The following is a 64,431-nucleotide window of genomic DNA, read 5'->3' on the forward strand; positions in this document are numbered from 1 at the left end:
CCTAAATATTTATTATATGGCCCTTTACAGAAAATGTTTGCTAACCCCTGCAAACGGGTTATTTGTGGACATTGAAATCTGAGTTTTGTATAATTTTCGTATGTCACAAAATACTATTATTCTTTTGATTTTTTTTAAACCATTTGAAAATGATAAAATTTATTTTTGTTGTTGGAAAGATGTACAAAAGTAGGAAACATCTGAAGCAACCTGGGTTCTCATAAGCTTCCTTTGGGAAACCATACCCAAGTTTCCTGAAAAGTGAAAAAAAAAAAAAAAGAAAACCTTTCTTTAGCAAGGTTTCCCAAGCTCATGTTGGCCAATAGTAACCTCATTTTTCCTTAATGAAGTCACCTCTTTTCTGGTCTCAGTCACATGGTTTGGGAGGACTTACACTACCCGGAAACTTCAGGGGTTACAAACTCCCAAACAAGCCCATCAGTGAACCCCAATCCTTTGGATCATGGTTTGAGGGGTTCAAGGCACATTATCCTAAACCAGGGCCAATGAGATATAAATGACATTTTCTGGACACCTTTGATGACTATTTCCTAATAGGTAGGTACCGAGAAGGAAGAACATAGCCACGAGACCAGCAGACAGCTATCTTGTGATCTCAAAACAAAAAAAAAGCCTAAGAAAAATTACCACCAACAAAGAAGCAGAAATGAGAAAAAGATTTCCTTTGTGCTTTGAATCACACTTTACCTATTTAAATAGATAGGCTGACAAATTCCTTTTATTGTTAAACTAAGTTGAAAAAATTTGCCACTAGCAGTCCATGGGGTCACAAAGAGTCGGACAAGACTGAGAGGCTGAACTGAACTGAGCAACATAGAATCCTAACCAGTGTACACATTATCTCAGCCCCTCCCCCTTCTTAAAATTGTGTTTCATATACTTGCATTTTGTCTGGTCATATGTAAATCCCTCTCTTCTACTCCCACCCTCCCACCACCCCCAGCAAAATGAGCAAATCAATCCTGTAGGCCTGGCAACCTTAAATCCAAAGATGACTGCTGTACAATGCAATCCAGATGACAAGGAACTGCTCTAGAAGTCAAACCCTGATGCCAAGGGCAGGACTCTGAGTTTTCTTCTGTGCTCATGCCCAGATGAAGCCTTGCTGCAGAATTCAGATTGGGTCCTTTGGACTTCATGAGCATCACCAAAACCTAATATGTGTGAGTCTTGACTGAAAGAGTGTAGCTACATAAATTAGGAAACAATGATAGATAATGAGAAGGCTTTCTTGCCCCTAAGCAGAGTCCCTGTCAGAGAATCAACATTAATTTGAAGTCAAGCAACCTGGTTCAAGGATATGACCAGCAGCAGTGACTTTGGGTGTGTCACTTTATGATTTAGGCTTCAATTTTCCATTTCCTCATCCACAAGATGGGAGAGGCTGAATTTTATTGACCCTGTTGGCCTTTTCCAACATTCCACAATGTCCCGGTCCCTGCTATATAGTAATCCAAGCTAAGGACCTCACAGCCCTCTAAGTAACATGTTTGTATGTGGTGTGGGGTGGGCTGGGATGGGGAGTAATTGCTGGTGGTTCTTTTTTTTTTCAACTTGTGCAGAGTCAGTCATGCATTTTCTAGTATTTACCCTTGACAGAAACAACAGACATATCAGAATAAGAAGCCACCCTTTCCTGTTAAAGGTGTGGTGGGAAATTATGAAAGTTGTAAGTTTCAGTGTGGGACATCTTGATTAATCACAGATGGCTTCTCAGAAGTGCTGGGAATTTCTTGTTTCTCAGTGGCTCTGGTCAAATACAAAGCTAAATGTCGTCAATAGGAAGACTGTAATGCCATGAAAAAGACTGGAATTCAGGAGTCTCTTGGGGTGCTCTATTAGGCACCAGGGGACCTGAGTCTAGTCACTCTGAGTAGAAGAAAGAAATACACAAAATTCTTAGGTGCTTTGGATTCAGGTAGACTTTGAGCCACACAGTGAAAGATCACTGTCCCAAAAAAGTATTTTTTTAAGAATTTTTCAAGTATAGCTATTTATAATAACGTCATATTTTTTAATACTTCCTAATTATGTGATCCATTGGGTCATCACAAAAGCCCTATGATGTAGAAAATATTTCCTATCAAATAAAATCTATGAAATGTATTTTACAATGAAATGATGTATATAAAACCACTTACCACACACTTTGAAATGTTAGTTAGGGCTTTCCTGGTGACTCAGACAGTAAAGAATCTACCTTGCAATTCGGGATACCTGGGTTTGACCCCTGGGTTGGGAAGATCCCCTGGAGAAGGAAACAGTTACCCACTCCAGTATTCTGGCCTGGAGAATTCCACGGACAAAGGAGCCTGGCAAGCTACAGTCCATGGGGGTCACAAAAAGTGGGACACAACTAAGCGACTTTCACACACACACAAATGTTACTTATACACTATAACTAGCAGTTATATAAGAAGCATTCAATCATCTTCCAGGAGAATGTACTGTGGCACAAAGGACAAGGGACTGACAAGAAATCATCCTGACTAGTAAAGGCCTTCAGAATCCTGCCACGAATGGTAGCTTCTATCCCTAGGTGCCTCCTTAGAAGCATAGAACTTTCTGAGGTATTTTGTTTGCTTGATTTCTTCCAGATACATTGGTTTTAAAGTGTTTTTAGAGTTGCAAAAGACAAGGGGCTATAAGTGCTGGGAGATGGGGGCATGAGAGAAAGGAAAATAAGAATTTAAACCTGTACTCCACCAACATTAGCTGTGTGATTTATAGTAAGTTAAATAACTTCTCTGTGCCTTTGTCCATGAAATTCTACTGTCTCCTCATCTGTAAAGTGGGGAAAATGAGATAATACAGGTAAAGTGCTTAGGATATTGCCAAGCACATATAAGCTCTTGAAATAACCATTATATGCGCCGTTTACTTCATGTCAGATGAAGAAAGTCAATTCAAAAGCACCTCTAGGATTTTGGGGAGACTGATGAGGTGAGATCAGTGCTGACTGAAGCTGAGCACAGTCCTTAAGTATTGGGCTCTGTGCCCAGCACATCCCACTTAAGAATATTCACAAACATTCACTACTTAGAAGGTCACTTTAATAATTAGTCTTGCTTTGTTAATTGATTAGAAACTACTGCCGAGAATACTGGGGTTGCTGAGAGTGCTAATTTTGTAGCAGCCATCTGAAAATAACGGTGACTGATTGTGCTGTTGGGACTTTTACCTTTAAATGGACCACGTCAATAGGGCATTGTGATGGGAATGCAAAGAGGAAACTTCAGACGCTAGAAGACACAGTTGTATGATTCTCTTTCCTGGCATTTCCAGACCTGACATTCAGCCCTAAACCTGACACCCCAACCCCAACATGAATATTCCTTAACATCAGAGGACAGTTGCTTCCTTGTAGGAAGATTAAAAACAAACCTAAAGAATGTGGTTTGTAAAAACACTTTGCTAATAACTAATAACCTATGCTTAAGCAGACCCTACTCTGTGCTCAGCATTCTACACGTGCATGTGTTAGTCAGTCGTGTCCAACTTTTTGCGACCCCACGGACTGTAGCCAGCCAGGCTCCTCTGTCCATGGGATTCTCCAGGTGAGAATACTAGAGTGAGTAGCCATTCCCATCTCCAGAGGATCTTTCCCACCCAGGGATCAAATCTGGGTCTCCTGCATTGCAGGTGGACTCTTTACCATCTGCGCCATCAGGGAAGCCCCATGTATCATCTTATTTAATGTGCCCAACAGTCTAGTAAGGAAGGTGGTAGTATTCCATCCATTTTACAGCTAAGGCAAAGAGGCACTAAGAGATGTGAAGTCCCCAAAGTCACACGGAGAGCAAGTGGCAGAGGAGAAATTAGATCCCAGCAAGTCATGAATAAATCCAGCAGGTCTTTAAGTAATCTTTGGACTTCTTTGGTCCCTCTACACTTTTTTTTTTTTTTTTAATTAAACAGCGGGGGTGGGGTGGGAAATGCTTTTTTAAAAAAACAGATATAATCCTAGTGTAATAATAGTATTAACACCATTTGTGGTCTGAACCTTCTTAGTTTATCTTAGATGCATCATCTGAGTTTATCTTCAAGAGAACCTTGAGTTAAGTATCTAAGCAGATCCATTTTACAGATGAAAAACTGAGTCTCAAAAAAGTTCAGTGGTTTGCTCGAACGCCAAAGAGCTAGTAAAGGTCGAGTTGGGAGGTAGGAAATAATAGTCTAATAAACTGTCAGCTTGAGAAGAACTGGTTTGAGACAGCGCTAGCCGCCACCAGACCCCGCGGCTCGGCCTTTCTCAAAGCGCCCCAGAAGCGCTGCAGCTGCGTTGGGACAGACGGCGGTCTGGGGACCCAGCCCCCACCCTGCCCTACGCTAATGGGGGTAAAGCTCGGCCGGCGCCATCCTGCAAGCCCAGTCTGATAATAGCCCTGATTAAATGGCGGGGCAGCCAAGGGAAGGCCCCCGCCGCCGCCAGAGCCACCGTCACCGCGCCGACTAGGCAGGGACTGGCAGTGGCGGGGGCTCTAACTTTAATGTCTGCGTCCCGGCCGCAGGGACTGCGGCGGTTGGAGCTGAGGGTACTGTCTTGGGCCTCGGGTCCTGGGTTGGAGCCGCGTGTGCGGGAGGGTGGCCCGAGGACCGCTAGCAGAGAAGTGGGTTAGGGTCTGCTTCTCCACCGTTCGGTCGTTCGCAGGGACCCCTACGGCGTCGTTTTAGGAAGCATCTTTAGGCATCTGAATCCACCTCTAGCGTCACCAAGTGATGAAACTTGGTGGAGTTGGGCGTACAGTGCGGTTGTCCCTTTCACTCCGGTCTGTCGTGGTCTCTCCAACGTGGAGGTCTGACCCTATGACAGCCGCAAAGGAGAGGGTGGGTTGGAGGGAGAGAACCAGCAAATCCGCGAGGCGACAGTGAGCCTTGCAAGCCCGAGGGCTCGGTGAGTCTGTGCCTCTCGGTTGCGGAGTGCCGGCTTCCTGCCATCGCATCTGCATTACTGGGGCCGCGGCTTCCAGTGTGCTCAGCCGGCGCCGGGCACTGTGCGAGCCTCTCGCTTCGCGCTAGGGAAACTAAGGCTTAGAGCAGTCCAGATAGCCCAGGGTCATTTGACTAGCCAAGGACAAAGCTGGCTTCGAATCTCCAACGCTAGCAAGTCTTCCTCCCACACTTGGCGGGGTACGCAGAGGCCAGTCAAGCTGTGCACGATCCCCAAGGCCGCCCCGCCTCCATCCCCCTCGCCGCCTCCTCGAAACCTGTGGATTAATCGGTAATTAATCCCAGAAAAGAAGAAAATAGTGACAAAGCGCCTGGACTCGGCGGTCCACGTGCGACAACTTAAGACCTTTACTTGGCCCTCCTTCTCCTTTGCGCGCGGGGAGAGTGGACCACGGGCAAGCGAGTTATATCTGCCCACATTTGGAGGATCAACGTTCTCGAGCAGGTGGACCAACAACAAAACAGGCAGATGTTTACGGGTTTCTGGGGCTGCTATTTACAAACAGATGGAGAAAATTCAGCCCTTTCTTCGGAACTGCCTCTGTTTCCAGAACTGGAAACTAGCCAGGTTAGCGACAGCATTCGATGTGGGTTAGAGGTTAAGATTGTGGAGCCGAAAAACTCGGCTCACACAGTCCAAGATCAACTGCTCTTCCCCGTGAAACTACCTATTCGTGTGCCCAGATCAAGTGAGTTACTTTGCGTTCAGCGTTCGGAGCCTCGTTTTCTGCAACTTTAAAATGCACACGATAATGCTACGCGACTGATATTATCAACATTACCTATTTCTTGGAAAGCCTACTGCAGAGACTAACACATAATAGTAGGCAATAGCTCTTTGTCATGCATTGAAAAACTAGCATCCAGGCTTGAAATGTACATAGAACGCCTTCCAATCACGTGAGTTAATGGAAGGAAATGGAGTCCAGAGGCCAACTGTGGACCTCCAAGCCTTCCCAAGGAGGGCATTCAGGACAGAGAGGCCAAGTGTCTGAGCATCCCCAGGGACCTGGCCCCTTCCTAGTGGCAACCTATGGGTTTCTCTTACACCACAGAAATTGAATGAGACCCAGACACTTTCACAGACCCCAGAGAGAAAGCTGTTTCTTACATTCCTTACAATTCCAATGTGGAAACTGGGGCTCTTGAACACAGTTCTCCATCAGATCTAATCTGTATCCACTACAAATGTGTAAATATGTATTAAACTGAAAAGGGGCCTCACCCAAGTTCAGGAGTTGGCTAATACTAATATCTGTGAAGTCCTTTACCCTCACGAAGACATTAATCTTCACAACACACTTAATGTAGTTTGTTTTTTACAAATATGAAAATGGAGGCATTTTCCCCAAACTGGTGTTTCTAATGTTTCTAATGCCAGACCCTATACCTTCTTCTGCAAGCTTTTTAAATTAAAGTTGTTTAGTCTGCCTTTATGCCCCTACATCTTTCAGTTCAATGTTGAGAAGACTGTAATGTATACCTTTCACATTGATGCTCTTTTATAATCTCCAGCTAGGTTTTGAATCCTTGACAGGCAGGAATCATATGCAAATTATCCAACACCATCCCCACCCCTCCATGAGCCAGTGCCTTGTCCAGAAGGAAGGAATGTCCATAACCCAAAATAGGTTGAATCGGCAATGATCGCTGCTCCCTGTTTCCTCAAGTCTTTATCACAAGCTCTATTGTGTGTGTGTGTGTGTTGTGTGTGGTTTTATGTGCTTATTATTATTGTCTCCCACCAGACTGTGAGTTGCATGAGGCAAAAATATTAGGGTTCTGATCAGTGGTTTATTCATCCAACTAAGCACAGTACCCAGCCCAGGGTAAGTACCAGGTAATATCAGATAAATGAACAAATACTCTGCACTCTTTATCTTTTGTAAGATACATACATCTTTGTTCCCTTACATTAATACATGCTTCAAGTCGTCTAGAACATGCTGACATTTGAGAACAGGCCCCCAAGTCGTTACTGAGTGTATTTTGCCCTCCACAGGGAAGAGACGAAGATGAGCTTCAATCAAATTGCTTCTGGGTAGATTTGCAATGGGAGCAGGCTGCAGAGACATTGCAGGACTACTTCCTGCCTGGGTCTTCCCTGCCTTGAGCTCCCAAATCTCTTGTTAAGGACCTGGACAAGTTGTCACCAAACAGCAGGTTCCAGCTCCTGAAAAGCAAAGGCAGAACCTCCTCCAGCAATCACTTAGTTGCTGGAAGGCTGGCTCACCTTCCAAAATGCAGTAACCGCTGTAAGTTTCATTAGTTGATATCTGATATCTGCAAAACTGATGCTGCTTTGCGGGAGGAGAGGTGCTTGCAAGAGAGTTGTGGTTGCTCTTCTATGGAAGTTGCCTCATTTACATTTGAGTTTGTTTTTAAACACCTAAGAAACCACAGCTCAGGAAGCAGGCTCAGTCGTCCTGTCTGGCTACTGCCTTCCCTATCCACGCAAGCCTCATGCCTCCACACTGCCGGACCAGGGCACCTGGCCAAGACCTTCATCCTGAAGCAGGGGACCATCCTCTGCCCGCTTTCCTCCTCCTAGCAGGAGTTCCCATTGAGTCAGTCCCATGTGCGTGATAATAGCCACGGGGGAAGGGATGCTTTGGAGACTAGAGATTTGCGTGGGAACCTCCGCTCTACTGCTTATTATCAGTATAATTTCGATCAAATTCTTAACATCCCTAAGCCGGCTGAGATTATGATGAAGCCTAAAATTTAAGGCTAACAAAAAAATATTTTAATGCAGTAATTTAAAGAATCAAAATTCACGCAAAAATTCATGATGTACGAAATACCTAAGTGTTAAACACACTGGTCAGCAGCCAGGCCTTGAGAGACAGAAGGTGAGGATGTCCCAAAAGGAAGATTAAAAAGGCGGGCGGGAGCAAGTGTGGTGGAAGAGGAGGGAGGGTGGAGAAGGGGTGAAAGAGAACAGATCTGGATTCCTAGCTCAGAAGATCAGAAGAGATCTTTGCTGTTCTTGGGATCACGCTGCGAGTTGTGTACCTAATTCTAGCGCACAAGTTCTTCTCTGGTCAGGAGGAGGCCTGCGGTGCTTAGGTCCTGCAGCCTCGAGCTCCTGGGGGATGTACAAGCATGCGAGTGGTCAAGGGAAGGAGCTGGAGGGTAGCAGCCCTGAGGGAACAGTCTGTGAGGAGACTCTGGGACTCCGCAAGTGATCTCCGCGTTTAGGCTCGGTGGCGCCACGCGACGGGAACACGAGAAGGCCCCGGGAGTGCAAGTTCCAGTAGCCTGGTGGTGGCGCGCACCCACAGTCAAAGGCCTCCTTGAGCCTGAGGAGTGCGCGGGGTTCTGGCCTTCGAAGAATTTTTCCCTTCACTGTCTGAGGGCGTAGGCCCTGCAGATGCGTGCGACCTGCCTTAGGCCCATACGACATCCCTTTCCTCGGTTCCACAGCCGGGCGCCAGGGTGAAGTCCCGGCCGCATGTGAGCGCGCGTGGGAACACCCACCCACCCACCTATCCACCCACCTCTACACAGGGACAGTCAGATAACACACTCTGGCCGCGCCTCTTGAAGAACCGATCTTTGCCTCGCCCTTAGAAACGGAATTGGGTGGGGTGCCTTGCTTCGCCCGGTCCTGGGGCCTCTGGGGTGGACCGGAGCTCCAGCGGACCGGCCCGTTCTTGCAGCCAAAGCTGGATGGGGAGCTTCTCGAAGACACTTGGATTAAAGAAAACTTAACTCCATCAGGATGTGCACATGTAACTCCAGAGGAACTCCGCGGTTCCTCTGAGGAAATGTTTGGACCACTCCATTCCTCGCACAATGAAATCCGAGGCCGCACTGCGCGCTCCCTACGCTGTACGACGACGACGCGCGCTACTCTAGGCGCGCCCCCGGGACATGTAGCAGCTGCTTTCAAGGGGCTGTGGCCGCGCTCTCCACACTACTTCGGGTGGGTTTCCTGTTCGGTAAACCGAATTTAGGAATCCAAAGGCATCGAAGCCCATTTCTTTTGCTTTTAAGGCGTTTACCAAAAAGAGCGGAGGACAGGATGGGGACGGGATCTCGAGAGTAGAGCTGCCCGGGTGTTGAGAAACCGGTCTCCTTTCTCGCCTTCGGGTACCCGGCGGAGCTCTCGGTCGGGCACCGGGTCCTCCAGCTCCGGCACAGCTCTCATCTCCTATGCCGGTGGAGGGTTTCTACCGCTGTCAGCGGAGGGTTCTGCATTAGCTTCAACATTCATTTAAGCGAGAAGCCATTGGCCGAAATCGTGAAACCGTTTCTTCCTGCACAGTTCTGAAGTCGACCAACTTTTGAGTTTCGGAGGTTACAGAGGAAAATTTGAAGCGGCGCTGTGTGTAAGGAGACATCTTCCGGTCCCCCATATAATCAAACTCCGTATAACCAATTTCAGGCGTATAACCTCAAATTTTAATTCCTGACTCCCAAAGTTTAGCAACTTGTAAATAATCGTCCATTATCACCATGAGATCCCAATCCATACACTCCCAAAACTGTCTGCACAGATACCTGCATGTGAGCACGCGAAAGAAATATTTCTGAGATCGCAAAATTGCAGTTCAAAAATTAAAGACAATAAAATTCTGTATTTATAGTTCATTTATACTGGGGTAACTGTTCAGGCGCTTTATGCACTTTATCTCGTTTAATCTACAGCGATATTCTAGGTAGGAATAAATTAATTAAGATGATGAAACTAAGGCTTTAAGAAATTGAGGTAACTTATACCGAGTCTCAGGGAGGGCTAAAGCCGGTTAAAGTCAAGATTCAAAGTCTTCTCCAAGTGCAATGGACTTTCCGGACCCCTCTCTCCCCAGATTCACCCCTACCCCCCCCCCCCCCCCCCCCACCCCGACGTCAGCCTAAGAAGGACTTTCTGGGAAGTGTTAATGTGATTACTTAGTTCCAACTCCCTCGGTGGCTTTACCTATTAACCCGCGCTAACACGAAGGGACCTCAGAACCCGGCGATCTTCTCTTCGGGTGGGCTTTTAATCACTCTGTGATGGCACCTCCCTGCCAAGTACCGGTTCCCGGCTTTTACAGCACAGTATTGATTTGCAAAGGCAATAAATCTAAGAGCAGGGACAGTGCGCCCCAGATAATTATGTTGCAGTATACATTTTATTGCTGTGGTTTCAACACCAACAAGATGCATTGCTTTTTAGGGATCCCCAAAAGGCTCACCTCTCGAGCCCCGAGTTTGTTTAAAGTGGACTTTTCAGTTCCTCTTATTTGTCGCCTCCCTCCGCGCACTAGCTTAGTAGCTTAGCTTCCTATTTTGTCTTTAGAAGGATGAACAGTCCAAGTTCGCTGCCCACTGAAGACCCAGAACCGGACTAAGGGTGCGTGGGCAATTGGAAAAGTGAAAGCTGACTGGGGGCATAGCATTTTCCCCCTTGCTCTGCCAAGTTTTCTAAAACTGTCCCTGTCATGAAATTATTCAAATTCTAGCCTCAACCATTAAGATAATTAAGAAAAGATATGACGCTTACTTTGTGTAGAAATGCACTGTTTTGTTTTGTTTTTTAATAGAGGTATAATTTCACAATAAGGTTTTGGAAAACTAAAACCAGCAAATAAGATTTTCGATGCTCAATTGAAGCGTAAAATTCTAGACTGACTAAGCCATGGCTCATCCCAACAAACAATGCCACACCCCCCACACACCAACCCTCCCCCCCACACCGCAGAAAAAAAGACAACCGCTCTTGACAGAAATCTTCCTTCCTGGCCAAACCCTAAGCATTTGAGACAGGACAGGAACAAGCTTGTGCGCCTTACGTTTAAACAAGGGAAATGTCACAGTTGCATTGATTGAGGTGGATTGTGTTTGCCTGCTGGGGGGAAGATTTATTAATCCAAGGGTCTGGGTTGTCCAAAAACAGCAAAGGACCAGAGACTCAAGAACAGAAACGAATCTTCAGGCACATGAAGTGGTGCTGCCTCTATTCTTACTAAGGTTTAAGCTGAAAGCATTCTCAACCAGCGTTACTTTACTATGGATCTCCCATAGGAAGAAACCAAGCACAGCTGCAGAGCTGGGGTGTGATCAAGATCTCTGTCTGGAGTGCAGGTTCTGTGCCTCTAGCTGGCTGGGTCGATTTTAGGGGAGATGCATCACCCTGCTAGCCAGACTCGATTTCTCACTGTCAAAAGCAAATGGACAGGGGCTAGACAGTATAAATCGTTTCCAGCACAAAAATCTATAGTTTTACGAATTTCCCCCAAATTTACACATACACTCTCTGTACACAGAGATATTTCAAAATTGTTCCTTAGTCACTGTTATACAGTTTGTTGTTAGAAACTATTGACATATGGTGACAAGACAGGCTTAACTCACAAGTCCTCCACCTGTCATCATGTTACTTACATGGCTGATTTCAACTTTTGAGTTTCAGCTTTTTTCCCTCATAAGTTTATTTCAAGGGGTGGAGAATGTCTGTGCCATGGAGAGAGGAAAATGTGGGGGTGAGAAATGGGGGGCTGTTTTCCGTCTTCTCTTTCTTCTTTTTCTTTATTTAAAGACCTACCAAGAGGCTCCTAATCGCCAGACCGACTGGAAAGGAGCGCAAATATTTACATGTACAGCTTGAGTGTGTGTGTCAGCCTGAGTTTACACGGCTCCGAGTGAAGCGGATTACCCCGCGAATTTGGAGAATTTGAGTTATTCAAGCTTACCAAGGCCAACAAGACGACCCCCACAAGGCCGTGGGAAGTCCGAGTTTGTGAAGACGGCTCGGCGTCCGCCAAGCCCGGGAGCTGCGGGGCTCACACTCTCCCACTGCGCGTCGCAGGGTCCCCGCATGGTGCCGCGCCACCAGCACGTCGACCGCCCCTCACCTTCCCTTCCGTCAAGGCCCAATTTTCGAGTCCCTTTTGGGAATAGAACCCCGAATGAGAGGCGCACCAATGTGCAGAAGCAGCCATGGTTCTGAGAGCATCCTTTGCCAAATGCTTACAGCCCACTCTTAGCGCGTTCTCAACGCTGCTTCTCTCCAGACCCATTGTCTAGCAGTCAGATTCTGAAGCTCATCGGGTTCTGGGATCCAGCCCTTCACACTGCCCGGCAAATGGGATCTATCCCGTTGGCGCCGACTCTGCGGCGCCAGTTTCTGTCCTACTTCTAGCACTTTCCAACTTTCTTTTGGAACTTTGATTACCAGTAAGAAAAAGAATGGGAGAATCAAGAACTCCCCGAGGCTTCCTCTGGTCTAGATTCCTGCAGTGGGCTACTCCTAGGATCCCATGTCTTAAGGCGAGACAAAAATGCCCCCTCCCGACAGCGAGCACCTCCCTCCCACTCCGGAACTGCGAGACCTAACGGGCTGCATCCGCGGTCGCTGCACTAGCCTGGTGGTGGCACCGCATTCCCCGAACGGATGCCAGGTTCCACCGGGCTGTGAGTAAGGCCACACGGGCACCGCGCCCCGGGCGCACCCTCCCCACCCGGCCCGCGGCCCCGCCCCCGGCGGCGGAATCAGGAAGCGGTGACGTGTGGCAGCGCTGACTGGCTGCGGGCCGCCGGGATCGCCGCTGCCAGCAAATTAAGGCGCAGGGCTTCTAGTTCCAGGGCGCAGTGTCCTCCGCGCCCCGCCGCGCTCGCACGGCTACGCTCAGGCTCCCAGGCATCCGCCCCCTTTCAGCGACTCTGAGCCGCTCCGACTGTCCCCAGAGTGGGGAGGGAGGAAAGACGTGGAGCGGGTGCTGCAGGACCTCTGGGCTTTGCGCAGCTCATGCTAGTCTCCAGCTTCCGGCGGCGCAGCCTGTGCCCCTGCGGAGCGTCCCGGTACTTGCACACCCGGTTGAGCCCGCAGTTGGTACTCTCTGGCTAGTTCGAAGTCTCAGCGGCTAAAGACTCTTGCGGTGGGGGAAAGGAGACACCGGTGTGGAGCTCTTGGGAGGTTGGGGCTGACTCATCTAGAGTCCCTGGCTCCCCTCTGGCTGCACTTGGAAACTTTGCGCTGTGTTTCGGTCTTTGTCTCTTTGGGGGAAGCTGGACAGCAGTTCGGCAGGCCCGGTCCCTGGCCAGGACCGCACACTGGGGGCCATGGAGTTCACGGCATCGCCCAAGCCCCAGCTTTCTTCCAGGGCCAACGCCTTCTCCATCGCCGCGCTGATGTCTAGCGGCGGCTCCAAAGAGAAGGAAGCCACGGAGAACACCATCAAACCACTGGGTAAGTCGGGCTGCTAGACTGTCGGGGATGGGCAGGCATGGCGGGGGGAGCTGCACATTTGTTTGTCTTTCTGTCCCCTAGCTGCATGACTCTCTTGAGGGTGGCCACCTTTTCCGGCTCGCGCGGCAGCTCTGACCCGCGGGCCATAGACTGTACGTTGCGGGTGGGAAATTTTTTTTTTTTTTCCTCTTAGACCCAGATTCTTTGGGGGCTTCACAGTGTTGTTATATGCAACCAGTTTCATACCTCATATGTCGCTTTCCTTACGATTTGTCTAGAATCCTTTTGTCAGGTCGAACATCCGGGGTGTGTGTGTGTGTCTGTAACATTTTTGAGGTAAAAGATTTAGAGATGAATAATGATAAAAGCCCCTTTTTAAGACGCGACAGAATTTATGATGCATCTAACACCTGCTTGTGCATTTGCAACCAAGGAGACTGTCACTTCACAAGAAACACGTTTAATTTTGTTTTTCCCTGACTTGAATAGATTACACAAAGTCAGCTCCTTAAGACCCCTGTCAGGTGCTGTAGAATAAGCCACTTCTAGCGGAATGAACCATTTTCTTCAGAGAAGCTCCAGATATATCAGTAAGACATTTCATAGCTGCTGTCACTTTCAGTGGAGGTTGGCAAAAACATTAGCCAGTAACCATTTCCCAGATTCTTCAACTTTTAGCTATACTGTTTATTTAACAACCTTTACCATTTATAGAAGACACTATGCTCAGAGAAAAGGGAGAAAAGTGACTATACTCCCCTTAGCACGAGTGAAAAGTGTGAGAAAGAAACTGCTGGAGATGTGTTTCAAGTCCCTTCACAACTGGGAGAAAGAAGTGTTCTCATCATCACCTTCTGGGTCCCTGGGTAATAATTAGTTCACATCCTGATCATCTGGTTGCCCTAAAACAGTGAAAAGCATCAAGTAAGCAGGCTAATTTTTTTTAACTTTTTAAATTCAATTTTTTTCTTCTCCCTGTCCTTTCTCAACATTTTAACATCTCACCTTGAAACACAATAATAATATGGAAGATGAAATGTTAGAGAAGAAAAATAAGGGGCCTCTGCAGAGAGAAGAGAGAGCTACAATCCCTGCAGAAACTTAGAACCAAGGCAAAGGAAACGGAAAGATCTGCAGAAAACATGTCAAAAAGTCTCTCCTCCATGGTTTTCACTCCCTTTCCCTGGTTCTTCCCATCTAACCTCCCATGTAAATGTAAACCTGCCAAAGAAATGGAAATAACCAATCAGATAAACTCCAACTGTGCAGAAAAAAATTCACCACCAATTTCAAAGTTAACTTTGTGGCCCTTCCCAACATTATCCACTCCTATTTAGGAGGCCTCCAAATTCTTTATAAATAAATGCCCCCATTACTGTTTGGCAGCTAGCAGGAAAAGAGAATTTCAGGTTAAAATTCCTGATAGATGTACAGTAGACTGGGAAACATGTTAGCCTCAGCTCTCCTGTCGTTTCAACATTGCTTCCTTCTCTACTTTCCTGAGGGGGAAAAAAACACCTTCCTCTGAATTCTAAACTATAAAACCATTCACAGCTCAAAGCACCCCCACTTCATTCCAGTCTGTAAAATGAGCATCCTTCCTGCCCTGGGGCTTTTGAGACAGGCTCTGAAAGAACCTGAAAGCATCTTAGTCCCTTTCTAGGGCCAGTTCAACAGAGCACTATTAACTGACTATAATCCAAGGACTCCAGCACGTGAAATACCTATTAAGAGAGAATGCAACACTAGCCAGATGCTAAAGAAACTGTAGGGTGAGAGTCAGAGGTGTCTCATGACTGCTCATTCAAACACATTAGGTCTATTCAAAAGAACCACCTCAGACAACTAAGTCATTAAATTTTTTAAAATTGAGATATAACTGACATAAAATATTGTTTCAGAACATTTCTGTATCATTTTTTTCTTCCATTTCCCAATCCTGACACACTGGTTAGTTTGGAGCTTAGGGAATTTGCCTTTTTCAATTGTCAGAAAAATTTTAAGGCTACTTATTAATTCTCTATAAAGATGTTATGTGAATGTGTTTCTGAAAATATTAGTAGAAAATATAATTTTGTGATCGCATGGTTCTCTTTGAATTTGAAAACAAGGATATGATCATTAATTTGATTATTCCTATTTAAAATTTTTTCCGTGAGTTGGATTATTATTGTAAGAGAAGGTTAAAATTCTCTACCTCTTGCTTGCCTGCCCCAAGTCAAAGAGAAATAAAACATTATGTGTGTGTGTGTGTGTGTGTGTGTACTTAGAACTTGTTTCAATTCCTTGAAGGCACTTAGAACAGAGTTGTTTTGGAGTTCAGTTTCACATTGTCGATTCAAGTAGTTTCTTTTTTAAGGGACGCAAGATAATTGGGCCAATTACAAAACTCCTCCTGTATTCCATCAAAGTGACTGGTGTAGTCCCAGGCCCTTATCAGCTGTGGAGGAGAATGTTTGGTTCATAGGCAGTGGTATTTCAGCCTGATGGTTGATGGAAAACTGTTCTTCCTACTTTAACACTCTGCTAGTCTGGGTTTGGGGTTCTTTTCCTCACAGAACATTTTTTGAGAGAGAGAAAATACACACATTGTCCCTCAAGTAATTGTTTCAAGCCAAGTCCAAAAAATCGGAGAGCGTACTCCCGTGATTTAACAAGCAATATGTTAGTCTTTCATAAGATCTCTCAGACTGGGAGGGAAATTATAAAAATGTTCCAATCTAACATTTGAAAGTCTGGGAAACTGAGAACTGGGCAAAGAAGTGAAGTGACTTAATTTTTAAAAAAAAACACATTCCCAACACCACAGCAAACCACACCCCCTTTTCATTTTCTCTCATGGGGAGAGGGCTTCAGGAGGGAAGGGAGGTTCCTCTCAAAGTGAGGAAGGAACTGATATTTTTGCTGCTTTGATATCCGTGGAAAAAGTGTCTCCTCTTTGTCAGAGAGGAAGAACTGGTACCAGGACCCACAAACTGAGAAGAACGTGGAGGGATAACAACAGGAATATTTGTTTTTAATTCTTTATGATCATTGTCGTCCCCATTATCCACTCCTCACATTTTTTCCTCTCCAAAATGGGTTTCAAGTAATGGTAACAAGAACTGGTCCTAGAACTCATTCATTTGGTTCAGCAAGCAAGCAAGCAGGAGCCATGCCACTCAACAGGACTCTCAGGCTTGGTTTGTATAGTGAATGGTCTTCACTGCCCTCCTGGACATCCTGAGCATAACTTTCCAAAGTCAAATCTAGGTACCTATTTTAGTTGTGCTGCTGTCCTTCTTATATCTCTGATTGACAGGATTAGCTGTCATTCTCAATTCTTTTTGCCTGCAGAACAATTTGTTGAGAAGTCTTCCTGCGCTCAGCCCCTGGGAGAGCTGACCAGCCTAGATGCTCACGGGGAGTTTGGTGGCAGCGGTGCGGGCAGCAGCAGCCCCTCCTCCTCCTCTCTGTGCACTGAGCCACTGATCCCCACCACCCCCATCATCCCCAGCGAGGAAATGGCCAAAATTGCCTGCAGCCTGGAGACCAAGGAGCTCTGGGACAAATTCCATGAGTTAGGCACGGAGATGATCATCACCAAGTCTGGCAGGTAGCAGGAGGGCCTTGTGGGCTGAGGAGTGGGGAGGAGGGAACGGTGCCCTGTGCGGCATAGGGAGTCTCCAGGAGCTGGGTGAAACTGCCAGTACTGAGCTTGAAGAGGAAGCTTTGCTCAAGGAGGGTTTCCTTCCATTGACTTGCTTTTGGTAAGACCTACTGAGACAGATGTCCAGGCATTTGCTTTCTTGGGATCTGGCTATAGGAAGCCCTACCCCCACCCTAAGGGCAAGAGACTGGGCTCTCTTCCTCCCTGCAGCCTGTTGTGTCTTTTGGGTGCTGAGTTTGCATCTGGAGGGAAGCAGGAACTCGACTTCTGCCTGCTGCGGTGCAAGGTGGGCTGCTCCATGTTGTGAGGGAGGCAGATGGATTCCTTTTTATCACCTTTTTATCTTCCTTTTATTTGCAGAAGCTCCCATTAAAAACTAAAATTAAAATCAGGGAGATGGAATGAAATTTGAAATGACCACACTCCTGGTAGGAAGGAGCTCTGGTGCGGGGCCCCTCGACGCCGAAGTCGAGTCGGGGCTGATTCAGGGAAGGCAGGAAGGCAGTTCTTGGGACTGGGGCTAAGGGTTAGGGATCGGTGGCCCCTTGGCGCCTGACTGCTCCAGCTCTCAGGTCTCTGGGATGCACCCTCTCAGAGTCTCCCAAAAAGAAAACCAACCTGAGAACTCCGCTCTGGCTTTCTACTAAGGCAGGGGTGAGTTTTCTCCCTGCAACATAAGGAGGTTACAGGACTCTCTCTGCTCTGGAGACTTCGCTTCAGAGCCTAATGGGCTTGATGATATAGCACAGGATTTTCCCTAATTGCAGACCTTTGGGTATTAATGAGGACTCCTGTAGAGATGACACTTAAGATTATCTAGGCTTGGGAGAAGGTCAGTCTCTGTATTCACGTCTCTGTGGCTTTGCAGGAAACAAAGAGTTTGGGGGCTGGGTAGAGAGGGAAGGGACCTCTTCCTCTCTAATTCTGGTGATTCTCTTTGTCTCACTGTGTCAGGAGGATGTTTCCTACCATCCGTGTGTCCTTTTCCGGTGTGGATTCTGAGGCCAAGTACATAGTCCTGATGGACATCGTCCCTGTGGACAACAAGAGGTACCGCTATGCCTACCACCGGTCCTCCTGGCTGGTGGCTGGCAAAGCGGACCCTCCACTGCCAGCCAGGTTTGTGTCTCCAGATTTTCAGCCAAGCAAAATGTCTCCTGCCCTGGCTGTTTGAATTTTCAGCAGGTCTGTTTTTAAAGCCGTGAGTTCTGGTAAGAAAGCGTTCCAAGCCCAGGCACTCCAGGATTAACTATACAAAATATGGATTAGTCTCTGAGAAAGGCAGAGTTTGTACTCAGAACACTGCTTTTAATTTTATCTTTCTTCATAATTCATTTCAAAGTTTTTCTTAAATTTCAATTGGAATATTTGTTAGAAATCTGGACCCATTTCATATGACACCCCTCATTTCTATTTGGCTAACACCCAACAGAATAAACCTACTGATGAAGTGACTGCCCTAAAATTCTTTTTAAAAGTGTGCATTTTAGTACATTTGTAGCTTTTAGTAGGTATTTGTCATAGTGTGGTTATAACTTCATATAGTAAACATCATTTTGGTAAATGTGGGGCTTTTTTGACTAGTAAAAGGCTCAGAGATGTTTAAGTATGAAAAACAAACTCTTTTTCCCCCCTCTCCATAATTAGTGGATAAATGTAATTCAACATCAGGTTAATATACTTTTACTGAAAAATTATTCAATTAATATGTTAGGTAATGACCCAAACAAAACATGTCCATTTTTGTGCTAGTCATTGGTGATATTTTTCCAGGAGAACCCTGTTTAACAAATCACATGCAAACCTTTATTGCTGCTGCTTTGCCCAAATGAGCATTCTGAAGGGAAGAAAACGGTACTTTTACTTTATGTGACTATGACTAGCTGAAGAACAGAAATCTAACAGTCACTCTTTAATACAAACAATGAATCTTTACATTTTACACTTCACATTTACATAGCTGATTATACATTTAGGGCTCTAAAACCAAAACTTACAGCTTTAAAGTTGTTTTATGACTATGTAATTTTTATAATTGATAAGCAGTTCATATCAAGGCTAAGAATTTATTTAAATGTACGGGTTTAGGGACTTTGATGTTATGGTTCAAAGTATGGTTCTTTCTAAGTATATAGTTTGGAGTCTTAAGTCAAGGCACAGAATCAACACAGATAATTTACACATATAGTTCAAATGGAATATTAAGCTTACTTAGTAGTCGATCACATTATTAAGCTTACAGTCTGTTAAATACACTAGAGACGAGATTAAAAGGAGCCTCTCTGAGTTTTCCATTCCCACAAGAGACTAGGAAGGATCCCAGCCTTTCCAAATCGATATATTAAATAACAATCAGGACTAAAAAAAATTTTAATGACACTCATTTTGAGTGACTGTAAATGACAAATTTACAATAGATATTTAAATAAATATAACTAGTATTCTCTACTATTTCCTATTAACTAGCCAGTTCACACTAATCTAGAGCTTCTTTCCAATATTTACAATTTTTTTTTAAAGGGGAAAGAGAGAGAGGAAGAAAGGAGACAGAGAGCGGAGTAATTTAGCAGATTCCTAACCATTTTTACAAGCAGCCTCTCCCACCCCTTTTCTTTTTTTTCCCTAAGTCTTTCCTCTAAGAAGTTAATCACTCTTATTTAGCATACATTTTCCTCCTATCTAAAGGTATGGGGAACTGGTTTAGGCCAGTTGGGAATATGACATGCCTTGTTTATGTTACTAATCTGTTCTGGCTGGAAAAAGAAAGCATGTACCAATACACTATCTTAACTGAAGCATGTTTAAGCTATTGCTGGAATTTTAAGTCCCACGAGACTTGAGAGAAGCGGGGCTTCCTGTATGCTTTTTCGTTCATCCTAGTTCAGTTTATTTATATTGATATTAGATTAAAATGTTTGTGCCTTATAGGATAGAAATATTCTAGATTATACAAGCAACTATTTTTTATTGCTATTAAAAGACAGTGCTATGATTTCTAGCTACATATGGGAAAGGTAAAGAATTTGGGAGGTGATCATTTTTGTACTTATGGTAGAAATTCCTTGCAATTCTAGCTCTTTGAAAGACTTTATTTTAGACTAAAATTCATCAGTCAGTTGTTTCTAATCAGAAGAAATGATGCTTGACAGTATCATTTGATCATAGTAATGGGCAAGACATTGTATATAACCTAAATAATGTTTTATTTTCATAAATAAATTTATGAAATAAATTTCATAGGACATTTCCTTTTTTAAAAAAGTTGATATTTAAATAAATTAATATTTATTAATCTTATATGTGTTAAATTGATACATAAAAAGGGACCATCTCACCAACTTTTAGGACTAAATACTTTTAGTCCTTTTTGGAGGAGTGGGTAGGATGTGGTTGTTGTTGCTCAGGCCCTCAGACCTGTCTGGCTCTTTGTGACCCTATGGACTGCAGCACACCAGGCTTCCCTTCCTTCATCATCTTCTAGAGCTTGCTCAAACTCATGTCCATTGCGTCGGTGATGCCATCCAACCATCTTGTCCTCTGTCGTCTCCTTCTCCTCCTGCCTTCAATTTTTCCCAGCATCAGTGTCTTTTCTAATCAGGGTGTGGTGCTTATTAGTAAAACAACTGTATATATAGAGTAATAGCCTTAGAAGGGTGATATTTGAAAAGCTATTTAATATTATGGTTGTGTCACTGAAGAATACTTCAACTGAAAGGCAATTCTGAGCACTCCTTTAAAAAATTATTCAGGCAGACAAATACCTAAAACCTTTAAAGTTCTTGTGTGGGTGTGGCAAGAATCTTTGGTACTGTTGGCCTTTTTGTGCTTAGATTCTGGTGGGCTTTGTGAGTTGAAGCCTGCGATCCCAATTCTTCTATTGTTAGTCCTCTGTGTGACAAACCATGGCATAGACTTCTTGTTCTTTACACGAATATTGTTAGGAAAGGTTTTTTGTTTGTTTGTTTTTAACTTTTTTCCTTTCCTTTGTTCCCTCCATAATATGTATGTTTAATGGTAGTTACAAAGATTCTATACAAAATATAAATATAAATAACCTGTGGCATGGATAAAGGAATTTATCCCATTAAATCAAGGACATTTCCTTCCCCTGTTATTAGTTCTATAATCTCCCACGACTTCAGAAAAGCTTATGTTAAGTGGATATTAGGATTGTGATTTACAAAGAGTTGTACTTAGTTTAAAGCTTTGCAGGTAAAGCAAATGACTTGCATTTAACTGTCAGTAGGTAAAAGCTAGCCAAAAACAGCAGCTGATCAATAAAAGACAAATATCTGATAAGTACATTTTTCCCCCATCAAAGCTTTTTTGGGGGGAGGGGGGAGTGCTTAGGCTATTTACAGATAAATACACTAAATAATTTGAAGCTTACCCAGCTTGTGTTCACTCTCATTAGCGAGCACTTAACTAGGTAATGATGAAAGAAATAATATTAAGGTACCAGGAGAAGCAAATAGACTATGTGATCTATTAAAAGTTCCCCGAGTCACTGCATTAGGCACTGTCATGCTTATAAAGAAAACAAACTTTAAACTGAGCCACCTTCGAGTTTAAATGGATAGATTCTCTAGAATTGTTTCCTCTTTTAAATTATTTGTCTTCACTGCTTTTTAGCAATGTTTATACTAGGAGCTCATTATGCAATTACTATAACCTAGACTTTGCTTTGAAAATATCTACAATTGAATTTTATATTTGACAGAAGCAGACCAGTAGTTGATTAATTAGATGGAAAAAAAAAAAAAAAAACACCTTTAAAAAAACAACTTGCTCAGTAAATAATACAAAAGGTATTAAGTATTATCCCTTGAAAATCAATAATAGAAAATGTATTAAGTATTACCCCTTTAAAATCATTGGTACACAAAGAAACACATTTGTATGTTTTAGCATCATTTTGGCATTGCTATATTATTAAATTTGAGATTAAATGAGGCAAATAAAAATTCACCATTTATATGAGATTTCTGTGTTCCTTTAGAATCAGGATATTTTAAAACCCACAGTGAGATTTTTTAAAAATGTCTCAATAAAATTCTGTCATAATTTTCTTAGGTTGTATGTACATCCAGACTCTCCTTTTACTGGCGAGCAGCTACTCAAACAGATGGTGTCTTTTGAAAAGGTGAAACTCACAAACAATGAACTGGATCAACATGGCCATGTAAGTAGTGCTGGGACTACGCGGATTCCCGGGGTAAGATGGAGAAGACACGTGAAACTTTCTCTGTTGAAGTCTCTTCCTTTTCTCCCTTTTCCCCTCCAACCTTCCAGCTCTGAGTCATTCTGTGAGAACATTCTTGTGTTCTTTGGGGAACCCTGATACATACAGAGATGCTGTATGCCATTTCTATGTAAGAGGGTCAGGGACCTTTGGCACCGTGTAATCCCACTTCTGCAAATGCTTTACCACCTGTGCCAACTAAACAAAGGGAATGTGCATTTTGGAGGTTACTACAGCCCATTCTTGGATTAAATATTTAATTTCTATCAGTGATAGATAATACAGCATAAAGGGAATGGGGCTGAGACCTCCTATGGTGGTTTCCCAAAGTATGTTCTGCAGAATACATTCTTGTGAGATACAATGGGACCAAAGGGTTTTACGTACAAATACATTTGGAAAAGTGCTGTTCGCTCATTACATATCTCTTCTGTAGTGAATCTTATGAGTATTAGAACACAGAGAAGTCTTGCAGTTAAAAACAAAATTATTTGATTTTATATATCAATAAGGAATTCATCAAATGTGGAGAAAAGAGAAACTGGAATTCTGAGCTCCTATCAACATTTAATAGAACAGCCGTTGACACAGGCTTTTACACAATTGCTAAGAATGCTTTTTAAGGAACTATCTGTGATGTTATTTCATGCGCTTAAGTAAAGATTTACATTTTAAAAAGTGTTTTAGATTTTATGCTAAGGAAACTTCAGACAGACATGTATGCTTCTTTTTGATGAGAATACTGTTTCTTTTCTTTTTTTTTTCTTTGCCCTGTTTGCCAGAAAGCAAGTTGGTATTTTCATAATTTCTCTCCTTGGCTTAGATATTCTGATATAATTATTCTCTCTCTTATCCCTTTTATTAAGGCTCTTGTTACTTAAGGTTTTAATTTTTATTGGATCCATGCAATTTAGAAGAAGAGTCTCAAAACTTTTCAAAAAAATTGGTTACATATACATAGATAATAAATTAGAGAGCTCTAGACATGGTTTCAAAAAATTGGATTGAACGTAAAACCAAGTAAATCACTTCAGGCACTGCCACCATCCATATGCCCAGAGGAGACCTTGTTTATCCTGACCAAGTCAGAGTAACTAGGTTAACCTACAACTCAGTTGTCCAGAATTGGTGTGTTTTCCTTTCAGCATCAGTGTCATGGAGAGGAATAGCACTAAGCCATACTTCAGGAGCTCTGGGTTCTAGTCTGATAATGCCAAGATCAGACCGTGACAAATTGTTTGCCTAAATCTTAGATGATTGCTAATATCCATTTTGGCTTTAAAATTTTATTATTTAATATATCTCTTTTTCAACAGAAACAGTATGTTCTGAAAACTACAAGGAAATTTTTTAGATCTTGTGTTGTTTAGACAAGTTCTCTGAATCAGCCCTGAAGAAGCCCCCCTTTACAGATACATTTTTGGTTTTATAATAGGAAAATCTCTTATTTCCAGGAATTTATTTCTCCAATGAAATAAAGTCTACATTTCTATCCATGTTTCTTAAATCCATGAAAGCCTGAGCAGAGGTTCAAGAAGCCCTGGGGTCTGAGACTCAGTCTCGGGTCTGAGTCTGTCAGGTACCTGAGTCTGTCAGACTATCTGCCTGATAGTCTGTCAGAGTCAATACCCTTTCCTAAAGGAAATTAACCTAGGGCTGGTATAAATAAGGAAGAGGGGACCTTATTTAAAGCTTAGGGCTTTTTCCAGTGTGTATATATGTGTGTGCGTATGTGATTTGAAAACTCCTGTCTTCTTAGTAGAACATGTACTGAATGCTCAGGTTTTTCTTATACCAGTTTCAGGAGGCAAATGTTTGGCTTTGTCACTTCAAGTTTATTCGTTTTAGGACTGAGCACAGATATCTTCAATTCCTTGGAATAAATGCATTATACAAAGAGATAAGTTTTTAAAGTTTATTTTGATTCATTTTAAGCTCTCATTTGCTTTAGTAATTCCTATTCAGATTTGGGATCAGAAAAAGATGCCAGTTAATGCCCTGTAACTTTGTTGGTGTATATCTCAGGACAGAAACAGATTGATTCTGTATCAGTTATCTCACAGTGACTAGTAGTTAACTCTCCTAAAGTCAACCAGCATTAACATTCACCCACACACCCAAGTTAGCCAAGGAAACAAGAGAGCGACAATACTGCATGCTGTTGGCCCTGGTCCTGCCGCAGCATGTATCAAACACCTCCTCTGAGAGCCATGCTCTCTGCTAGGCTCCTGGGGTGAAGGGCATACAATGTGAGCCCTGTTATCCCAAGAAGAACATACTCAATTTTGTATACTTAGGTAGCTGTCTGGGTGTGGTGTTGGGGGAGATGTAGAAAATCTTTAATATCTGAAAGTAAATTTGTTGCTCAAATTTCATAATGGCAATTGTATTTTATTTCAATGATACATGAAAAATAGTGCCTTTGTAAACAAGGGTATGTTTCTAAGTATCGGGCAACTTTTATTAGCTATAGAATGGAAGACAGCTGTCATTATCATTCCTATTTAGTTTGTAACTGGAAGTTGGAATCAGTGAAGCTATCAGACATGATGATGATGATGATGATACAGTTATATTTACTGAGCACTTCCTATTTGCTATGTGATTTACAAGAGTTACATCATCTGATTCTCACCACAACTCCTGAGAGTTTAAAACTTAAATGCTTTTGGATTTAAGAAAATGGGGTGAGAAAGGTTAGATCACTTGGCCCAAGATTAAGAGAGCAAGAAAGTATCAATTCAGTATTCCAACCAAAGTCCATCTCACACCTCACTGCCTTTTATTTCCCTACCATCCGCCACCCACCCCAACCCCCAAACCCTCACTGTGCCAAGTAACAATCTGGCTTCCTTGAATATGTAATTTCTTACTTTAGAAAATTTAGAGACATACTGCCTTTGGTCTAACCAGACTAAGAAACAAAAACTATTTTTTTCAAAATAAACCTATCCTCCAGATGACTTTGTCCTCTATAATTTTAGAAAGAACACTTGAAACAACCTGTGTTATTTGCAGTTGTTTTGGTAAAATGTGATTCACAATGATGACTCTGCAGTATTATGTACAAATTACTTGCCTGGAGAATGGAAAGGGTAGATTTTAATCTTAAAACTACATTTGAAACTGTAGATTTTATGATTCTTTCTTTGCCTCATTTTAATTGGGCCTGTTTGGCAATATAAAAACCTAAAATTCAGTACTGTACTTTCCATTCTTTGTTGTAGATAATTTTGAACTCAATGCATAAGTACCAGCCACGGGTGCACATCATTAAGAAGAAAGACCACACAGCCTCATTACTCAATCTGAAGTCTGAAGAATTCAGAACATTCATCTTTCCAGAAACAGTTTTTACAGCGGTCACTGCCTACCAGAATCAACTGGTGAGTGTACCCTTCACAATTTTTTTTGCCAAAAAAGATGAGGTTTTAGGAGATGCTTTTATCTTCTTGGAGAGAAGGGCCATCCCAGTACTCAAAACAGAAGTTTACTTTGAAGAAAGCTATGGAGAATCAGCCCCGGGACCTCCAAGTATGTTGAGTGACTGCAGCTTAGTGTTTTAAAGGTCTGTGTTTCCTAGAACCTTTACTTTCCCAGTCAAGCTGTTTACTGCCCATTCTCCTGCCAAAACCTATCCCAAACTGACTTCTTACCAGTTTCCTTTACCTCCTCTTGGTAGGGCCTCATGATGTACATAACCATATACTCACGACTTCATAAAATTTTAAAGTTCAGTTTTTCTGCTAAATTAGCACACACAGTCTAGCCAACTACCCAAACTATTGATTTGTTAGATATTTTGTGAGACTTATTCAGCTGAAATTAGGCTAAGATAATTATAGTAGAATGATTTTAAATACCTCTTTAGATAATAAACTGTATTATCTAAACATCAAGATATCTAATTTATAATATTGAGTTTTGTATTTTCTACTCTGTTGTAAATCATATTTAAAATTTATGCATTTCTAAGGCTTAGACTAAGTTGGTAAATAATTATCAAAATGTTGCTAAGGATTGGATGCTATTAAGATTCTTCCCAATTCATTTTTCTTTCATAGTCAGCATAAACTTGAAGGCTTTCTATATGACTTTGAGTAGACTTCAGTTCATCACTGTGGCTGCCATTTTCTTTGTCTGTAAACTGGGACTAAGAACTGGACCATCTTAGGGAATTCCTGTAAAGGTCAAATGGGATGCTGTGCATAAATATGCCTTTGGAAACTCTGAGGCACTCTATCAAAAAAAGGCATGTTGTGACTATTAGACTGTCTCTGGAATGTCCAAAGAGGATTTGTCACCATATGGATTTTTAAAAGTTAATGGGATTTAAAAAAATGAAATAATGTATAAATAATGGAATCAATGTATGAATGTTATCATACTGTCCATCTTTAAATGAAAGCAAAGTACTATAACATTTTTATTATCCCTAAAATAACACAAGAGTGGCAACTTTCAGAGAATGCCCAAGCTAAAAATTTGGGTATAGACTGAAGCCCACAGAGGCCTAAAACACTAATGCTACTTTTCTTAGAATCTAGAACACTGACATCAACAATCCCATTTTCAATTTGAGAACCCATGTAATATAGATATCACAGGTTCAGAAAAGATTCCTGAAACATTCATTCAACTTACACTAACTGAATTAGTAGCTTTTTATACTATAAACATTGAAAAAATAAAGTATTAGTCATTCAGTTGTGTCCAACTCTTTGCAACCCCATGGACTGCAACCCACCAGGCTCCTCTGTCCAGAGGATTTTCCAGGCAAGGATACTGGAGTGGTTTGCCATTTCCTTCTCCAGAGGATCTTCCCAACGCAGGGATTGAGTCCACATCTCCTGCACTGAAGGCACATTCTTTACCTACTGAGCTACCAGGGAAAGACTCATATAACACTGTATGTATGTGTGTGTGTGTGTGTGTGTGTGTGTGTGTGTGTTAGTTGCTCAGTTGTGTCCAGCTCTTTGCAACTGCATGGACTGTAGCCCACCAGGCTCCTCTGTCCATGGAATTCTCCAGGCAAGAATACTGGAGTGGGTTGCCATTTCCTTCTCCAAGGTATCTTCCCAACCCAAGGATCAAACCCAGGATTCTTGCATTGCTGGTGGATGCTTTACCATCTGAGCTATTAGGGAAATACAAGAGATCCTGTTGATGTTTGAGAATGAAACAAAAATTTGTCATGTGAAAACTTCATTGCTTTTATGAAAATTATCTGTGAAAATTATGGACAGAACAAAATTAAGGTAATTTTAAGTATAACATCTGATATTTGGTCTAACTGGCAAAAGCGCAATCCTGAATAAATATTGGCAGGACCTCTCATATCACAGAAAATGGAACAGGAGGCTATTATCTACATGATTATAATAATAGCTAATATTTGGGTACTTACCATGTGCAAAGCACCATTTAACATACATTGTCTTATTTAATCCTCACAATGATATCTTGAGATAGTAACAACAGTATTTTTATGTTACATTTCATAGCCAAAAGAATTGAGGCATGGAGTTAAATAACTTATCCAATGAGACCTTGCTGCTTCCATCATAGATTTAAATCCAGGTGGTTAGGTGTTAAATGTCAGTGTTCTTAACCTCTAAGCTTAGGTACTTGGTGTCCCCAAGAAAGCAGAACCTCACCTCCTCTCAGCTTGTGACCCTGATGGACTGAAGACATTCCTTTTAAAGAATTTTAGTTCTTTCTGTTAATTTCTTTTCTTTTCAGCATGTGCTCACTGCTTACCTGCTATGTGCAGGGAGCCCCTCACACTGATAGCAGTCAGTGTAACAAGATGGTAATCATTCTAAATTGACAGAATATCCGCTGGCATTAGCTGTTTCTAATAGGAGCTGTATGCTTTAGTGACATTATCTCATTGAATTCTTTTGTTCCTGGTCAACATTTATTTGGAAGATTTTCAAAATCCAAAAGTTAAACAAATAGTAAAATGAAGCACATGTGCTCTCTACCCAGATTCAACAATTAACATTTTTCCAGTTTGCTTTACCTTCCCTGCTCCATTTCTCAACCTCTGTTTAGGTATCTACTTTCCCCCTTCTCTCAATCATTTGAAACTAAGTTGTATGCATCATGATACTTTACTTGTAAGTACTTCTACAAGCCCAGACTGACAATAAGATTATTTTGTAACCACAATATTTTTAACACATTTAAAACTGAGTTCCTATTAAAAATTTCAGGTTAGACCAACAAATGTCTTTATAACTCCTGCCCCCTTCCCCTAAACTAGTATCCACCAAAGGTTCATGGTTTGGATGTTACTTTTAACTTAGAAAAAAAAACTCTATATATTTTTAATAATGTATCACTTAATTCTGATACTAATCCCCTGAATAAGGCTCTATGAGATCCATTTTGTGGATGAAGAAACTGAGGTTCAGAATGGGCTAATGGGCTAATACACTAGCCCAAATCTGGTAAGTGGGATAATTCCTTTTGGGTGTTAATTCCTACTTTTTGAAAGCATCATGCTAGAATGCAGGATTAAGAAAGTGACCACTGACAGTGTAAGGGCTTCGAAACTGAATTTGAAAATACTTAGTTAAAATAGGTTAAGATTCTAATAACCACATATCCCAAAACCAGTTACTCCTCTTGAGAAATGTTTATTTCTAGTTAAGATTATAAGTGGGCTCAAAAATCCACCTACCAGTGCCTATCTAGCTTTCACTGCATCATTAAGTGTAGTGAGTGATATGATTAGTATATCATTTCATTGCTAAATAACCCACAATAAAAATGACTAAAATCAGAACTGATTTTCTCAATAGATCCTGCCAGGTCTGAGTTTATTTCTGTGCTTCTACTTTTAAAGCCATAATCCCTACCTAGCACAATGCCGCGTGCGTGCACATGTGTGTGTGTGTGTGTGTGTGTGTGTGTGTATGTATATGTACATCCCGCCACCCCCTCCCGCCCCCCCCGCCCACACACACTGGCATTGTGCTAGGGGTTATGGCTTTAAAGGTAGAAGCATAGAAATAAACATTGCTATATCATGCTTGTCTACTGATTTACCTATAATAAACATAAAATAAATATATAGGAATTAAATATGTGCTGCTGCTGCTGCTAAGTCGCTTCAGTCGTGTCCGACTGTGTGTGACCCCAAAGATGGCAGCCCACCAGGCTCCCCTGTCCCTGGGATTCTCCAGGCAAGAACACTGGAGTGGGTTGCCATTTCCTTCTCCAGTGCATGAAAGTGAAAAGTCAAAGTGAAGTCGCTCACTCATGTCCGACTCTTAGCGACCCCATGGACGGCAGCCTACCAGGCTCCTCCACCCATGGGACTTTTTAGGCAAGAGGACTGGAGTGGGGTGCCATTGCCTTCTAAGTACAGTATAAAATAATTTTTTCATGGCTAAATAATAGAAAATAAAGAAAAGATGTAAAATTTCACACTTAAGATCATATTTATATCTTTTAAACTTTGGATAGACATTACTTTCATATCTATTAAAAGCCAGATCAAAGTTTCTAATAGAATTTGTGAAAAAGCTTCTCATTTATGGTGTCTTGTAGTTTTATTTGTAAGAAGTGAAAAAGGTACTTTTCCCCCTATTTTTTGCTATTTTTTTCCTCTGGTTTTTGTGAGGAAATGATTGAATTTCTTTACATTATTAGTTTAAAGCTAAATACATTACACTCTCAACAAACTATTTTATAATTTAAGATTTAAAGGTCATACATTGTTTTTGAGCAGGCAAGCCATTGCTGTAGAGTTGAAGTGTAGGTCAGGTTTCATTTTTAAATGCCTTTGGACAGATCTTTTCCTGACAATTGGAGAAATGGTCTCTGAGGGCCAATTTCACCTTGTGGTTGGGAACCCCAGCTCTACTCAGAGTCCAGTGATATCATATGGAATAATAACTATTGGAAAAAGTCCCTTTCTCTTTGGTGCAGCTGGCAGTGTAAAAATCTGCCCTCTATTTATGCATACACTTATCTATAGATAAAGGAGATGTTGAAAAAGTGAATTTTGTGGTTAGGAAATGCATTATGATCCATATTTTCAAGATAATACATGAAAGAAAAAAAAAAAAGGGTGTATTTTTGCTGGAATGGGCTTCACTGGTGGCTCAAGTGGTAAAGTATGTGCCTGAAATGCAGGAGGCCCAGGTTCAATCCCTGGGTCTGGAAGATCCCCTGGAGAAGGGAATGGCAACCCACTCCAGTATTCTTTTTTTGTTTGTTTTACACTCCAGTATTCTTGCCTGGAAAACTCTATGGATGGAGGAGCCTAGCGGGTTACAGTCCATGGGGTCACAAAGAGTCAGATACACTGAGTGACTGACACTTTCACTTTTCACTTTCATGCATTGGAGAAGGAAATGGCAACCCACTCCAGTGTTCTTGCCTGGAGAACCCCAGGGACGGGGGAGCCTGGTGGGCTTCTGTCTATGGGGTCACACAGAGTCGGACACAACTGAAGTGACTTAGCAGCAGCAGCAGCAGCTACACTTGAAACCGCAGGATTTCTTAAGCACATACTACTGTCCTTACTTGCTAATTGTTTTTCCTCACAAAATGAAAAACACTGCATTTTAAAAATTTGTTGTTGAATCATAAAGACATTTCGGTAGTTTCACATGGGTTCTATACATATTATGTTCAGTAATTGACTATTTTGGGATCCTTCTTTTAGTTTTACCTTTGACATGGGTGACGTTGTTTAATGGCATTACAAGCTGCAGGCATTTTATATTACAAAAATGATGTCCAACTGAAATCACTGTATATAACTCAGATCCTTTCTTTCATCAGTTCTCAAATGTATAACTTTTTCAGTTCTCCCAAATTTCATAAAGGGATGTAAAACTATATCTGCAAAAATGAATTTCTGTTAGCTACTGGTTTTTATTTAAGTATCTATGGGATAAAATCTGTGCCTAAACTTTTAAAAATGTATGATTAACTAGAATGTTAAAACTTTGCTATTTAAAAATTTCTTTTTCTGAAAATACAAAACAAAATGAAATGCTTTTTATATAAACTTAAAAAGAATTTCACTTAGTCTATAACTGGTAAACATGAAATCATATTTCTAACTGCTTGTTTTTGAAGCAAAGTTCAACAAACATTTCTGGGGAACTTATTGTTGGCACCCTGATAGATTGAGTCTAGTGATACCACAGTGAGCTCATTAAGAAGTTTAACCCACAGTTCCTCTGTTGCTAATCAGTACTTCATAAAGCCTGTTCAAGACTGTAGTGGTTAGTTCAGGGCCCCCAAACAATGGTAGTAAGAGATCTATTCAGCTTTTATCCTCTAACTTTCAACAGTAATTATTAGATAACAGGAATTAGGTAACATGGCCCATAGAGAAAGTAAATATTGGGTTAATGTCCTGAGATGCTTCTCTAACTAGCACACTAAAGTTTAAATCACTGCTGAACCAATTGGTAAATCTAGCTGTATATACTGTTCTTGAAGCTACAGTTTGAAATTATATCAAACTATAAAGTAGAAAAGTTACCATTGATGCTCTTGGGGATGATGAAAGAAAGACTATAAAGATAATAGAAAGAGAAAAATTCTAATAAATGAAAGAAAATTCCAAAGAAATCTGAAAACCTGTGCTGAATTGGATTTACTTCTCATTCAAAGTTATGGTGGTAATACTAGATATGGTAACACATTAGCTGACAACACACACTGAAAATATTTACTCTCTATAGTAACTCCACAATCATCACATTCTAAGCTAATAGTCTTTACCTTTTGGAAATACAAATAACAACAAATACAATTCTCAAAATCCTTTTCAGGGACAAAGTGGTTAGAAGGTCTTTAGTTATTATATAGATAATATTTTATATTCTTTTAGTTTATGAAGGACTTCCCTGGTGGTTCAGACGGTAAAGCGTCTGTCTACAATGCGGGAGACCTGGGTTCAAGAAAGCTTGATGTGGTTCACATTTTTTAAAATTGTATTTCATTTATTTATTGCTGTGCTGCATGGCTTGCAGGATCTTAGTTCCCTGACCACGGATTGAACCCAGGACCTGGCAGTGAAAGCACTGAATCCTACCCACTGGACTGCCAGGGAATTCCTGAGCTGGTTCACATTTTAGAGGGATGGTTGCAAAAGGACTTTGTTCAAAATTGTTTCTCCATCAGATATTATTTGCTTTTGTCTTCAGAAAATTTTATCCACTGGCAAATCCATTCACTTTTTAATCTTATAAATGAGCTTGTAGGAACTAAACTTGAAAGGAGCCTTAACTTTATTCATGTACCTCACAGTTTCAGTTTGAAAATTTCTGGGTTTGGTTCGCCCCTAACGTCACTGACTGCAGTGGATGTAGTGCCACCCTCTTTAGTAACACTTAAATGACTTCCACTTCTGGTCGGCTGTGTATCCCTTTGCCTGCTCCGTGGAATTTTAGGAACTGCATGTTCTCAGTTTTGTTGATGAATTATTGTGAAAGTGTTTTCATGAACTATAAAGCAATTTAGAAATCTGAAACATTTTCATTTATAATTATTCAGTAGAAAGAGATGAAAAAAATCCTGTCTTTGAGAATTCAGAAATCTTGTTGATAATTTATAATCCAAGAATATATTGATTGCTTGGGCTTTATAAGATGTTTATAATTTATTTCAGACAAAATTTTTTGCCTTTGCCCTGAAAATTGACCTTCAGTACTAAATCCTAGTCTGAAAAGAATAGTTAAAATAGTTAAATAGTCACCCTTTAGAAATCCATGCCCTTAATTAAAGAGGTGGCTGAGTGTGAGAGAGGTTCTCTACAAACTATTGATGGCCATATATTAGGGACAACCTCAGAAGTTCCTGTATATTTCTTTCTATGCACACTTAAAGTCCTGTTGCTGTCCAGTAAGAACATGTTTCTTACTTATCTAGGTTATTTTCTTCACTGTTTACCATTTTCCATTAACTAAGCTAAAAAGGAAATTAGCAATTTTATTTTTGGCTGCTCTAGAGTAAATGTCATAGGCTAAAAATAAGAATTTCTGAGGTGCTGCCAAGTGTCCTTAAAAATAAAATTTAAATAAATAAATAAAATATGCTAGAAACTCAAAATAAATAACTTGTATAAGAAAAAAACCTACTATCAAAGAATCAGTCTTACAACTTGCCAATATTAATGATAGAGAAGTAGCATCTCTCTGGCCAGGACAGTGTGGGAGGTTCTATTCTGAGTGAGGTATATAGCTTTTTGTAGTTTCCACATTGAATAGCACATACTGAGAAAACTTGAGAAAGAAAAACAATGATTTTCTTTTGTAATGAATAAAGCAATTCTTCAGGTGGTAATGGTTTAAAGTGAACAGTAGATACATTCTGATCAAAGGAAAAGTATTGGCAAAACAGTATTTCAAACTGTTGTTGATTGTTGTTCTGTTTTTAATTGTGTTTACTATTTACTTTGAAAGAGGAAGGCATGCCTCCCTCAACCTCTAACTTTTTTTCAGGTTAAGACTATTGTGTGTGTGTTTATCTCTCTCTCCAAAGATGAATGTGGGCTCTCATTTGGACACAAATGAGCTATGACTCTCTTTAAAGGGTGGTTCTAACTCAGATACTAACTAGTTGTGTCCTACATTCTCCTCCATGCCTTTTAGCTCTAATACTCAGGAATTTTGCAAGTCAAGTATCTTTTAATTAGTGTTTCCTTTATTTACTTATTTTCTTTGTACCTAATATATTTTTTCTGAAACATGAAGTACATGTGTTTAAATGGATCTTTCTACATTAATATTGTGTACTGTGGGAATTATGGCTAGCACAGCATAGACACTTAATACTTCAGACTATGATTCTTATTAGGAAATAAGAATCTTTTTTGCAATACTTTTTTCCATATAAGCGTAGAGTTTGTAAGTAACATTCTGTGGGAGGGAAACAGGAGACCCATTAATTTGTCTAATTTGGTCAGATGGTAAGGGGAAAGGGGTAAATTTATATGCTGAAAACTTTATATCATGTATTTATGTCATATTTTTCAGTACAGTTTTGAACAGGAAGCTATTATTGGGGTGTCTATTGTGGTATATATAGGTGCCCATGGTATTAACAAACGAGGCTGTCAAATCAGCATGAGGCAACATTCTTGTTTTTATTCCTTTTACCCACCAATGCTGGTGGGTATTGTCCAATTCTGGACAGTTTCCTCATTCCCTAGTCCAGCTCTAGCCTTTCACTACTCTTAAATACTTCTCACATCAGGCACACTGTTCATAAAAGGCCCCAATTTCTAACTGTCTCTATTTATTGACTTCTAGCCTGTTTTAGGAACAGATACTCTGTCCTCAAATACTTCCTTTTCCTTGATGCCTTCTCTGACCAATTCACCCAAATTTGTGAATTTCTTTAGCAATTTCAACCTTTATCACAATACTGAGTGACATTAAGATATTCTTAGACATTCTTGGGGTGCTATGATGGAAAATGAACAAACTTTTTGTTTCTGATTTTGTTTCCTTGACCACAGACATGACACTGTTTTGTTACTCATCTTCCCTTTCCAGATAACCAAGCTGAAAATAGACAGTAACCCTTTTGCCAAAGGATTCCGGGACTCCTCCAGGCTCACGGACATTGAGAGGTAATGAGAATTTTCTGTTTACTTTTTTGCCCTGATAAGATAAAGAAAAGTACTAGTTTGTAAGAGCACACTCCTTGCAACACCAAAGAGACATAACTTTACTGTATATAGTCTCCAGTACTCTGTACAGTCTACCGTTCTCTGCCCCACCTTCACGTCCAGTTATAAACCCTACAGATATGCAACTGCTGAAGTTCTGACAGTTGCTGCAGTTGAATCTATTCTATGCTCCCATTTCTGAGTGAAGTGGTTTCTTTGAACAGGACATTAATTCAACTGCAAAAAATAGGGCTTGTTTGTTATCAAAGACTCAGTCCTCTTGATGATATTAAGCTTTGTGTCTTAAGTGGCAATCCACAGAGAAAATAGAATCTTAATAGCCTTTGCCTTCTGAAGTGGATATATTTGCTAACATAAAGACTATAAAGGTAGCTTGGAATTCTGAAGCAAAAAGAGGCAGTTTAAATCAAAGTGCATATTTTATCTACAGCGTAGAATGCTTGTATTTAATAGGAAGGCTATTGGATATCTGGACCTTTAAGGCAAGTGACAATCATGTGCCTGTAATTTACCCTAATTTTTAACTGAAATGGTTCACACAGTGTGAGACTGTTTATGTGATGAGTAATGACTATATTGAGATGCATATTTGCCCAATGTGAATGGAAAAAAAAGTTTTTTTCAAAGAAAAGATTTTTTTCAACCTAACTGATTATTTGTACCCCTAAGTGTACTATGCAACTTTCTGTACTTACTCTGTTTTGTTTTGTTTTTGTGAACACATTTAAATTCTACTGTCTTTGCAAATTTAAATTATAAAAGTCACCATTTTATAATTAAATCATAAGATTTATTCATCCTCTGTATTTAATCTCTTATATGTCCTGGAATCTTTACAGACAGGTGGAGTACCCTAACTACCAGCCCTCTGATTTATTTTATCTCCAGATCTTTAGGTGGTTTCCCCACCAACTGCTACATGGTTCTGTCACACTCTTTGTTACCTACCACATGGTCATATGTCCTGACCTCAGCACTTCTCTTTCCTGTCCTGGCAACTCAAATTAAAGGATTATTATAAGTTTTAGCAACATCTGTCTGATCCTTCCATCATCCTTCCCAATGCCAGAGCATAAAGGTGTGGTTTTGATTTTGGGGGGAAAGATATAGAAGCTCAGTGAGGAGGCAAAGAATCCAGCAGGAGAGACTGAAAATTGGGCAGGCATTTGAGTAGAAAAGATTAGTTAGTTGAGAGTCTGACAAGTGATTGGGGGTACTGAGATCAGGGAAAGGAACTTGAGCTTGTGGTTGAAAATGCCTTGCAAAATGGATGGCAAGGAGGTAACTCTTCGATTAGGTAGAACATAGGCATGCAAATAGGCCACAAGATCCAAAGCAGTGAGAAAGCGGTATCAGCAGTGTGGGTGACAAAGGAGTCCACATTTACAAAGACTTTTTGTGACCCCATGGACTGTAGCCTATCAGGCTCCTCCGTCCATGGGATTATCCAGACAAGAATACTGGAGTGGGTTGCCATTTCCTTCTCCTGGGGAATCTTCCCAACCCAGGGATCAAACCTGGGTCTCCCACATTGTAGGCAGATACTTTACCATCTGAGCCACCAGGAGGTGTTTTAAAAAGGCTACTTCCATTTAGGTGTGATCTTTCTCATCTCCTGTTTCTAGAGTGCCAAAGGCACTGATTCACACTGGATTTATGCAGGTGGGATTATAATAGGTGAATTTTTTCTGCTTTCTAATCAGGTATCAGGCAAAAATGAAGACAGTGGTTCAGTGGGGCAGTAGTGATGTGTTTTTATAGTGTGCCTCATATCTTCTGTTTCAGGTCAGGGGTTGAGCATGGTATATGAAGACAAAGCCATGGGTTAGAGTCCCTGCTCTGCCTTTCCCTGGCTGAGTGATCCTAGAGAAGTTACCTAAGTTAAGTAGATCACTTAAGTAAGATCTTAAGTAAGTAAGTTAAGTAAGATCACTTCTAAGTGATTCTCAGAGGTTACCCTGAGTCTGTTTCCTCATGTAGAAAATGGAGAACATAACACTGCTCACTTTATTATGAGGACCATGTAAGATGACATTTATGAAAGCACTTTAAAAATCTGAAAACGTAAAATAATTATATTTTACTAGATGAGCATCTGGTGGAGGCGTGGGTTGGCAGTGGCCTGCTGCAGGGTTGGGGGCACTGCCTGTAGCAGTGCTTGCATGGGAACTTTTAAAGGAGGTCACCATTATCTTCATTACCTCCACCATGGTTTGGCCTCAGGTCAAATAACAGGGAGGGAACACAGCCCCGCCCATCAAGAGAAAATCGGATTAAAGGTTTACTGAGCCTGGCCCTGCCTATCAGAACAAGACCCAGTTTCCCCCTCAGTCCCTCTCTCCCATCAGGAAGCTTCCATAAACCTCTTATCCTTCTCCATCAGAGGAGAAAACCACAGTCACAGAAAACTAACCAATCTGATCACATGGACCACAGCCTTGTCTAACTCAACAAAACTATGAGCCATGCCATGTAGGGTCACCCAAGGTGACCAGATGTTCAAGCTGGATTTAGAGAAGGCAGAAGAACCAGAGATTAAATGGCCAACATCCGTTGGATCATCAAAAAAGCAAGAGAGTTCCAGAAAAACATATACTTCTGCTTTATTAACTATGCCAAAGCCTTTGACTGTGCGGATCGCAACAAACTGTGGAAAATTCAGAAAGAGACTGGAATACCAGACCACCTGACCTGCCTCCTGAAAAATGTGTGTGCAGGTTAAGAAGCAACCGTTAGAACTGGACATGCAACAACAGACTGATTCCAAATTGGGAAAGAAGTACGTCAAGGCTGTATATTGTCACCCTGCTTATTTAACTTGTATGCAGAGTACATCATGAGAAATGCTGGACTGGATGAAGCATAAACTGGAATCAAGATTGCCGGGGGAAATATCAATAACCTCAGATGTGCAGATGACACCACCCTTATGGCAGAAAGCAAAAAAAAACTAAAGAGCGTCTTGATGAAAGTGAAAGAGGAGAGTGAAAAAGCTGGCTTAAAACTCAACATTCAGAAAACAAAGATCATGGCATCTGGTTCCATCCCTTCATGGCAAATAGACGGGGAAACAATGGAAACAGTGACAAGACTTTATATTTTTTTGGGCTCCAAAATCACTGCAGATGGTGACTGCAGCCAGGAAATTAAAAGACGCTTGCTCCTTGGAAGAAAAGTTATGACCAACCTAGACAGCATATTAAAAAGCAGAGACATTACTTTGCCAACAAAGGTCCATCTAGTCAAAGCTATGGCTTTTCCAGTAGTCATGTATGGATGTGAGAGTTGGACTATAAATAAAGCTGAGCCCTGAAGAATTGATGCTTTTCAACTGTAGTGTTGGAGAAGACTCTTGAGAGTCCCTTGGACTGCAAGGAGATCCAACCAGTCCATCCTAAAGGAAATCAGTCCTGAATATTCATTGGAAGGACTGATGCTGAAGCTGAAACTCTTAAAACTTTGGCCACCTGATGTGAAGAATTGACTCATTTGAAAAGACCCTGATGCCTGGAATGATGAATTCGGGAGGAGAAGGGGCTGGCAGAGGGTGAGATGGTTAGATGGCATCACCAACTCAATGGACATGAGTTTGAGTAAATTCCGGGAGTTGGTGATGGACAGGTAAGCCTGGCATACTGCAGTCCATGATGTTACAAAGAATCGGACATGACTGAGTGACTGAACTGAACTGAGCTGAGATGAGCATAGTTTTACTCCATCCAAGTTACTTTCAATAATCTTAATAAAATACTTCTAGAATAAAAATAGCCCCTTAAGTTTTACTTATGTTTATGAGAGACAAGTACCCAGACTGACTGCCATTTAGGGTGACGGACTTGATAATGATGCAGCCACATATTCCACTTAACTGAGTAAACATCCTGATGCCGGGAACTCACATGTACATGAAACTTAGAAGCTTTCAGTGGTCTGAGGGGTAAAAGAGCATCTTATGAGACTAGCTGCAAGTTTGCAAGATGACCTAAGTAGTGTGAAATTGGCCAAGGTTTTGGATTTCATTTCCAGGTATTTAAGTCTGAATTTTTCCTAAACAGCCTTTGGGGATGGAACAAATCAGATCAATTGATCTTTGGAGACCTAAAGAAATTAAATTAGTCTGGAGTCAGTTACTGCACTAAACCATCTAATAATTGAATTGCCCCTTGTAACTGATTGAAAACAGCCCTATTTGTAACAATATAGAGAGCTTTTGTAAAATAAGAGATCTGAGAGAAAAACACATCTTTTTATGACATGATGACAGAAATTGCACTTTTCTAACCTAATTGAATATGGTGTTATAAATATGTGACCTTAATGATTTCAAGTTTCCTTTCCCAGATTTACAGCTACTGTATGAGATACCCAAACAAAAATGCCTTTAGGACTGGATATGTATGCCTTATACCTCTAAACTCACAGTATTATTCCTTCTACATCTGCACAAGCTTTGTAGATACTCTAAAAGCCATTCTGGTTTTCTCACTCTCATTTTGTGAAGTTCTGTTGAGATACCTGAATGTGTCACATTCTTCACATGTAGCCTTACTCCCAGGGACAACATCACCCTTATTTGTAAAAGAAAACTAGTGTCATTAACAAAAGTAGAAGGTATTTTCATTAGATGTTTTGTACATATACCTACAATGGACAGCTAAGAAGTAAATCAAAAGTCCAAAAGGGTTTCTCAGTATAATCTGATTTATAGCTATTTAGTTCAGGGAGAGAATTATCTACTAGTGCCGTATAGTAAATATAGCTTACAGATAGTCTGTCAGTTGGTGTTTTCTTTTTTCTTTTTGGAGGAGTGAAGGGACATTTTCTAAGTGAAAGAAAGATAGTAAGTGAACGCATGGTATTACTTCTGAGAAAGGAGAGATGACTATGAAGATATTTGAATGTTCAAAATTAAGTTTCTTCTGTTAGGTTTTTTTGTTTTTATTTTGTACAAATAGAGTAAGTGGGAAAGGAATACGTTATATATAGTGCTGAATACTGACAGAGAAGGTAGAATAGACATTACCAGGCAACAGGAGAGAAAAGAGGAGTCAGGTATCTGATATGACAAACGCCAGATCTTTTTACTTGTCATTTTCAAATTTTCTTGATACTGTTTGACATTTATACTTCCAGTGTTTGGAATCATTTTGTCCAGTCTTCTAAAAAAAAAGAAAGTCATTGGAATTTTGATTGGGCTTGTGTTGAATTTGTATAATGATTTGGGGGAGAAAAATGATGTCTTTACAGTACTGAGACTTCTAGGAATACATCATATGTTTGTCTTTTTATGAAACTTATGTTCTTTAGAAGTTAGGGTGTTTTCAAGTCTGTAAGTCCTACACATTTTTTTCAGGCACATAGCTAGGTTTATTAGAATTACATTGTCCAGTTTAATAGCCAATGGCCACAGATGGTTAGTGAAGAAATGTGGCTATTCCATATTGAGAAGTACTGTAAGTACCAAAAAAACAAAAACAAAAAACAGACACTGATTGTCAGGATTTAGTGTGAAAAAAGATGGAAAATATCTCAACAGTAGTTTTAGGATACTGATAACATGCTGAAATAATATTTTGCAGATATATTGCATTAAATAAATTACTAAAATTAATCTCATCTGCTTTTTAAAACTTTGACAGCTAGACTATTTAAAATTACATATATGGCTCATGATAGATTTCTTTTGTCTTGCATGTACTAGAAGGTTATTTTAGGGGTGGCTTATTTTTGAAAATAGAATTTTCTAGTCTATAAAAAGTTATTGATTCCTATATGTCATTGGCATCCTGCCATTTTACTGAACTTAGAAAACATTAGTTTTAATAATTTTTCTTTTTAGTCTCTTGAGTTTTCCACTTAGATCTCCATATCAACTGCAAAAATGACAATTTTATCTTTTTCCTTCTAATATTCATGCTTTTTACAATGTCTTTTTCTTGTTATATTACATTGATTAAAATTTCCAGAACACTATTAAAATGTAATTGTGATAGTTAGCATTTTTCTCTTGTTCTTGACTTATTTAGTAATGCCTCTAGTATTTTATCATTATATATGGTTTTCATTGGCTTTTGGTTTTGGATTGATATTCTTTATCATACTGAAGTAATACCTTTCCATGCCTAAATTAAGAACTTTTTGCTATTCTGAATGTTACTGAATTTAAATGCTCTTTTAACATGCATGGAGACAATTTGAATTATTTTTCTACTGTACATAACAATAGGATTAATTCTAGTCATATTGTCTATGGTGAGCCATCCTTCCATCCTTGTATTTCTGGAATACATCCTATCTGGATTCTGTTTTTCTTGTAATACATTGCTGAATTTAATTTACCCATATTTTATTAACACTTAAGACTTTTAGTATCAGTCTTCATAATAGAGATACATTTTGTTTCTTCTTCCTTGTCAGCTTTTAGTATCAGGTTTCTGCTAGTCTGAATGAACTGAAATATCTTCCTGCTTTTTATTGCTTGATCAGTTTAAATCCAAAGATGTGATCCTTTACAATCTTGTGCATAAACTCATCTGGAGAATTCTTGGGGTGAATTAAGTACCTTTAACTACTTTTTTGGTTTGTTCCATAGTTTATCAGTCAGATATGCATTTACTTCTATCCCATTTAATGCCTGTCTTGAGTTCTGCTTTGTCTAACCTTATATTGCTATACCTTAACATTTGTTGGTTTTATTTGCCTTTTAATTTTTAAAAATCTTTGTTCTAACAGCAAGAGACCTCTCTTCTCTTGCATCATTAAACAAATATCTTGACATTTCTTTCGTCAAGTGAAAAACAGCCTCCTCCTGATGCCATGTGTCTCTTGAGTTACTGATTCTCCCAGTTTTCTCCTCCTTCTTATAGTGAAGCTCCTTAAAAAGAGTTCTGTGCATTTTCTTCTCGGTTCTTCTCTTCCCTTTGTCTCTTCTACCCTGTCTTTTAGAGTTTCATCTACTACTCCACCAGTCCACCCATGTCCAGGTCACCAGTAAACTCCCCACTGCTAAGCTCAATGGTCACTTCTCAGTCCTATTTCACCTATTACTGGCGTTTGACATTGTCATTTATTCTCTCCCTTTTTCCTCTTTGCTTCCAAGACCTCTCACAATTTCTGGTTTTTATTCTACTCCACTGGCCATTCTTTCTCCATCCACTTCTCGGTTCTTCCCCTTGTCCTCTATCTGTAAGATAGTAATACGGTCCAGGCCTTAGTCCTTGGACTTCTTCTCTTCTCAGTCCACATCCCCGTCCTGAGTGATATGAGCAGTTAGTTTCCTGCTTTTAAATGCTGTTATATGCTGACTTCTGTCAAATTTACACCTCTGGTTCTGGTTTCCCTAGAGTCAAAGCTCTGGCTGTCTCTCTTCTTTTTCCCTCTCCCTTAAGGGTACCTCAAATCTCACACATCTATGACAGGATGCCCAATCACACACTTCTACATCTGTGCTTCTCTTACAGTTCCCTTCTCAGCTGCATCTTTCCCATTGCTCAGCCAAAAGACTGGGAGTCACCCTTCCTGGCTTGTCTTTATCTCTCACTTTCCCTTGTGGCTCAGCTGGTAAAGAATCTGCCTGCAATGTGGGAGGCCTGGGTTTGATACCTGGGTTGGGAAGATCCCGTGGAGAAAGGAAAGGTTACCCACTGCAGTATTCTGGTCTGGAGAATTCCATGGATTATATAATCCATGGGGTCGCAAAGAGTCAGACACGACTGAGAGACTTTCACTTCTACATCAGTTCAGTTCAGTTCAGTCGCTCAGTCGTGTCCGACTCTTTGCAACCCCATGAATCGCGGCACACCAGGCCTCCCTGTCCATCACCAACTCCCAGGGTTCACCCAGACTCACGTCCATCGAGTCAGTGATGCCATCCAGCCATCTCATCCTCTGTCGTCCCCTTCTCCTCCTGCCCCCAATCCCTCCCAGCATCAGAGTCTTTTCCAATGAGTCAACACTTCCCATGAGGTGGCCAAAGTACTGGAGTTTCAGCTTTAGCATCATTCCTTCCAAAGAAATCCCAGGGCTGATCTCCTTCAGAATGGACTGGTTGGGTCTCCCTGCAGTCCAAGGGACTCTCGAGAGTCTTCTCCAACACCACAGGTCAAAAGCATCAATTCTTCAGCACTCAGCCTTCTTCACAGTCCAACTCTCACATCCATACATGACCACAGGAAAAACCATAGCCTTGACTAGATGGACCTTTGTTGGCAAAGTAATGTCTCTGCTTTTGAATATGTTATCTAGGTTGGACATAACTTTCCTTCCAAGGAGTAAGCGTCTCTTAATTACAGTTGACTAATTTTTCAAACTATATCCAGAGAAGTCCAACTACTTTTTACCATTCCTGCTGCTACCACTCCTAGATTTATCTAGGACTCTATCATCTGTTTTTCTGTTGATTTTTCTATGTCCATTCTTACTGCTCTTAAGTCAGCTTTCAGTTCACCAATCAGAATGATCTTTTAAGAAAAAAGTCAGATCATATCAGTCTTGCTCAGAACTCTCCAGTGACTCATCTTCCCGTTCACTGTAAAACTCAAAGTCCAGACAAGGCCTGAAAGGTTCCATAGAGTCTGATCCGGACCCTCCCAGTTATCTTTCTGAACTCATCTACCTTTGTCTTGCTTGTTTTTTTTTTTTTTTTTTTTTACATAGCCAGGTCCATCTCAGCCCCAGTTAGGGCCTTTATACTCACATATGCAGCCCCTATTGCTGATTGGTCCAGTGCTTTGCCTTTTGTTTCCTAGTATATCCCCAGAACCTGGAATAGTGCCTGGTACATAGTAAACACTCAAATATTTGTTGAGTAAATAATGATATGTATTTTTGTAAAATGTCATATAGAGTATGTGTATTTTTAAAAACTTGTCTGAAGGTCTTTGTGTTTTAATAGAAAAATTTTGTCTGCAAGTATTACAAGTATTACATGTATTCCTGCTGATATGTTTTGTTTCTTTCTGTTTCTGCTGTTTGTTAAGTTCAGCTATTCGTTTTACCTTTTATTTTCTCTTCCTGTCTTTTGTTAAATTTATCCAGTCTTCCTCCTCTTTATTATGGTTAACATTCCATAGCCACCACGTGTTACAGGCAGTGGGCTATATAGTTGACACATTTTATTTCAGTTATACTTCAAAATAATTCTATAATAAAGAATGATTATCATTCCTATTCAGCTGAAGCTTAAAGAGATTAATACTTTATGCAAATTCACATAGTGTAATTTGTGACAGCTGAGCCTCACACCCAGGTTGGTTTGTCTGAAACCAAAGTCCTTTCTCTTATTCATTATATTTCTTTTAAATATGCTTTTAAATTCTGAAAGACTTAATTGTAAAATTGATATTTCTATGTTATTGTTAGGAATGAAACTATATATTTTCTTTTCTTGTAAAATAGGAGATATTTGAAAGTGAAATGAAAGTGAAAGTCATGTCCGACTCTTGGTGACCCCATGGACTGTACAACCCATGGAATTCTCCAGGCCAGAATACTGGAGATATTTATTATGTGATTATTTCCTTGTAGTGCCCCTCCCTCAACCTATACTTTTGTTTTAAATAATCTGGGACTTAAAGTCCAGCTTCTTATTCATGTATCTTCTTCATCTTCTCTTTAAATTCTTTTTCTTAATGTAAGGATCAGAAATCCATCAACTGAAATCACTTCAATTTACTTCTAGTCCTATTCATTTCACTGTTTAATGTTCACTTCTGTTGTACTCATTACTGAAATTGTGTTCAGGCTATTCTCAGCTGTTGATAAATGTTGAGTAATTGGTTGAGGAAGGAGATATGGGTTATTCTCTTTATTAGTTCCTATATATCTGAGAGGATCCGTTGCCATTATCATAAACCTGACTAGGGTCACAGCTTTTTTCCTCAGAACTCTTTCAACCTTTCTTTGTTGTCTAGTTTTTAAATACTGTAGATAGGGTAAAAGCTGATGCTAAACCCACTGTGGGAAACTTTCCATTGTGGGAAAGTTGCCTTTTTTTTTCTGTCTGATAAAATATGCTTTTAGAAAGTTTTCTTTGAAATTCGGAAATTGTACCAGTATTTAACTGTAAATTTTTTTTTCATTAATATTTACAATATAATTGAGCCCTTCAATTTGAAAAATCAAGTTGTTTCTCATCTCAAGAAAAATTTTTTTCTCCTCTTCTGGCTTCTAATCTGTCTGCTCTATTCAGACATACTAAAATTCCTATTGTATATATGTTACATCAATCCCCTACTTCTCTTATCTATTGTTTAATAATTTTTATCTTTTTAACTGTTTACTCTGATACTGGAAGGATTTCTTATATGAATCTTCTAATATGTTGAGTCTGTTTTCCATGGCATCAGGTATTTTGTTTGCTCTCCTTATTGAGTTCTTTTAAAATGTGGTAGTTACTATATTGTTATTTTTCAAGTATACTTTTACATTTCCAAACTGTTTTCTTTTCATGTCTGCTAGTCCTGCTTTATCAATACAGGGTGTTCTTAAATCTCACTAAAAACTTGAAAGTACAGTTAGAGACTTAAAATACTTCTCCCTGTTGCCTGGAACAAGGCAGTTTCAAAAGAGATTGCTTGTTAACGTTTTTTAAAATTAGTTTTCTTCTTTTGGATTGCGGAGTATTTTTGTAATGTCCACTTATCTTTCTCTAGCTCATGTATAGAATGGAGTGTCTGTTTAGTGTTAGGAGCTGAGATTAATTGTGAATAAAACCATGTGAATCTATGAAATCTTTCAGGTGCAGACTGAAAAAGGGGTAATAATTTATAAATTTATTGTGAGTATGCCCATGTGGAAATATAATTATTCTGTTCGGGTTAGGAAGTTGTTGCAGATAGGAGGAGATAGCCTTGGAAAAGGGAGTTTTAACTTTACATTAACTTTGATCAAATTACCCTGTCTGCCTCAGTAGCTAGAAATCAGCAGCTCCCTCTCCATGCCCAATAAAGCAACCTCATGGCCCTTTTCCAGAGCCCGTGATGGTCACTGGCCCCACACCTTTCAGTGTACCAAAGCCATGGTGTGCAGCTGAGCACGTGCTGTTGTGGGATTCCTTCCTCAAAGCCTCCAGCAGTGTGAGAATCTGCTTCTCATCAGCTGCTCAAAGACCTGCCTCTATCATTGATTTCTGCTGCTCCAAGGTGGGGTTTAGGTTAAGCTCTGACAGAGGGCTTTTCATCTCTTCCCCACTGCATACACCCTCACTGCCCCCAGGTACCCTTCCTCCGTATAGAGCAGCGAACTCGAGCTGTTTGGTGCTCCCTTCACGTCCTTTCCTGTGACTGACATGTCAGTTTGCAGCTGGCACGCCACCGTGTTTTCTCAGTCATGTCAGGGGGGGCAGAGAATTAAATACATAGGCTTATCTCACCTTAGTGGTTCAGGATTCATATTGAGAGTCTCTATAAAATATGTTTAAAACTCCCTGGCATTGAACAAAACTTTCAAACACATGAAATTTGGACACAAGCCCAATGGGAAATCAGGTCCTTTTGCTCAGAGCTCAAATACTCTCTATTAGTTTAGCCAAAGAAGAAAACTTCTGGAAACAAGGTTGCAAATTTGATATTCTGAAAATTTATAGTTTTATCTATATCAGGCAATGGAGCATCAATTATTTTTTGGCAGATCTGCTAAAGACGTTCACAGGAAATAAGGACTTCTGGTGCCAGAAAGAAAGTAGTGTTGGTTCTAACATAGCTCTAAGCTGGCTTGTGGAGTTTCTGAGGCAGTGAAGTTTTCATAAGAGCTGTGTGGGGTAAGCGGGGCCCATCTCTAATATGGTAAATAGCTTAGAACAGGGGTTTGAAAACCCTATTGTCTTCCACCTGTTTGGTATAGCCCTCAAGATAAGAATGGTCTTTACATTTTAAATGGTTGAAAAAGTTATAAAAATAACATTTTGTGACATGTAATAATATAAAATTAAAATTCATTGTCTATAAATTTTTATTAAAGGACAATCACGTTTTTCAATTTATGTATTTTAATTTATGTATATGTGGTTGCTTTCGGGCTACAATGACAGAGCTGTGTATATATGACAGAGATCCTAAGGCCTACAAAGCTTAACATATTTCCCATCTGGCTTTTACAGAGAAAATTTGCTGATCCCAGGCTTAGAGCTGTAAGGGCCTGAGGAAATGATGGCAGCAAGGAAAACTCTTACCCAGAAATTTTACCTTCTTAGAATGATATTTGAAATGAAGAAACTCAGAATTTCATTTCGAGGCCCATGTGGTGATGCTAGTTGACAAAGCTGGTGAGAGGTGATCTCTGCCAGGACTTTCTCCTCCCTGTCTTTACAGTGGTACTTTTTGAGACATGTTCTTGGGGTCATTTTAGCACCTGTAGTTCAAGCCAGAAGAAAGACAGCAGAGCAGGAGGACAAAGTGACAACCTGGAGATGCATACTTTTAAAAAGTATCTATACATTTTAATATCTATGCCACTTTTATATATCTTGTCTTATGCCTCAGAAATTATGAATAATTGAAAAATAGGTTGTAATTTTTTTTTCTCTTTCAGAGTACTAGAAACTTGCAGGGCCTTTAGAAAACAGTATAAAAGGCATTTGGGAAAGTAAGTGTTAGAAAAGCTTCTAAGACACAATCCAGTTTATTATTAAGGAAGTAGAAAATACTTTCCCCAATGTTTCCCAAACTTGCATTATAAAATGGAAAAATAATGATATTTTAAATGTGTAAAAATCCAGGGCTCCAACTTTAAATAAGTCAAATGTGAGTCTCCACCTCTCAGAATCCTCCTCTCCCCAGACAGACTCTGTTCTCATTTGAAGGGTATGTGTGTGTGTATACCTACATGTACCTTAAAGGTAAAATCCTACTTGAGTTCATACTAATCCTTTCCACTTCTATTCAGAATGATAAGGTTTTTACTGAACCTCTCTGACCTTACACCTATATCTCTTTTCATTCATGCTGAGCCTCTAGTTCTCAGTGACACCAGGAATTATAGAATATTCTGTCATTGCTCCTTTGCTTTATCCCACAGCATATAGAAGTATAGCAATCTCAGAACATGTATGTCTAGATATCTCCAACAATGTGACAACTAAAAACAGTTAAAAATCTTTTTATGGCTATTTTTGTCCTTAGTGTAGATTCTACTAGAGTGTATTTGGGTTTTGTTTTGTTGTTTTTTTTTTTTTGCCTTTGAATATGCCATGTGCTCTAGATTTGTCTTGAAATCATGTAAATCATTTCTTAAATAACCATATAAGAAAATTATGCTTTTTTCAATTCCAAAAAAGAAAAAATACAATAAAACATGAACTTAAATGTGTATCATTAGGTTGGTGGTATGACTACCAAAACAAAAACACTCTAGTAGAATCTACACTAAAGACAAAAAGAACCACAAAAAGATTTTTAACTATTTTTAGTTTCCCTATCATTATACCAATGAGGCAAGTGGGACCTAGAGAGTGATCTGCCAGATCACAGAATTCGTCAGTACAAGATTTGGGGTTAGAACTCAGGGTTCTTTGCAACTAGTACTGGACTTTTTCAAAATGACTCTTTAAAATTTTTACTTCTATTTATATATTTGTAGGTTCATAAATTGTTAGAGCCATAATATATCTTAGAGATCATCTATCCAGCCCACCATTTCCCTGCTATACCTTCATTTAATGGGAGAAGGCAGAGACCAGATACAGATAAGGAATCTGATTACATGGCTTCTTATTAAAGAAACTTCTTTTCCATCATCTCCAATGAAGACAGAGTTAGTGTAAGAGACTGTATGTATAAAATGAAAGTTATTTTGTTTGGTAACCAGGTTAAAGCCTGCTTTTAAATAAAATCTATTAATGTAGTAAATTGAAATAGTCTGATGACAATAACCACAGAAAGGAAGGGATGACTTTTAACAGAATGATAAGAAGTTACAACAAAACTCTTTTAACTAGCAAGCTATGTTCCTGCATTTAAAATGTTACTCATTTATTCACAGCTTCTAAGAGGAAACATTTATATTACAAAACAGTGTCAAACAAACCAGTGAATGTGATAGAGTACCAAAGTTATTCACAGTTGATTCATGGTCATAATTTATCCTCCTTTTTTCTTGCTTGTGTCTTTCTATCTGTACAAAGGATATTTGTTCCCTGCCTCACAATTTACTAAAGTTTATTTTTAGAGGCTGCATAATCTGTACTTTGCTTGGGACCTTGGTTCTAGTCACAAAGGTTAGACTCAGGGAACTATTTTTTCCCCCACAGTGGTACAGTTTACTTAAGTTGCTAATAATGATATAAAACCAGAAATGCAGATTACTATTGAAAAGAAAAATTAGTAAGATTAAGTCAAATAAATAAAAATAAACTAAAATCTGAAAGAGCTTTTAAAAAGATTAGAATTACTTTGTTTTTCCAAAATATATTGTGTGTATTTCTGTTCTCAAATTAAAATTAATGATTTATAATACATCTTCAATTATATTATCTAAAGTTTTCATTTATTAAGTACTTTGTGGAAGCAACAAATATTGATATATTATCTAATGGTAATTTATAACATTATCTGCATAAATCTTCAGAAGAATATTGTGACAAGCAGTTATTTATAAAGGCTCAGTAAGACATGATATAAACATGAGAAAACTGATGATCAAGGATAACGTTAAATATTTTGTTTCCTATAAATTAGATTTGATTTTAATGAATCTGACATTTTATCCCTGAATGTAGCTTTTTTCCAGTTTATATTTAGAAAAAGAGAAAGTTACAATGTAAATTGAAATAACATTTAATTTTTACTTAATTTTCTCTGTGACATATATATTATAGGATGGTTTAAATGAAGCATAGCATGTTATAGCAACTAGAAGTCTCAATTTAATTTAAAATGATTGTGATTATGTAGCCAGCTTTAGAAATATGATTTTGAAACTTAATAGTTTTAATTTTGTTACCTATAAACATTTACTGAGCACTTATTATATGCCAAATGCCAATATAAACTCTGTGTGTTTAATTCATTCAATCTTTTTTTTTAAGTTATATTATTTTGTTTATTCTTTGAGTTCAGTCTAGTATTGACTTAATTAAATATACCAAGTCCTTCACATCTCTGTTACGACCACACATGTAAAAGATAATTGGCGAGAAGTTTCCAGTGAATAGAAAATGAATTACCTGCACGACTTACCAAAGTGAAATGAGTAACAAGGATGACTAATGTCTAAAGCCTGTATCACATAATCCTAGTGAGATTTAAAAACTTTTTTAATTGAAGGCTAATTGCTTTACAGAATTTTGTGGTTTTCTGTCATACATCAATAAGAATCAGCCATAGGCACACCCATGTCCCTCCCTCTCAGACCTCCCTCCCGTTAGAATTAATTATTAATAGTAATAATTAGTAAAACCTAATATCCTCATGCTGCAGATGAGAAAACTGAGGCACAGAGAAGTGAAGTGATTTGCCCAAAGGCACACAGAACAAGTGGCAGGACTGGGATCTGAGCTAAGCAGGTTCCAGTACCTACTACACTAGGGTGGTGGTTCTCCAAGTGTGAGCTCCATGTCAGCAGCATCAGTGTTACCTGAAAACACACTGCGAGTCATATTCTCAGGCCATACTTTGGACTTACTAAATCAAAGACTCGAGGGTGGGGTCCATAAATCTGTGTTTTGGCCAGCCCTCTGGGTAATTTTGATGAACACTGTCTTAGTCTGGTTGGGCTACTATAACAAAAATGCCATAGACTGTGAGAGATTTAAACAACAGACATTTATTTCTCACAGTTCTGGAAGCTGGGGAGTCTAAGATCAATGAGCTGGCAGATTTCAGTTTTTCATGAGGACCTGCTTTCTGCTTCATAGACAGCTATCTTCTCACTGTGTCCTCACATGGCTGAGGAAAAGAAAGCTAAAGCAAACTCTTCTTTCTCTTCTTATAAGGGTACTAATCCCATCATGAGGGCTTCACCCTTAAGACATAATTGTCTACTAAAGGATGCACATCCTAAAATCATCACCATGGGGATTAAGATTTCAACAAGAATTTGGGGGACATAAACAGTTCATAAGACACTAAAGTTTGAGAACCACTACTGAGAAGGCAATGGCACCCCGCTCCAGTACTCTTGCCTGGAAACTCCCATGGATGGAAGAGGCTGGTGGGCTGCAGTCCATGGGGTCGCTGAGGGTCAGACACGACTGAGCGACTTCACTTTCACTTTTCACTTTCATGCATTGGAGAAGGAAATGGCAACCCACTCCAGTGTTCTTGCCTGGAGAATCCCAGGGACAGGGGAGCCTGGTGGGCTGCCATCTCTGTGGTCGCACAGAGTCGGACACAACTGAAGCGACTTAGCAGCAGCAGCCTAGATAAATCATTGTTCTCTCCCTCAATCAGAGGCCAACAGTGTAGTGGTAGAGATGATCATGCAAACACATAATTGCCATCCATCTAGTAAATGCATTTAAAGAGGAATATATTAGGTATAGCAGTGGTGCAAAGAAGAGTGTGAAGGAAAAGGAAGATTTTGCTTTTTGAGCATTAAGAAATTTGTACTGAAGTTTCAGAGACAGAGGACTGGCAGTCAACTCAATACTGATGACAGTATGTTGGTTTTGCTTATCTGGAGTTTGAACAAATAGTTCAGATGACTTCCAGTATTTCTGGAGCATTTTTGCAGAATCAACATAATAACTGAAGCTATCCTATTATCTTGCCTACCTTCTGGCTATGATTGTGTCTCTCACATGTATATTATTCTTTGAATTGATGCTTACGTATTAGTCCGAAGAGATCTCTTAAAGATACCTAAGATAATGATGTATTCTTTTTTCCTAGAAAAATCAGTTAGTGTTAGATATTGGAAATTCAACCTTCAATAATGTTACCCATTTTATTTATCTATTAAAATCCAAACTAACTACTGTCTCTTGCTTTGGGATATAACAGAACTGAGCATTACAAGGCACTGTCCTAGCTTGTAATACCTAAATCACTTAACTCATTAAATGAGTCATCCCTTATTTTTCAGAGCACAGTAGTCTAGAAATGCTCACAATAGTCTTCCAGGCTAAACAGATTCTTTGCACTTTTCATCCTACTGGAAACAGGGATTAGACATAAAGTAAACAACATGGGCTGTCTATTCTTTGTAACATCTTCGAAGAGATGGCCCTGATTTGCACCACTGTTTTCAATCACTTAAAAGGCAATAATTTAATTATGCCATCCTTTATATAAGAACTGCCATTGCTTTCAGTTCACTTCCAGGCCTGACACAAATAAATCACTTCAATAAAATCCTTTTTTTCCTCCCTCTTAGAGATGAGAATAAGTAATGATACCAATGATTTGCCAAGGAAAAAATGAATATAATATACTTCTTATAGAGAGGCAAAATATTTCACAAAGCCACAGTTTATTATTTAAACAATTTTTCTTGGGTGTATGTGAAAAAGGTTTAAATAATTTTATATTAGGGCATTTTTAGAGAGGCAGATACTACACTCTGTTTTTGAACTTAAATGCTGAGAGAGAGCAGTCTAAATGCCTAGGATGGGCAGTGGAATACACCTTAGAAATACATCATCCATGATTTCAGCCCATTGATGATCAAGCCTTTCTGACTTTACAAAGAGATGTCTTCCAGGGTATCTGAAGCAAGTTCTTTTCTCATGTGAAGATAACTAATTCTTTCCTAAATTCATTTTAAATAATATGACACATGGCTTAGATTAAAAGCTTGAATTAGATTAATCAGCTTGAATATTATAGTTGTCATTTTATTAAAATTTGCACATCTCAATTGACTTTTTTCTTAATTACCCAAGTTACCCAGAAAGACAGTCATGCTCTAATATTATAATGAATTAAGACCTTGAGTAAGTGACTCAGCAATTGTCATATACTCTATGCACTTACTGGTTTTATTAGTAAACACCGAGTCTTTGTATGGCTAATGATATTTTGAACTATGGGCCAGTATTTCATCAGATGTTCAATTAGTGCCATTCATATCAGGTGAGTGTTGTGTTCATTAGCTGATAAAGTCACAGGACTGCAGCTCCTTGTGGTAAATTCATTATTTTTTTTAACGTCCTTAATCTCTATATTCTTATGGTTATATTTTATAGCTCCTTGTTCACGTTTGCCCCTAATTTTGTAGAATTTCGGGGGACTGTCCCTATCCTGTCCTATTTGTTTCCTTGTATTTATTAGAAACAAATACAAAGTTTCTTATATTTGTATGCTTGAGGTCATGTTTCTGAGCCATCTACAATGAAATGTGCATGTTTTGAATGTTGTCTGCCTCTGAAGTGGTGGGTTTTTGACTGAGAAAATGGTTTTACTGACTAGTACATCATTTTTAAGACTCCTCTCCTCTGATTACTTAACTTTTTGGTTTACTCACCATGTGTCATTCTCTAACCTAGGGAAAGTGTGGAGAGCCTGATTCAAAAGCATTCCTATGCCCGCTCACCCATCCGTACCTATGGAGGAGAAGAGGATGTGCTGGGGGATGAGGTTCAGACAACACAAAATCGAGGTAAGACTGCTTCCAGGCTATGCAACTGCTAGGAGCAAGAGTGCCCAATGGAGAACAAAGACAGGGAGGTGATGAGACTTCTAGTCCTCAAGGGAGAGATGGCCCCAAAGTATTTTAGGAACCTCTTCAGGAAGGGACAGCCTGAGGCTGATCATTATTTTGCCTCTACCTCTTAAGTGATTATGTTGCCTGAAGCTTTCCTGTGGCTTGTTTTCCAGTAAAAGGACACTGAGCCTCTGAGTCAGGGCTTAGGAGTTATTTCTCTGTTATCTACTACCAAAGAACTAGTGGATATGAGGGGTAGTTCCTTAATCTTTCTGAATCTGTTTTACAATCTGAAAATCAGGGAATATATCTGTTTTACTTATATCAGGAATATCTTATTAGGATCAATAATTAGAATGGAAAATATTTAAAAAATGAAGATTCTCTTAGTGGAGCGTATTGTGTAGAGGTGGTGTCCTGGGTGGTGAGAGTCCGGGAATATTAAAAAGTTGCTCTGTTGCATATGTTAAGGGAGGAGCTCTTTGTATCTGGGAGTTCAGACAAAAGAGACTAGAGGGTGCCTGGGCACAGGGATGTTTGTATAGGGAGAGTCTTATATGGACATATTTTTATGTCCATGATAAGTAATAGCATAAACAGACAAAACATATGACATCTCTTGTAAATAAATCCAAATGAGCTACTAGTAATTATGCAGTTGGAAAATTCACTGTCAACCTTTGTTTAAACTTCTGGATATTGTGATATAAGAAAAACTTACTCTTGCAACTTGTTAATTAGCTAATAAAAAATTATGGAAACTAAGCTGTTATTCCTCATAGTCTGTAATGATGTGCATGTGTGCTCAGGCTTTGAATGTTTGTTAGTCCCTCAGTCATGTCCAACTCTTTGTGACCCCATGGATTACATACAGCCCATCAGGCTCCTCTGTCCATGGGATTTTCCAGGCAAGAATACTGGAGTGGGTTGCCATTTCCTACTCCAGGGCATCTTCCCTACCCAGGGATCAAACACACATTTCTTGTATCTCCTACATTGGCAGACAGATTCTTTATCACTGCATCACCTGGAAGCCCCCCTACTACATACTAAGTATATGATAATACAATATGCACATATATTTTATATTGTGATAATTTGTTATTTTCTATTGATGTGGCTTCTAATCTTGGTCAGTACTATGCTATTTTCTTAAACACAGTATTTTGTTTTTAAAACATGGTAACATGTTTTTATATCTGGTAGGGGAAATCTATGCTTGTTATAATTAAAAATATTTTAATATTCTAAACATTATTTGTCCTGATAATTTTGCAAATTGAACGTGGAAAAAAGTTTGGCATCTCACTGGTTTTTAAAGTTAAGGTGTTAGTCACACAGTTGTATTTGACTCTTTGTGACCCTATGGACTGTAACCCACCAGGCTCCTCTGTCCATGGAATTCCCCAGGCAAGAATACTGGAATGGGTTGCCATTTCCTTCTCCAGGGGATCTTCCCAACCCAGGGATTGAACTCAGGTCACCTGTATTGCAGACAGATTCTTTACCATCTGAGCCACCAGGGAAGCCATTCATTGGCTTTATACTAAACCAATACATTAATTTGGGAATAAATGAATTTTAAAAAGGCATTTTATTTTTCATCCCAGAATATGGCATGTGTCTCCAATTATTAAAACCTTTCCTTCCATCTTTCAGTAGTTGTGTGAAAAACTTCTAGTAAGTATCATGCATTTTTTTAGAGTAATTTCTAAGTATTTTTTGTTTATTTTTGGTGTTTATTACTCCCACATTTCAACTTCTGGGTATAGCTGGCACATTAAAATATGTTTGATTTTTGTGTATCTGTCTTAAATATAATCAACATAGTAAATGTTCTCATTATTTCAAAAATAAAAGGGTTATAGAAGCTAAAAAAAAAAAAAAGAAGAAAAGAAAAACACTCTTGTGGGTTTTCACAATGGCTTTGGCAACCAGGTAGCTTTGTTGAAGCTTGTCTGTCCAGCCTTACAGGGATGCTGGAGGTTAAGACAGTGATAAGCTATTTGAACTTCTTTAAAGGGAATCAGGTCATTATCTTAAGGCAGGGTGCTAGCACTGTAGCCACTCTCAGAGTATGCAGGCAATCTAATGAGTAAATCTTTTTCTATTTATCAAGTTCTCTCTTCCATATATGGTATAAATGATATCCTCTTGTGTGGAAAGGTAGAGATGCCTCCTGATTGAACTGTTTCTCTTTTAAAACTGTAGATCTATATCTATATATTTTTTTAAATTGATGCTTACAGATAATGTAATTCTTGATTTGCATGTTGAAGTACAGTTTTTGTCTAATGAGATTTTTTTTTTTTCCTTTCAGGATCAGCCTTTACAACATCTGATAATTTGTCTCTTAGCTCCTGGGTATCGTCTTCATCCAGTTTTCCTGCATTTCAGCACCCACAGTCCCTGACTGCTCTCGGCACCAGCACGGCATCCATAGCAACACCCATTCCTCACCCCATACAGGGCTCTCTGCCACCATACAGCCGACTTGGGATGCCTCTGACCCCATCAGCCATTGCCAGCTCCATGCAGGGGAGTGGCCCGACATTCCCCTCATTCCACATGCCGCGGTATCACCACTACTTTCAGCAGGGTCCCTATGCTGCTATCCAAGGACTGCGCCATTCCTCTGCTGTGATGACGCCGTTTGTATGACTCTTCTAAAAGGAGAGTCCAGATCCAGAATGTGCAGATGGGTATGCAAATATAGGACAGGGGTGGTGGGTGGGATGTGGGGTGTTGGAGCAGGGGCTCTCCAGGAGACATGGGACCTATGAAAGAGGAGAGCTGGACTCAACAATAAAACCTACCACTGAGGGAAAGCACCATGGACCAGGCTTCATCTGTAGCTGGGGGACAGCTTTTGAGTTTGAGAGAGAATCAGTGTAAAGTTCTTAGCTAGCCTAAGTCCTGGAACTGAAAGGATATCAATCTACCCAGAAAGTTTAATAATACAAAGCAGATGAATCTTAAGGTGCATTATTCCTAGTGGTTAAAAATGCTGTGTCAATGCAGTAATGTATAAAGTCAACATGTATAGGTTTTCTTTCCAGTTTCCACAGGTTAAAAGAATCTTCAAAGGGGCAATACTGTATAACATACTGACCATAATGCATAATGACTAACTTAAGTCAATTCTGTCTGTGGAAACGAGAGCCAATAGAGAAGTATTTATAGTGCTGTAGCTCAAGCATGTTTCGTTTTCCTTTGTGTTAGTTTGCTGGGGAAGGAGCTGAGATGATGCTAATGCATCCTATTTTGTGGATGAGTAGGTGGTAATGACTTCACAAAGTTCTTTCTGTAATACCAAAGGGCCAGTACCTGACAAGTTCTTTTTCACAGTCTTGTCTTCTTTCTTCCTAATTCTGTTTCTTGCAATTATTTGCCATTTATGTAGGAAAAATTTTCCATATTCAATTGTGAAATAAGAGGCTCTGTTTGTTACATTGTAAAACTGAGGTTTTCTTTTTCTAGGCTGCATTGTAAATACACTGCTTACTTATTCACTGAGGGACACTCAAAGTCTCTACACCTTGACATGTGAGACTTTGTTTCACTTAACAGCTATAATAAAAAGATGGTTGCCCTATTCTGAAAGGAATTTTTCTGCCGTGAGTACCAAAGTCCCTTTCATTTTTACTTCAGCTTTGAGAGAACTTCGTTTGTTGTTGTTTAATCACTAAGTTGTATCTGACTCTTTTGTGACCCTCATAGGCTGTACCCTACCAGGCTCCTCTGTCCATGGAATTTTCCAGGCAAGAATACTGGAGTGGGTTGTCATTTCCTTCTCCAGGGCATCTTCCCAACCCAGGGATCGAACCCGCATCTCCTGCATTGCAGGCAGATTCTTTTCCCTGAGCCACCAGGGAAGCCCCTTGGAAAACCTTATGGATGTTAAAATGCACCAGATCAAATTCTCATTTTCAATAAATCTGCTTTGTTGTTTGATCAGCCACTGCCGCTGACTGACAAGGCTTATGAATGACCATTCTCAATGCCCATATAGCCACTACTTAACCACTTAACCTACGGTCATGAATAGTTATATGTTCATATATCTGATTGGTTCCTTTTTCTCACTGTGTTACATTCAGTGACTCAGTCCTTCTTCTAGGTCCATAAATATGAAATTGCATGTTAACACGATGATACCCTGACTGAAACGTTAAAAGTGCTTATAAGTAAATCTAAAGAATTTATCCACTTTATTTTCAACTCTTGCTATCTTCTTAAGGCTTATTTTGATATTTATAATAGTTTAACTATATCATAGTTATGCTTGTATTATTTTTGAGCCATATATATGTAGGCATTTACAATCAGGGCAGTATATTTGGCATTTTGCAACAGTTCATTTCCCTAATAACAAAGGTTTAATGAAGTTTGTGGTCCTTCAGCTGTAGATATAATGCACTCTAGATACAAGATTTAACCTGTCTTCTTCACAAAGTTCCCCAATACTCTTTTTTTAAATGTAATATCCATTCTACTTTGTTCTAACTATGAAAGTATTGAATCTGTTCAAAGAGATGGGAAATCTTGCTGCTGAGTAGAAGTGTATTTGAAAGTGAAATGTAATATATTTATCGTATCACACTCGGGGTTTTCTTTGGTTGTTTTAATGTTAGGCTTTTCCATATCAAATGCCTTTCCTGGGCATTTCCAGCCTATGAAACAAGGTATAATTGGCACAGCCTGTCTAACTGATGCTATTGTTGGACCTTGCAATTGCCTTTCTCCACTGTATCCCAAGGTTTATTTATGAAGCTGCATTAACTGAACATCTCAAAGTCCCATGGCAGACACTGAAGCTTGTTTCTAACTTCCTGCACATTATGCTATAGTATTCACAGGTAGTTTACTTTCAAACATAGCTCAGATGTGCATTTCTTTAAAAATTTAGTTATGCATAATGTTTAAAGTAAATATCCACAGACTTTAGGATAAGGATTTACTATTTAATAGGTGGCCTGTTTGTCAGTGCTTTTAACATAGAGTACTACTACTTAAAGCAGGAATAACAAAAGTGACTGCTATTTTATATGATGCTACTTAACACTCTAATAAATGACTGGTCTACTAAAGTGAACCCATACCTGAATTTTCTTTTCAAGGCGAATGAAAGGATCGTTTTAATACTATTTTGACATTTTTTCCCAACTGGTGTGTCTCAAAGTAGGTTTATATGTTTTTATTAAATACTGTTTTATGATAGTAAGCCCTGAATTTATAACTTTATTTTGTAATCAATCAATATAAGACTAAAAATAAGTAGCATACTAGAAAAAAGCAGAGACAAAGACACCAAAGCATGCTCTTGGAAAATCACACCTGAAATTCTAAATCAGATACTTAAAAAAAAAAGTATTTAGCATTATTTGAACAAGAAAGTAAAAGCACAAGTGAAATGGAGCTTAACCTGATCAGTCACTAGTCATGGGAACTAGGGATAGATGTTTGCCCCACAAGGGTCCTTCTGAGCTATTCTATTTATTATTTAACTCTTTGGGTATTTAACATTTAAAACTCTATAAAGCCTGTTTTATCAAAAGCAATTGCAAGAACTAGATAATTAGTGAGAAAGGCAATTGAATGGTAAAGAGCATGATTTATGGTATATTTGGAATAAATTCAGGGTTCCCCCCAGCTATATTATGGTATCAAAAAGCTTGGGTAATGTGTAGTGCTGCTAAAAAGCAGCTCTGCCTGAATGGCTTTATCTAACCCCAAAGAATTAATACATAACTTAGTAGATTCTACATATGTGATATGTTTTTAAAATATTTATCAATAATTCTGAGTAAGCTCTTCATTTCTCTTACTTAGTAAATCTAACCCCTGCCCCTTGCCTACCGTTGGCAGTATAAAGGTAAGCCTATCCAGTTTGTGTCTAACATAACACAAATTATTAGGTAACAAGGTCTACATTAATGAAGTTGTATTACACTGCGGAATTATAGGAATGGTATATTGTCTGAAAGGTCAACCATCATTTCTAGTAGGTGGGCACAGAGTAGGAGATGTTAGGCTTCCTGATGACGATGTCTCATCTAGTAAATACCCTGTGCAGGAGTCACACTGACTTGTGAGATATTCCAAAACCATCTCCCTCCACTATTATCCGTATCTTTGTCATTGCACTTCTCTAGTCACAGTACCCATCCTGGGGGGTAAAATGGAAACCCCAAAAGCCCAAGAATAGTAAGTATCCTTAGCAGCAAAGCATCTGCCTATTCATACAGACTAAAAATTTTTCACAGAGATATTAGGATATTTATCCCAGTTCTGGATTTCACATTAGCTTTTCAGGCTGTCCTGCTTATATTTAAGTTGAATAATATTAAGAAAAATGAACTTCAAATAAAACAAACAGTGACTTGACCACCCCATTGAAAACATGGTCAAACTCAAACCATGACTTAGTAACTAAAGTTCAAAATGTCAGTTGTATAATGTGCAGGATCAAATATTACAAGAAAAACAACATTTTTACTCAATTGCATTGACTAAAGAAAACTTTTCATTATTAAATGTGTATGAATTGATAATTACTACAAACAAAACAATATCATACTCTACATCTAGACTGGACAGAAATAAAGCACTGGACAGAAAAGAGTTTCAGCTGCCTCCCTTAGAGAGCTGGGCTTGGGTGGATACATTTTATACATTTTTGTATTATTTTAGAATAAGGATTTTTATGTAAACAAGCAAAGGGAAGGTTAAAACGTTTAAAATTTTAGGAAATCATAACATCCTTTTGTCACTACTATCCCATGTCACTTATAAAATATGCCAGTACTTAGCTTTCTTCATCATGCTTAAATATGCAAAGGTTCATTTATTAATATTTGATAGACAATTAAGTATTTTTTGGTCTTTACTTCTCTGTCTCTCCCTTAGATAATTCTAATCCCCCCTCCCCATAATAAGAAAATAAAAACATTTTGGTGAATAGTACATCTGGACAAAAAATACAACTTGTATTTTACTTCTGGTACTTTAAAATACTATATTTAGTTGTTGCTTTTGTTAGTTTCAGAAACCTAAAAGAAAATCTTTCATTTCCTAAAAGATAAAATTTGATCTAGCCTCTTTAGTAGACTCTATCATAGTTCTATTGTTTGCTGTGTTTATTTGCTTAATGAATTGCGTGAGAACAGTCACTGTAATGAAGTGTGTGTGTTGGGGGTGGGGGGAAGGGCATGGGAAATGTTTTATGGAAAAAGAAGTTATAAGCCTAATACTATGAAGTAACATCTAATGAAGTTCTTTTTAAGTGCAATATATTTATTTCTGCTAGAAATGTATTATCAACATTATGTAATATTTGAAGCATTACATGCTATTTGTAAACAGCTTAAAATTATATATTACTCAAAATTGTACAGAAGTACAAATGTGTGAATATTAATTTCTTTCATTAAATATGGTGTGTTTTTGATATATATGCACACACTTACACCTTTCATTATCTCACACATTTTGCTTTGTGACTTTTGGTACCCTTTCCTCACCTGGAATAAAAAGAGGAAGATTAGGTAAGATTAGGGGTCCCCACTAGTCACTCCCAGAACAGACACAACCCACAGGAGTACTACACAGGGTTTTTTTGGTTTTGTCTTTTTGTACTTGAAAGTCTTTAGAGAAGACACTGCTCTCAAGTTGCTACCAGTTCCCATTTTTCTACACCCAGTTCTTTTCATTTATTCATTCATTCACTCTACCTGATGAGCCAGTCTTTGCACTTCTCTGTACTGAATGATACTGAAGACTCCACAAAGTTTAAAGAACTCCTACCTCTCATTCCAGTCATGAGCTCTTGGATGTGCTATAATGATATTACACAAAGCATACTGACACAAAATAAGATTAGCCAAATTCAAAGTCTTAATACTTCTTCCATGTAACAGTCCCTCAAAATGCTTGACGTTATCAAACCTTGTGCTTTCAGAAGTCTGTTCTATTAACCTTAATATTCTGTGCCTGCAAAGCACCAGCCTTTAAAAACAAAATCTTCTATTTGGAATAATTCCAAACTTGCATAAAAGTTACATACAAAAGAAACTGTGTACTCTCTACCCAGATTCACCAATTGTTAAGGTTTTGCTCCATTTATCATTTGCATTCATACGAAGTAGTCAGTGCATATACACATACATACAAGTTGGTTTTCTGAACATCTGACAGTAAGCTTCATGTATCATGCCCCATTATCCCTACAGTAAGCTCGTATATCATGCCGCATTATCTCCTAAGTAACTCAAAGTATACTTCCTAAAACGGAGATGATTCCATTAAATATCAATAGCAGAATTAGCAATTTCAGGAATTTTGACCATGGTATGATATTGTGATCTACCATATTACTCTCGTTTTGTCAAATGACACCAGTGATGTCCTCTGTAGCATATTTTTTCCTTCAGTGAGGATAAGATCTGGTTCAGAATCACATATTGCATTTAGCTATTATCTTTCTTTAGTTTCCTTTAATCTGGTACCTATAGATTCTCAGTCTTTCTTTGTCTTTAACAGCAAAATAATTCCTATTTTTCAATGGCTTATAGTTTATTACAACCCTTAGTTATTTTGATGCTCAAAACATCCCAGATTTGGCCATTGGGAGCCCCTTAAGTTGGCTCCTGTGTCCCCTTGACATGTCCTAATTTGCTTTTTTAAAGTACTTCTTCAGTTTCTGGCATTACACATTGTTCCAGGTTCATCCTGTACCTTTCCTGCCTTAGCCTTGGAATTAACAATTCCTACCGGAGCCTAGATTCCTTTGTTAGTTTGGGAAACTGTATTAGGAACCAATTATCTGGGTGCCAGATGTACTTACTCTGGTATGTTTCTGGGCCTTTTCAGCTGACAGAATTAGGAATACATAAGTGTATGTAAGCATACACATTCAAATATATATATGTGTTTGTGTGTATTAGAAATGTATTAGAAGTCATGAGTTTATGCTGCTATATTCAACTCCAATGTACTGCCATAGGGTATTTTTTTCCAGGCTTTGCCCCATTTCATATCTGTATCTGCCTTCTTCCACAGTGAGAATCCTGGCTCTCAACAACATCAACATATTTATTCACTCAATTCTACTATACATTCCAAATAATTTCATATTACTTATTTCTTACAACTACAGTAAATCTTCTAAAAAGTTTAGGATTTGTTTGTAGACATTCTCTCCTCACTCAACTAAGGGTATTCAGTCAAATGACATGTTTAGTAGTTAATTAGATTAGTTTTTCTTCCTATATGGTTATGCTGTTCATTTGCAATACAACTGGGTTCATTTTTTTCAGTTTGCTTACAGTTTTAAGGATTTTTTCCCTCTCATTCTTACTCAATATATATATAATATATATAATAAATATATATAATATTAACACGCTACCAACAAAAAACTTAACAAAGAACAATAAGCAATTATAACAAGGTCACAGGATGCAAGGTCAATAAAAATAATCAAATACTTTCTAATCTACCAGCAATGAACAATTGTAATTTGAAATTAAAAATATAACACTATTTATATCAGCAACAAAATGTAAGAGAAGAAATACTTAGGTATAAATATAATAAAATATGTACAAGATCCATATGAAGAAAATGATGAAACTCTGATGAAAGAAATCAAAGAAGATCTAAATAAATGGAGATATATTCTATGTGTGCATACAGATACTCAAGAGTGAAAACCAATTGAATTTATAGACTCAACACAATTCCAGTCAAAATTCCAGCGAGTTTTGTGCCCATCAACAGACTGGTTCTAAAATTTATATTCAAAAGACCCAGAACAGCCAACCAAAATATTGAAAAAGAACAAAGCTGGAGGACTGACAGTACTCAACTTCAAAATTTACTATAAAGCTACATTAATAAAGACAGTATGGTACTGGTGAAAGAAGGGACAAGTAGATCCACAAAACACAATGGAGAGCCCGGAAAATAAAACCATATGAATACAGTCAACTGATCCCTGACAATGAAGCAAAGGCAATTCAGTGGAGAAACTATAACTTTTTTTAAATATAAATTTATTTATTTTAATTGGAGGCTAATTACTTTATTGTATTGGTTTTGCCATACATTGACATGAATCCACCACAGGTGTACATGTGTTCTCCATCCTGAATCCCCCTCCCACCTCCCTCCCCATCCCATCCCTCTGGGTCATCCCAGTGCACTATCCCCGAGCAGCCTGTATCATGCATCGAACCTGGACTGGCGATTCGTTTCACATATGGCAATATACATGTTTCAGTGCCATTCTCCCAAACCAGAAACTATAACTTAAAAAAAAAATTATGCCAGAACAACTGAATATCCACATGTAAAATAATGGATCTAGACAAAGACTTTTCACCCTTTACAAAAATTAACCCCAGATGGATCACAGATCTCAATGTAAAATGCAAAACTATAAAACTCCTAGAACATAACAAGAGAGAATCTAGGTGATTTTGGATTTTTAGATACAACATCAAAAGCATGCTCCATTGAAGAAAAAGTTAATATGATGGACTATATTACAATTAAAAAAAATTGTTCTATGAAAGACATTACTAGGAGAATGAAAAGATTGGCCACAACTGGGAGAATATGTTTGCAAAACACATATCTGATAATGGGCTTGTATTAATATACAAAGACCTATTCAAACTCATCAATCAGAAAACAATCCATATTTTTAACAGGCAAAAGATCTATCTGAATAGAAAACATACCAAGAAAATATATAAAGGTGGCAAATAAATATTAAAATATGCTCAACATCACATGTCATTTGGGAAATGCAAATTCAAACAACGAGATGCCATTACACACCTGTTAGAATGGCTAAAATCCAAAACACCAACAATGCCAAATGCTGACAAGGACAAAGAATAACAGTTATTCCTGGTGAGAATGCAAAATGGTACAGCCACCGTGTATGACATTTTGGAAAAGGCAAAACTATGGAGATAGTGGACTTCCCTAGTGGCTCAGATGGTAAAGAAACCGCCTGCAATGTGGGAGACCTGGGTTCGGTCCCTGGGTTGGGAAGATCCCCTGGAGAAGGGCATGGCAACCCACTCCAGTATTCCTGCCTGGAGAATTCCCCACGGACAAAGGAGCCTGGCGGA

General features: G+C 39.2%; 1 protein-coding gene across 1 annotated transcript; it reads left to right on the forward strand.

The window, feature by feature from the left end:
• The first annotated feature begins 12,504 nt into the window (after positions 1-12,504).
• TBX20 (T-box transcription factor 20) lies at positions 12,505-60,739 on the forward strand. The gene is made up of 8 exons (XM_019958779.2): positions 12,505-13,147; positions 16,484-16,742; positions 17,751-17,915; positions 21,870-21,978; positions 25,266-25,424; positions 34,572-34,648; positions 53,130-53,242; positions 55,608-60,739. The coding sequence occupies exons 1-8, from the start codon at positions 13,021-13,023 to the stop codon at positions 55,946-55,948; spliced, it is 1,350 nt and encodes a 449-aa protein (XP_019814338.1). The 5' UTR covers positions 12,505-13,020; the 3' UTR covers positions 55,949-60,739.
• The last annotated feature ends 3,692 nt before the right edge of the window (positions 60,740-64,431 follow it).

This window comes from Bos indicus, chromosome 4 (assembly GCF_029378745.1).
Source record: "Bos indicus isolate NIAB-ARS_2022 breed Sahiwal x Tharparkar chromosome 4, NIAB-ARS_B.indTharparkar_mat_pri_1.0, whole genome shotgun sequence".
Taxonomy (NCBI): domain Eukaryota; kingdom Metazoa; phylum Chordata; class Mammalia; order Artiodactyla; family Bovidae; genus Bos; species Bos indicus.

Bases quoted from the DNA above. Each gene is read 5' to 3' on its own strand.
- TBX20 (XM_019958779.2), top strand. From the start codon at position 13,021: ATGGAGTTCACGGCATCGCCCAAGCCCCAGCTTTCTTCCAGGGCCAAC. The intron at 25,425-34,571 runs GTGAGTGTACCC...TTCCCTTTCCAG, and splicing joins CTGCCTACCAGAATCAACTG to ATAACCAAGCTGAAAATAGA. The intron at 34,649-53,129 runs GTAATGAGAATT...TCTCTAACCTAG, and splicing joins AGGCTCACGGACATTGAGAG to GGAAAGTGTGGAGAGCCTGA.